The following is a 71164-nucleotide window of genomic DNA, read 5'->3' on the forward strand; positions in this document are numbered from 1 at the left end:
TGAGGCGCATGATAGGATACAAGGGTCAACTTACAAACTGCTCCAATGGAGATCGTTTTATATATGTTGAAGCAGCACCCATCATTCCTATAACACGGTCTGTAAAGATGGGTCCTCACTGGATCAAAGTATTTTATGTTGGACAAGGTCCTGCGTGTAGACAGGACTGGCTGACACAATCCCACGCTAGAGGGGGTCAGGAGATGGTAGAGTACAGTCCTACTACACTGGACAACATCAGGTGCATAGAGGAAACTTTTCACACTATGTACAGGACAACAATTCTGTCCCCATGAGTAGGGCAGACGTATCACATATCTCAGCTGAAATGACTGAACGTGAGACTGAGGTTGAAGAGGATAATTCCTCGGCTCCCAAGCACAAAGACGGAGAGAATGAAACATTGGAGTTGATACCTGGAGTCTGCAACAGTGACCTCTCATTCATACAAAAGAAGGCAGCCAAACATCAATGCTGGCCTTCATTCAAACAATCCGGAATCAACATACACCCAAGCGGCCCAGGGTACCAAGCTCCCCATCAGAGTCTGGAGTTAGGTCACCTGCAGAAAAAAGGCTGATATGGAGGATGTACTGTAATTCTGGGAGAAGTGGAGAAAAGTCCCCCTAATTAGCCATCCAGACTGAAATCGTTGATGAAGAATTGAAATCATCTATATTTGAGTAACCTATATTATCTGGTTCAGAGAAGGACATTCTGTGTATGTGAGCATAACTTCTGTCGCTAACATAGCTTTTCAAAAGAATGAGCAATCAGCTGATAATTTGATTTTAATGCCACCTCTTGATACATGTCCCAAACAAACTCAGTTCCCTTAACCCAGATATTAGAAAACATTGTACCATGAAACTTTTTCAAACCATTAATCAGGCTAAAATGCTCTGGTACCCTCGTTCCAAGGCTAGAGCAATATTGGCAATATAATATTGTCATCTGAATATTCGTAGCATTATTTCTAAGTGAACAGGTTCATTTTATTGAACGACTCTAATCTGGATTTTTTCTGTTTCTCTGAGACATGGCTGAAGAAATCTTCTCCTATTTCTGCCCTTAATGTCTCTTGATATTCCATATTAAGGAGGGACTGAAGAGGGCAGAGCGGTTGGATTGCTTATGTACATGAAAGATAACTTTAAATGCAATCGTATCATATGGAAACATTTCAATGACATTGAATGTATTGGGCTGAATGTCTTCCTCTCCCCTCATATGTCTCTCACTATTATTGGATTATATCAACCACCAACATCTGATATCTCGTTTTATGACCATCTAAATGCCATGCTTAAAGAATGTGATCATAAGGAGATCATCTTCATGGGCGATTTCAATTATAACTGGGAAAATAAAACTTGCAGGAAAAAACTGAAAGAGATCACAGATTATTTAAACCTGACTCAAAAAAATACAAGGATAAACCAGAGTAACACAGTCATCCCAGACTCAAATTGATCTGGTGTTTACTAACAGACTTGATCGAATAATTAAGCCCAGTAATTTACTAACTGGCATATCTGACCACAATGTTACATTGGTGGTTAGAAAGCTTACCAAAAAGAGATTTAAGAAGCATATTAATGTGCAACAGTACGACAAAAAAGAAATCCAGAAAAGTGAGCAGAGTAACTATGATGCAGCTATAAGTCAAATTGACTGGTTTGATCTGTTAAGCAATGAAGACCCAGAGTCTGGATACAGAACATTTCTGCCAGCTATTGACAAAGTGGATGCCTCTTTTACTAGGAAATTTTAAAGTAAGCCAAGACGGAAAACCTCTCTACCATGGCTCAACGAGGACCTCTGGAGGCAGATGAGAGAATGGGATTTTTCATTGAAAAAAAGCACAAGTCTGGTAAGAATGATGACAGACGTATATTTGCATCACTGAGAAATAAGGTGGTTAGGAATTTAAAAAAGCAAAAGCAGAGTTCTTTCTTAGACTGAGCAATGAAGCTAAAGGAAATGGCAAAGTGATTTGGGAAAATCTCAGCAAACAGGGAGAGGAGCTGAAAAGTAAAAAAAAAATTCCTGAAATAACGGTTAATGGGATTCTAATTCATATCCACCACCTTTAACAATTTTTTTGTTGACTGTCAGGGAACTGGCTCAAAGATTTTCAACCAAGACCACAGTTCTCACACCCATAGAAAATAAACCAACACTCAAAATTCTTGAAAACTCAACGTCAGCAGTGGACAGTATTATTAGCTTCTTCAGGACCTCTAGAACAAAATATGTATTTGGTCTAGACACTGTATTCCTGAAGAGACAAATATTCTCCGATTGCCCCCATGGTACATCTAGTTAATCTGTCCATCAAATATGAGTTCTTCCCAAATGTAACGGCAGCCTTCCTCCTCTTCGTCTGAAGAGGAGGTGTAGCAGGGATCGGACCAAGACGCAGCGTAGTTAGTGCTCAACATGATTTAATGACAGATGATAACGTGAACACTTACAAAATACAAAAATAACAAAACGTGGCAAACCGAAACAGTCCTCTCTGGTGAAATGAACACAAAGACAGGAAACAACCACCCACAAACCCCAACACAAAACAAGCCACCTAAATATGATTCCCAATCAGAGACAACACAAAACACCTGCCTCTGATTGAGAACCATATTAGGCCAAACATAGAAACAGACAAACTAGACACACAACATAGAATGCCCACCCAGCTCACGTCCTGACCAACACTAAAACAAGTAAAACACACAAGAACTATGGTCAGAACGTGACACCCAATGCTTGGAAGTCTGCTGCAGTGATACCTGTTTTAAAAGCTGGTGACCCAACACTGGTGGAAAATTACCAACTTGTAAGCATTCTTCCAGTGCTATCAAAAGTAGCTGAAAGATGGGTGGCTGATCATCTGACAAATCTATCCAAAACTGTACACATGATTTATGTGGTTCCTCATATGTTAGACGACAGTTGATGATAGTGTTGTTGTTGTTAGAATAATATATTGGATGTAATGTATTTTGTATTTTGTGTTGTTTTAGTGAGTATTTGTATTGTGGCTGTGTAATTGTCCTTAGCTGCCCTGGGACAAATTAGCTTTTAGCTAACCCCGACACATTTACATGGATGTTGAATTATTGTAATATTGATTCATGTGCATTGTCCCTATAAATAAAATGTCAAATGTTTGCTGATCCTTACAACTTTGATCAGTTTGGGTTTTTATTACAAGCAGTTTACAGTCATGCAAGTTTTAGACTATAGGTAATAACTAAGCAGAAAAAACAGCAATCCTTCAGATGCATTGTATTTCTACACTAGTGTTTGCCAGTAATGTCCTTGGCTCTCCAAACAATCATTACATTACATTACAATAAAACCATAAATGTTAACCAGTAAATGTTGAACATTATTTTAGTTTGTAAATAACAGCTCAATAATATTTTCCAAATGCTGGCAGTGGCAAGTGTTTTGTGCTTAAATGTTTCCAATCACTGCCTCTAAATGATTTACTGAAATACAGTATACTGCATTGGGTGTAGTTATAAAAATGTGTGTGTAGCTTAGAGCGGCCTTGAGGTGAGAAAGCATAAGTACTACTAGTAGAGAGAAGATCATATATATATGAATATTGCTGATCTGTTTTACTTGTTTCAGTCCATGCATATCTGGAAACAAAAGAAAGACAGCAACATTTTGGGATAAAAGGCCTTCATTTGTTACCTTAAAATTGGGGTTTGGTTCAACTAAAAACTAAATGATCCAGAGAGCCTTTATACACAATAAATGTATTAATGGTCATTAAGTATGATCTGTTTCATCTCTTGTCCGCACAATAGCAGAATGTGGCATTAATATAGGCATACAAGTGTTAGGATGTGTTTGGTTTGGAAAGATTAGCATAAAGAATTCTGGTGCCTCTGAGGATATCATGACACAAGGCGAGACCCAGATGCAGACACGAGGCAGATGGTTGGAGTCTAAGATGTTTAATAATCCAAAAATGAGTAGGCAAGAGAATGGTCGTGGACAGGCAAAAGGTCAAAACCAGTTCAGAGTCCAGGAGGTACAAAGTGGCAGACAGGCTCGAAGTCAAGGCAGGCGGGTACAGAGTCCAGAAACAGGTACGGGTCAAAACCGGGAGGACTAGAAAAAGGAGAATAGCAAAGGCAGGAGAATGGGAAAAAACGTTGCTTGACTTGGAACATACAAGACGAACTGGCACAGAGAGACAGAACACACAGGGATAAATACACTGGCCCAGAGAGACAGGAAACACAGGGATAAATACACTGGGAAAACAAGCGACACCTGTGGGGGGTGGTGACAATAACAGGTGAAACAGATCAGGGTGTGACAGAGGAAAAAAATGCATTTGCGATTTGGCCCCAGAGTCAGTGAAACGATTGCTTCATACCCATGTAAATAGAGATACAGGATTACATAATTGGGAGAAAAAAATCGAACATAGATGTTTTCTCTTGATTAATGCTATGTTTATTTGCTTTGGGAGTTAGGTGAAATCACATTTTTGGACAGAAGGAAGTCGTGCATGATTGTGCCTTGTGGTGATTGTTCGATGTGTTTTCTCAAAAGGTCACGGGATGGAACTGCCTTATGAACAATGAAAACGGTTAAGCTGTTTCCAAAACAAAAACTCAGAGAGAGGTAGAGAGAGAGATGTAGAGAGAGAGAGGTGGAGAGGGAGAGGTAGAGAGAGAGACGTGGAGAGAGAGAGAGAGAGAGGTAGAGAGAGGTGGAGAGGGAGAGGTAGAGAGAGAGACGTGGAGAGAGAGAGAGAGAGAGAGGTAGAGAGAGGTGGAGAGGGAGAGGTAGAGAGAGAGACGTGGAGAGAGAGAGAGAGAGAGAGAGAGAGAGAGAGAAAGAGAGAGAGAGAGAGAGAGAGAGAGAGAGAGAGAGAGAGAGAGAGAGAGAGAGCTGGTTCATATTTACAATGTGTAGCCTAACTGCAAGTCACTTATGTCTGAACCCCCTTACTACAAGTGCTTGCAGAATTTGGCTTGAAGGAAAGCTATAAACCATCCATCCTCATTTGTTTGAATATATTTTAAAGCAAGCACATGATTAACAGATTACACAAATTATTTTTACAGTAGCAGTAGAAACAAAACTAAAACATATAAAATGTTATAATATGTGTAGCCTATAACATGCCTTTGTAGAAATATATGAATGACCTTAACCTCCAATCTGTTTTAAAGCACAGCCATGTTCTTCATTGATTAGTTCCACCTTCCTCCTGTTAATAGTCAGGGGACATTGTATACTAATACATTTAGATGTTTTTTAATGTAATTTCTTCCTGCTGTGAAGATATACAGATATCCCATCTGATGTGAGAGGTTATTGTCCTTGCACCCATTGTACCAAGAAAAACATGACATGTATCATGCTTGATTGGATATTTGTTGCTGTTCCTTGTTTCATAATCCACAGAAAAGATAATCCAATCGTTACACACAAAGCTTACTGTCTATGAGATATATTTGCTACCTTTTCACCACTCTCCAATAAAGACTATAAGTAGGTTCCTTGAAACATGATGCACATATTTGGTAAAACAAACATAAAACTACAACATTGTGAGATGTTGTGTCTGATCCCATGCTGTGTGTATGTCACGCCCTGACTTTAGTTATGTTTTCTTTATTTTTTGGTTAGGTCAGGGTGTGACAAGGGTGTGACAAGGGTTTGTTTAGTTTTTGTATTGTCTAGGGGTTTGCATTTTGTCTAGGGTTTTTGTTTATCTATGGGGATTTTGTATGGTCTAGGGGTATGTAGGTTTATGGTGGCCTGAATTGGTTCCCAATCAGAGACAGCTGTTTCTCGTTGTCTCTGATTGGGGAGCCTATTTAGGTTGCCATTTACCATGTTGGTTTTGTGGGTAGTTGTTTTCTGTTTTTGTGTCTGAACCAGACAGAACTGTTTCGCTTTCGGTTTGTTGTTCGATTTTTTTTGTTTGTTGATTAAATCATGAACACTTTAAACGCTGCACCTTGGTCCACTATTCCTTCAGTCCACTATTCCTTCAGCCCGCGAGAAGCGTTACAGTGTAGCTCAGAGAATGTATGTGATCATCCAACTTTTCAGTGACTGAGACCACAATCAGTCTGAAACATTGGTCCAACCTTTAGATTAAAAACACCAGCATCATGTCTCGTGTGGTTAAAGTTACAGGCACAGAGGGATTGTGAGCTTGTTTCATGTGAAGTAGCCTGTGATGCTTGACATTCATGGTACCCAAAGCTGCAATTACAGTGCATTCAGAAAAAATTCAGACCCCTTGACTTTTCCCTATTTTGTTACGTTACAGCCTTATTCTAAAATGGATTAAATTGTTTTTCCCCCTCATCAATCTACACACAATACCCCCCAATGACAAAGCAAAAACAGGTTTTTAGAAATGTTTGCAAACCCCCCCTGGAAATATAACATTTACATAAGTATTCAGACAAAGGGTACTTTGTAGAAGAACCTTTGGCAGCGATTACAGCTTTAAGTCTTCTTGGGTATGATGCTACAAGCTTGGCACACCTGTATTTGATGAGTTTCTCCCATTCTTCTCTGCAGATCCTCTCAAGCTCTGTCAGGTTGGAGGGGGAGCGTTGCTGCACAGCTATTTTCAGGTCTCTCCAGAGATGTTTGATCGGGTTCAGGTCTGGGCTCTGGCAGGGCCACTCAAGGACATTCAGAGACTTTTCCCGAAGCCATTCCTGCGTTGTCTTGGCTGTGTGCTTAGGGTCGTTGTCATGTTGGAAGATAAACTTTAACCCCGTCTGAGGTCCTGAGAGCTCTGGAGCAGGTCTTCATCAAGATTCTCTCTGTACTTTGCTCCATTGATCTTTCCCTCAATCCTGACTAGTCTCACAGTCCCTGCCGATGAAAAACATCCCTACAGCATGATGCTTCACCGTAGGGATGGTGCCAGGTTTCCCCCAGATGTGACGCTTGGCATTCATGCTAAAGAGTTCAATCTTGATTTCATCAGACAAGAGAATCTTGTTTTTAATGGTCTGAGTCCTTTAGGTAACTTTTGGCAAACTCCAAGCGGGCTGTCATGTGCCTTTTACTGAGGAGTGGCTTCCGTCTGGTCACTCTACTATAAAGGCCTGATTGGCAGAGATGGTTGTCCTTTTGGAAGGTTCTCCCATCGCCACAGAGGAACTCTGGAGCTCTTTCAGAGTGACCATCGGGTTCTTGGTCACCTCCCTGACCAAGGCCCTTCTCCCCCGATTTCTCAGTTTGTCCGTGCGGCCAGCTCTAGGAAGAGTCTTGGTGGTTTCAAACTTCTTCCATTTAAGAATGATGAAGGCCACTGTTTTCTTGTCGACCTTCAATGCTGCAGACATTTGTTGGTACCCTTCCCCAGGTCTGTGCTTCGACACAATCCTGTCTCGGAGCTCTACGGACAATTCCTTCGACCTCATTGTTTGTTTTTTTCTCTTACATGCACTGTCAACTGTGGGACCTTATATAGACAGGTGTGTGCCTTTCCAAATCATGTCCAATCAATTGAATTTACCACAGCTGGACTCCAATCATCTCAAGGATGATCAATGGAAACAGGATGCACCTGAGCTCAATTTTGAGTTTCATAGCAAAGGGTCTGAATACTTATGTAAGTAAGGTATTTCTGTTTTTTATTTTGAATACATTTGCAAAAATGTCTAAAAACCTGTCTTCGCTTTGTCATTATAGGGTATTGCGTATAGATTAAGGCTGTAACGTAACAAAAGTCAAGGGGTCTGAAAACCTTCTGAATGTCTTGTATATCATTACAAATCCTTACATTTTTATTGCAGAATCGATTCCTTACTGCTGTTAAACCAGCTAGGTTATAATTGTTTTTCTTCTGTTGGTTATGATAACCAATGCCGTTGATTCATGCACGTGAATGAATGCTTATAATGAGAACAATAAGTCATAGTACAGAACACAAGGAGCTGGATCCCTGGTTAGAAACAAATAGTAGAGTAATGGGGGAAGTGGATAACAAAATGTGATACAGCAATGCATAATGGGTCTAGGTACTGTATTTGCTGTCTACTCTTGCCATCTACAGGTGAAAGTTATGAACAAGTTTACTTAGCAACTTATGATTCATGTAAATGTTTTAGGCTTGAGTCTGACCTGGAAAGTAGGCTATATGGGCGAGGGCTGGTACCTCTGGTGTGTGACCATGCTGATTTGGTCTGGGTGGGGGAAAGAGACAAATGACAGCGGTGCCAGGCGGGGTTAGGCGTTAACAGATCCACCCCAGATCCCCTTTCTGTTATGGGATCCAAAACAAAACTCCATGTAAATGTTTGTGTGGTTATTATCAGATGGATATGGATGTTTCTCTGCCCTCTGGAATGTCATCAAACTTTGGAGAGAATTTCACAGCCGCCTGGTGGAATCAATACCCTATGTAATAGACTAGTGTGGAAGGCTACAAGTGCACAATAGCATACATATACCATGACATAGTTGAATGTTGGATTGAATAGTTAAAGGCGCTTCTAGTTTGACGAGAGAAGCGTTTGTCTTTGGAACATTTTGTGACAGCTTAAACAGTTGTGTTTTCATTTTGTAACTCTAACAAGTATGTTTAGGCACCTAACTACTGTAATCAACAACCCCTAACACATACATTCCATGTGGGTGTGGCACATGTCTCATTCATACCAGCCAGGCAGCTTTAACCAGTCCAACCTGATTGAAGAGATCCTTGCACAAGCCATAGCCTGGACCAGTGGCGACCTGTCATTTAGAGCATCACATATAAAAAGAGGCGAGGAAGAGCCTGTTTTGAGCCCCACTGTCACGTTCTGACCTTAGTTCCTTTTTTATGTCTTTATTTTAGCTTGGTCAGGGCGTGCGTTGGGGTGGGCATTCTATGTTGTTTTTCTATGTTTTGTTCTGTACGTTATATTTCTATGTGTTTGGCCTAGTATGGTTCTCAATCAGAGGCAGGTGTCGATCGTTGTCTTTGATTGAGAATCATACTTAGGTAGCCTGTTTTCCCACTATGGGTTGTGGGAAGTTGTTTTTCGTTTCAGTGTTTGCACCATTCGGGACTGTGTCGGTTTTCATTTGATTCTCTTGTTCTTTTTGTATTTTGTATTCATTCTCATTAAACGTTATTATGGATACGTACCACGCTGCACATTGGTTCGATATTTCCTACTCCTCCTCAGACGAAGAGGACGAAAGCCGTTACACCCACCTGTTTGGTTTGTTGTTGCCTATTTTACATATTGTTTTGGCAATAATACGTGTCACATATCAGTTTGCAAACAATGTAAAAAAAAATATATATCATTGAGTTAATAAAGCTGCATACAAACATGGTCTCTTTTTTGTTTTCTTGAGTAAGTCAGCTCCAAAATGCAGGTGTTTCAGCCTTGTTCAGTGCTTTCTTTGGTGGTGGGGCAAGCCAGGGGAAAATACAGAGCGTTGCGCTGTGATTGTCTCAGTGTTCTGTCACTCATGTGGACACTATGTCACCGCCTAAGGGTAGACCTTGAAAAGACTCTAGCCATTTGGGGGCTGCCATAGAGTTACAGTAGAAGTGTAGGCTCAAGGTCATTGGCCACAGATAAAACAACGTCTAATCATGTTATATCTACAGTAGCTTTGATTGGACTGATCATGTCAAAATCTTAGCTATCAGTTATCATCATGAATCAAGTAAAAAATCTACTGGCAAATCCTTTTTAATCCTTGTCATATGAAGATAAATAATCAAGAGAAATTATAGATAAACCGTATCGGTGCTCATCGGCCATTCGACATAAACATTACACAACAAGTTAGAAATCGCAAATTCAACAATGAGTGGTTTGGAAGGAATCAGTGGCTAACTGTAAGCATTGCAAAGCAATCATTAGCCTGCTATTCAGTGGAGTGGCTGTGTGGTCCCAAATCTAAGATTAAGGGTTTCTTTTCCTAGTTTAAAATGATAAACATTCAACATTGGCCATGCTGTCAATAAAGTATGATATGTGCCGCGCTCAAAACAACTGTTAACACAGAACTGAAAAATCTATTTTTTGTGAGTTCACGACAACTGAGAACTTGGGAAAAATTAGCTATGACTGGGGAAATACGTTTTGAACTTTCATCCAACTCGGAATTGTAAATTGGGAACTCGGGCCTCTTTCTAAAGCTATGACCTGAAGATCACTGACGTCATCATGATTCAACCTTTTGTTTTTCGAGTTCCCAATTGTCTTGAAAGCACCATAAATCCAGAGAATGCCAGACTTCGATGACAAAGTATGATGACAAAATATACCCACGAATGACCGTCGCACCACCTTCCTGTTCAAGTGGCCACAGCACAACAAGGTCTTGTATGCTGCTGCATAAATTATGTAATATGCCATAGATATGTATATGGTAGCTTAGAAGGTAATACTAAGTGTATATTGTGTAGTAAGCTGTTAGTAGCCCATGTGCCTCACCCTAACAATTTGGTCTATTTTCTCCTCTTAATTTCCCCTCCTGTTCTGACTTGGTGATGCACATGTAGCCTATAACCTTCTTTTTGAGAAATGTAATCATCGAATATTGTAAGAGCTTTCATTGTCTGCTTATATGCCCCTTTTATTTATCCAACGGTTCTGACTTGGTGTACAGAGAGAACACTGTAGGAACAGCCCGTGTTCTGAATTCTATCGCTGTACATTTCAAAAGTGCTGAACAAATAGTTATATTGACTACGTCCGTTCTAGCTCGCTCTTGAATGTCTTAATCGAAATTACGGATTGCCTCTTATCCGCTTGTCGTCCCCTCATGCCAAAGTTTGTACATCTCAATTGTCAGTAGAAACCACATTTGTTTAAGCAAGTCAGCCATATCAGCTTTGTTTTTTTAAAAGGCAGTAAATGAGGCTGAATGAACTGTTCTGCTGCCAGACAAGTCTCCGTTGATAGCCAGGTGTAGCAGTGGTATAGTGCAATTCATGTATTGTTTAGTGTTGTGTTGTGGCTTTGCTGGCATGGATCCCACATCTTTTTTGGGGGGCCCCACCAAGATTTACATGCTAAAATCGCCACTGGCCTGGACATAAGAAAGAACATGCCTCAATTATAAAAAAAATAATATTCTGATTAATGGAAACTCATTCTTAATTGAATTAATATAACACTGAATAGCATAAACTATACCATTACTCTCAACAGATCTTCTCCAACGTCATGGATGTAGCCTATAGTGTAGGTCCCGTAATACATAAGCATAGATAGGCCACTGATTCGTTCCGAATTCTGCCTGTTCCTGTTGGCTGAATAGGACACGTCAGCACTCAATTTTGTTACGTGTTCACTACATGGCATTCCAAAGTCCTAAAACACTCTTCCGGATAGCATTGTAGTGATACATGACACCTCGCTCTTGGTAAGTCAACTCAACCACTGTAAATTAACTTCATGAATGGAAACAAATCTAATATGTCTGACATAGAGAATAATACATTATTTCATCATCTTGTTACTTTTCACAGGCGATACAGCCGATCGCTAAACTTCTAAACAGCAATAGCAACAGATGATATCGACCAACCGAACTGACAGATCCGTGTCAAAAGGAGTCATCATCAACGAACGATTTCTTCGCGTGCCAGTTGGTAACGTTCTGCGGAAACTGCTGCATTTGGGTTCCATCGAAAATGGCAAATGCAAACAAGATGAGAACGCTTTCAATAGTCAGGTGATTCAAGCCATCATTATTGTATCCAAAGGTTGCCTTTAACGTTACGAAAATGAGGTTACGATTTCTCAAAAAGAACCTTCTCATTATCCTTGGTGTTTCTTTTATTATTGCCACTGTCATGATCACAACACGTGTCTTCATTTCTGATGAAGTCACGGGTGTTGTCGCTCAGGAACACATGTTGTCTGATGACATGGCAAAGTTTCAGTACAGTTCTGTTCCAGAATTGATAAAGTCCATTTACAATGCTAATTACAAGCAATACGTTCAGAATGCGGACAAGTATCCTGGGGAGCCTAAATTGGTCCTGGTTATTCAGGTGCACAACAGACCAGACTACCTCAAAATACTCATCAAGTCATTGGAAAATGCCGCTGAGGTCCACAGCTTACTGTTGATTTTCAGCCACGACTATTTTTCAGAGGAAATCAATTACATAGTGCAAGGGATAACTTTCTGCAAGGTCTTGCAAATATACTTCCCCTACAGCACACAGCTCTATCCCAGTGAGTTTCCTGGGCAGGATTCACGGGACTGTCCACGAGACATATCCAAGGACGATGCTTTAAAAACAGGATGCCTCAACGCTGAGCATCCAGATTCGTATGGCCACTATAGGGAAGCCTCCATCACACAGACCAAACACCACTGGTGGTGGAAACTTCACTTTGTGTGGGAGCGAGTGCAAGCTCTACAAGGTTACAGTGGCTTTGTTGTCTTCCTCGAGGAGGATAACTTCATCTTGCCCGACCTCTACCACCTCTTCAAGGAGATGGTTGGATACAGGAAGAGCAGCTGCCCTGACTGTGACATGTTGGCACTAGGCAACCACAACGGCCTGGCAGAGTTTGATAAGCTCAGCAACAAGGTGCAGACTGCCGGGTGGATGTCTACCAAGCACAACATTGGCATGGGCATCTCCAGAGAGGTGTACTACAAGCTAATGGGGTGCAACAATGACTTCTGCTCCTACGATGACTACAACTGGGACTGGACCCTCCAGCACCTGTCAGGGACTTGCATCTCCAAGCCACTCAAAGTGCTGGTGGCACAGGGGTCCAGGGTTCTCCATACGGGTAACTGTGGGCTGCACCAGAACAAGGAGGCCTGTCGCCCTGAGCTGGCCCTAAAGAAAGCACAGGAGTCCCTTAAGCTTGCCAAAGCCTCCCTCTTCCCTCAGTCCCTGGCCCTAACAAACGCAGATTCAGTGGAGCACAAGGCTCATCTGAAAAACGGAGGGTGGGGTGATATCCGTGACCATGTCCTTTGTAATAACTATGCCAAACGTCTATGAACTATGGACTTCTCATTCTCTTTTTGATGTACTGAGAGGATTGAGGAAATAAGTGCCATTAAAATGTTCAGGGTTCCAAAGGCTGCAGTGTGTTATATATTTTTGTGTTTTTAATGAGGTCTTCCAAGGGGTTAGCAAAACATTTTGGGGGGTATGTTATGGTGTGTATGCAGCAGTGTGATTTATAGCTTGGTTGTTATTACTGTTATTACTAAAAGTAACATGATTGCCAAATATATTTATTTCTTTTTCAAAACAGATTATACAAGCTGATTCTTTTTGCTTTCTCTTTTTATGTAACCGGGTTTGCTTTTTATTTCTTAAAAATTAAGACACATTTTAGTTGAAGTTAAGTAAAGCATTACAATGTTATACTTTATAAAAAATAACATACAATGTTTCAGCGCCAGCAGTTAATTATTATGGTACACATAAATTACTTTACATAGAAAACAAAACTGAATCAGCGTTATACATCCTTGACTTCTATTACATGTTAGATCATTGCCATTTGTATACATTCTTCAGAACAAATAAGAGAGTTGAGCCTTTTGCCCAAATGGGGTGACGCTTGTCCAGCTTCAGAATCCCTTACCCATCCACAATTATAATAGTTGTGCTTTAAATGATATGTGGTGCATGCAGTACAAATAGAAAAACAACAGCAAAGTCATTGTTTGATATGTAATGCACACAGCTATAGGTTATATTGTATATAGAAAGTGACAATAATGAAATGTCTTGTTACATATACAGTGGGGAGAACAAGTATTTGATACACTGCCGATTTTGCAGGTTTTCCTACTTACAAAGCATGTAGAGGTGTGTAATTTTTATCATAGGTACACTTCAACTGTGAGAGACGGAATCTAAAACAAAAATCCAGAAAATCACATTGTATGATTTTTAAGTAATTAATTAGCATTTTATTGCATGACATAAGTATTTGATACATCAGAAAAGCAGAACTTAATATTTGGTACAGAAACCTTTGTTTGCAATTACAGAGATCAGACGTTTCCTGTAGTTCTTGACCAGGTTTGCACACACTGCAGCAGGGATTTTGGCCCACTCCTCCATACAGACCTTCTCCAGATCCTTCAGGTTTCGGGGCTGTCGCTGGGCAATACGGACTTTCAGCTCCCTCCAAAGATTTTCTATTGGGTTCAGGTCTGGAGACTGGCTAGGCCACTCCAGGACCTTGAGATGCTTCTTACGGAGCCACTCCTTAGTTGCCCTGGCTGTGTGTTTTGGGTCGTTGTCATTCTGGAAGACCCAGCCACGACCCATCTTCAATGCTCTTACTGAGGGAAGGAGGTTGTTGGCCAAGATCTCGCGATACATGGCCCCATCCATCCTCCCCTCAATACGGTGCAGTCGTCCTGTCCCCTTTGCAGAAAAGCATCCCCAAAGAATGATGTTTCCACCTCCATGCTTCACAGTTGGGATGGTGTTCTTGGGGTTGTACTCATCCTTCTTCTTCCTCCAAACACAGCGAGTGGAGTTTAGACCAAAAAGCTCTATTTTTGTCTCATCAGACCACATGACCTTCTCCCATTCCTCCTCTGGATCATCCAGATGGTCATTGGCAAACTTCAGACGGGCCTGGACATGCGCTGGCTTGAGCAGGGGGACCTTGCGTGCGCTGCAGGATTTTAATCCATGACGGCGTAGTGTGTTACTAATGGTTTTCTTTGAGACTGTGGTCCCAGCTCTCTTCAGGTCATTGACCAGGTCCTGCCGTGTAGTTCTGGGCTGATCCCTCACCTTCCTCATGATCATTGATGCCCCACGAGGTGAGATCTTGCATGGAGCCCCAGACCGAGGGTGATTGACCGTCATCTTGAACTTCTTCCATTTTCTAATAATTGCGCCAACAGTTGTTGCCTTCTCACCAAGCTGCTTGCCTATTGTCCTGTAGCCCATCCCAGCCTTGTGCAGGTCTACAATTTTATCCCTGATGTCCTTACACAGCTCTCTGGTCTTGGCCATTGTGGAGAGGTTGGAGTCTGTTTGATTGAGTGTGTGGACAGGTGTCTTTTATACAGGTAACGAGTTCAAACAGGTGCAGTTAATACAGGTAATGAGTGGAGAACAGGAGGGCGTCTTAAAGAAAAACTAACAGGTCTGTGAGAGCCGGAAATCTTACTGGTTGGTAGGTGATCAAATACTTATGTCATGCAATAAAATACAAATTAATTACTTAAAAATCATACAATGTGATTTTCTGGATTTTTGTTTTAGATTCCGTCTCTCACAGTTGAAGTGTACCTATGATAAAAATTACAGACCTCTAAATGCTTTGTAAGTAGGAAAACCTGCAAAATCGGCAGTGTATCAAATACTTGTTCTCCCCACTGTACATGCCACTAAACCAATGATCACTTTGTATCTGACAATTGGTTTTACTGGGGAATTACTTACTGTACATAACCTACAGTATGACATTTGTTTGACTGAAATGTGTGGTTAAAAAAAACCCAAATGTTTTACATTGGAACAACAGGAATTGACTGATATTGGTGGGTGTTTGATTTGTCATCATTATGACCTTACAAAGATTACCTATTTTTGCTTTAGCAAATATTTTCATAGCCTTGAACGATATTCCTCTTCCCTCCCCCACACCCAATTTGCCTAAAAGGGAAATCTGTTTATTTCCATCTCCTATGCCTTTGCATTTGACAATGCACCTGTTTTTTTAAACCAGTTGACATCCTTGGATCTTTCTTAAAATACAGGTATAAATGTAACCTAAGGTGCATTGATGAGTTTCCCTTCAGTAGTGGAAATGTGTAGGATGCAGTTGCTTCTTTTATTCTTATTTTTTATTAATCAGTGCCTTGTAGACATTCCCTTTTCTGCTGGTTATACCATGTGTAGTTTAAGATCTCATATGCAATATACACTGAGTATACCAAAAATTAGGAACACCTTCTTAATATTGAGTTGCCCCCCCCCCACATCCCCCTTTTGGCCTCAGAACACCCTCAATTTGTTGGTGCATGGACTCTACAAGGTGTCGAAAGCGTTCCACAGGGAGGCTGGTCCATGTTGACTCCAATGCTTCCCACAGATGTGTCAAGTTGGCTGAATGTCCTTTGGGTGGTGGGCCATTCTTGATACACCCGGGAAACTGTTGTGTGAAACTCAGCAGCGTTGCAGTTCTTGACAACTGGTGCAGCTGGCACCTACTACCATACCCCTTTCAAAGGCACTTAAATATTTTGTCTTGCCCATTCTCCCCCTGAATGGCACATACACAATCCATGTCTCAATTGTCTAAGGCTTAAAAATACTTCTTTAACCCGTCTCCTCTCCTTCATCTACAGTGATTGACTTGGATTTAACAAGTGACATCAATAAGTGATCATAGCTTTCTCCTGGATTCACCTGGTCAGTCCATGTAAAGAGCATGTGTTGTTGATGTTTTGTATAATCATTGTATATTTATATGACAAATGAATGCTGAATGCCATTGAATGGTTACTCCAATGGTTATTCCAATCTGGCTTTAAATTGCCATGTACTCTTATAATCCACCTGGCACAGCCAGAAGAGGACTGGCCACCCCTCAGAGCCTGGTTCCTATCTAGGTTTCATACATGGTTCCTGCCTTTCTAGTGAGTTTTTCCTAACTACCGTGCTTCTACATCTGCATTGTTTGCTGTTTGGGGTTTTAGACTGGGGTTCTGTATGGCACTGTGTGACATCTGCTGATGTAAAAAGAGCTTCATAAATACATTTGATTGATACTCCCCCACCTTTTATTCTAAAGCACAATCTTTTCTAGATTTTTTTGTTTAAACTGTTTCTTGTTGGTTAACTGATCCAAATTCCGCATTCACATGCTAGTCGGAACTAGGAAACTCTGACATGTCGACTTGCTAACTGGTTGAACGCGGAACCTGTATAACTACAACCAGGTAGCAAGTTGGCCATTTCTGAGTTTCCTAGTTCCGATTTGCACGTGAACGTGGCAATATTCCTATTGGGAAATGTTAATTTGATTTGTGAAATTATGTTCAGACAAAAGCTTGAAATAGTTTTTCTGCCCATGTTTTACTTTAAATTACAATAGCCATACATAAGCATTTGGATAGCATATCTGTCTATTTGCTCTAGTGTTGGTTTTTATTCTCCAAAGAAATTTAACTACAGTATGAGATGGTAAGACAAAACGTAGGCTGTGATGCCAATCTTCAGAAGTCATGGTTTGTAAATGGGTTGGTTATGAATGTCATATGTCCATGTAAGCAAATGAAATGCCCAAAGCTCACCCATCAGTGGGTGTATTTAATATAGTCAATCGTTTTTACTGGTCTGTGATCAGTTATACAATTTTAATTCAAATTAATTAACATTACAATTAAAGCAGAAAAGCGGATACTAGACCTGTCCCAAGAAGCAGCAAGTGGTCACATGACTCTACGCTTTTTCCACTGGTCAAGATCCATTCTGTGCCTTTATTTCCGGAAGTGCATCTTCAGATTGTCAGATATCCCAGATCCAAGGTTCGTAAATATCACTTCCATAATATTGTACAAATTAGACTTGTGGTTTTAGATTTTAGTATTTGTCCATTAGGCAATTAGAAAGCTAGTTCGCTAGGTAGCTAACGTTAGCTACACTACATTAGCTAGCTAGTTGGGAGTTGCTGCTGTCACATTTGGGTGGGTAACGTTATTCATTAGTCGTATTCCGTTGCAAAACGTTTACTCCAAACATGAATTGTTTGCAATGAAAACGAGAGTTTCTATTGGACATATTCAGTAAAGGCCTCGTCTCGTTCTGTTTGATTCCTAGAGTAAACGGTTTCGCAACGGGAACCGACTAATTTACCCCCCCATCATTTAGTCTACGTTACAGACTAGCTCCTTAGTAATATTCACGTCTATTTTGTTGTTGGTAGCTATCTAGTAACATTATACTAACAATGTAGTATGAAATAGGTTTTACAACCCGTCTAGCCTACATAGTGAGAAGCTAGCTAAGCTTAGCCAAGCAGTTGTGCTAGCTGCTAGGCCATCAGTGTACACGTCAAAGCAAGACCGTCATTGATTGTTGTCATCAAGCCACAGCCAACAAGTAAGATACGTTTACTGTCATATCACCAGTCTTTTATTTGTAGATAATCAGGCCAATTTATATACAATTATATATGTTTGAATATTGTTAATTGATGTCCCTGTCCCTATGCTTCATCTATCAGACATCCAGCTTTTACCATCCAAGCCACAGAATGACTCATTGGTTCCACCGAAACCCATTGAAAGCAACTGCACCTGTTTCCTTCAACTTCTATGGAGTTGCTGGTAGCCCATCAGCAAATAAGATATGCAAGTATGTACATGTGTACACTGCAATTGATATCCATTCTATGACAATTGACCCTTCGCTAAGCCCCTCCCCTTCCCTTGGTTACTCTTACAACCTCTGACAACATTTTTCCCTGGAAGCCCAATAGAGCTAGCAGGAAATTAGTTGCCTCAGGTTCGTTCAGCCTATCCTAAGGTGGACTCGGGTTTTGGGATAAATGCAGAAAATATGTGAGATTAACACAGGTTTAGGAGATCTTATATGTTTTGTCCTATGAGATAATATCAGTCAGTTAACATGGCCTTTATGAATTATGAAGCCTTTATGTGCTTTTTTTTTTTATTACTTCAATTCTTAGCTGATTTAGATTTTCTCATAGAACATCACGTATAAGATCTCCTAAGCCTGTGTTTAGCACAGGCCTTATTTTCTGTGTTTATCCAAAAACCCTACAAAAATGGCATTCAATTCCAAATAAGCTTTGTCCAACGAGCCATGGCGGAGTTAGTGCCCACAAAAAGACGCCATTACTATTTCTCTCTTCCTGAGTCAACTGCTGGCGAAATCCCCTGACAATGATCTTAAACTGTGTTTCTAATACACAATGAAATTGAACTCAGACTACCCCTTGCTAATCAGGAAACATTTGGGTATGTTGTGGTGGACTGGTATTACAATTGGTTCACAGGAACCTGGTAAAATTATGTTTGTAATATACAACGGGTGGGTCTAATCCTGAATGCTGATTTGGTTAAAAACTAATTCCAGCAGGTGTCTATTCCACAAGTTACCACTGGATGAATCTATGACTTTAAATTGCCTATTTACTCTGTTCCATCTGAGTCCGCAATCCGCCCAGCCAGGCAATTTATAAACTTGATCTCGACTATAGAGAGCCTCTAGACATTATCTTACATTTATTTTAGGCTAACATTTCGTTTTCAACAGCGGAGATTTGTACAAACCTTGCTGTCTGTCTCTCCGACATTTACATGTTTCAATATTCAAATTCGATCTCCAGCTGTCCCGTAGTAATGAACGTGTCGGGAGGAGACAGACAGACAGACAGGTAGGCAGCTTTAGTCAGCCAGTCAACCATGAATCATCATAATTTCACGGGTATATACAAAGAACTATCAATAGAAAACAGGTAAAACGAAACGAAGTGCAGGTAGTTTGAAGTCTTTCCAGCTTTAGTTTGAAGTGATTGTGTTAGCTGTGTTGTAGGCTAGCTCTCGGTAAATACCCATTAAATTGCTGGGAGATTACACATGGAGTGTGCGACTTTCTTTATTTTGATAGTTTGTAGTTTATTTGCCGTTAGTCAGCACCTCCACACAAACTATTTTCTGAGTGTGTGCCAGCTCATGTTTTTTTTTGTAGGCTAGCTCTCGAACATAAGTGTACTGACGAGAGTGCACATTTTATATGCCAGGTAAAATCGTGCATCATTAGCTTATTGTTATGGATGTATCCAAATAAATGTCACTTGAAAACTGCTTATGCAAATACAGCTACTTTGTTGTTGTTCTGGCTGCACTGTTTGATGTGACTGTAAGTTAGCCATAGTTGGCGAGCTAGCAAGCAAGGGATAAGAACGCTGGCAGTCAGTATGGCAATGGATCATTTAGAACTAACAACTGGGTCACGTCCATAGATACAGAACAAAAAGACTGAACGACTGGGTCACGTCTCTGGCAATGGAATCGATAGAACGAACTACCAGCCAGCTTGGGTAGCAACCCTAGATTTGTGTCGGGAATACAGTTACCAGTCAAAAGTTTGGACACACCTACTCATTCAAGGGTTTTTCTTTATTTTTACTATTTTCTGTATTGTAGAATAATAGTGAAAACATCAAAACTATGAAATAGCACATGGAATCATGTAGTAACCAAAAAAGTGTTAAACAAATCAAAATATATTTTAAATTTGAGATTCTTCAATGTACCCACACTTTGCCTTGATGACATCTTTGCACACTCTTGGCATTCTCTCAACCAGCTTCATGAGGTAATGACCTGGAATGCATGTCAATTAACATGTGTACCTTGTTAAAAGTTAATTTGTGGAATGTCTGTCCTTAATGCGTTTGAGCCAATCAGTTGTGTTGTGATAAGGTAGGGGTGGTATACAGTAGATAGCCCTATTCTACAATGTAGAAAATAGTAAAAATAAACAAAAACTCTTGACTGAGTAGATGTCCAAACTTTTGACTGGTACTGTATATCTTGTGGAAGGATGAAATAGTATGAATACATTCATAAAAATAAAGTTTTTAATAGAAAATATATCAATCATTATTATTTTGAATAAAAGTGATAATGCCCTCGAAGCCGGTGTTTGTAGGATATATTGGCATGGTTTGTCGGCTCTCAACTTCGTCTCGTGCCTAACAACACCAGTATCAATATATCCTCCAAGAAACGGCTTCTCTGGCATTATCCCTTAAGTGTAGCTAGTAGAGGTCGACCAATTATAATTTTTCAACACCAATTTATTGGAGGACCAAAAAAAGCCGATGCCGATTTTGTATTTATTTAAAAAAAAAAATGTATTTATTTTTTCTTTATTAATATATATATATATCCGGAAACTATAATTTCGAAAACAAAATGTTTATTATTTCAGTAAAATACGGAGCCGTTCCATATTTTATCTAATGGGTGGCATCCATAAGTCTAAATATTGCTGTTACATTGCACAACCTTCAATGTAATGTCATAATTATGTACAAATCTGGCAAATTAATTACTGTCTTTGTTAGAAAGAAATGATCTTCACACAGTTCGCAACGAGCCAGGCGGCCTAAACTGCTGCATATACCCTGACTCTGCTTGCACAGAACGCAAGAGAAGTGACACAATTTCCCTAGTTAAAAGAAATTCATGTTAGCAGGCAATATTAACTAAATATGCAGGTTTTAAAAAATATACTTGTGTATTGATTTTAAGAAAGGCATTGATGTTCATGGTTAGGTACACATTGGTGCAACTTGCACTTGTTAAATCATCACCTGTTTGGCGAAGTAGGCTGTGATTCGATGATAAATTAACAGGCACCGCATTGATTATATGCAACCCAGGACAAGCTAGATAAACTAGTAATATCATAAACCATGTGTAGTTAACTAGTGATTATGTTAAGATTTATTGTTTTTTCTTAGATAGGTTTAATGCTAGCAAGGAACTTACCTTGGCTCCTTGCTGCACTCGCGTAACAGGTGGTCAGCCTGCCACGCCGTCTCCTCGTGGAATGCAATGTAATCAGCCATAATCGGCGTCCAAAAATGCCGATTACCGATTGTTATGAAAACTTGAAATCGTCCTTAATTAATCGGCCATGCCGATTATGTCACCCTCTAGTAGCTAGCCATTGCTCTGAATTCACTGTCAGTGTAACGGATGTGAAATGGCTAGCTAGTTAGCGGGTACGCACTAATAGCGTTTCAATCAGTTATGTCACTTGCTCTGAAACCTAGAAGTAGTGGTTCCCTTTGCTCTGCAAGGGCCGCGGCCTTTGCGGAGCGATGGGTAACGATGCTTCGTGGGTGACCGTTGTTGATGTGTGCAGAAGGTCCCTGGTTCGCGCCCGTGTCGGGGCGAGGGGACGGTCTAAAGTTATACTGTTACATTGATGCTGTTGACCCGGACCACTGGTTGCTGCGGAAAAGGAGGATGTTGAAAGGGGGGTGAGTGTAACTGCAGACTAGTAATTAGTATCGAAGATTTGCTCTTATTCTGTCGGTATCAATAGTCTCAGAGTTTAACCATTTCCACCAGTGTAGCCAATGTTCCACGTGGTTTGGTTAGGTATTCAACGACCGAGGAATGCATGGTCTCTACTCAAACCTTAGCTCTCTCGGTAATTGAGGTACGCTTGGTCTGAAGTGGGCTTCTCCAGGTGGGGTTTATATTCGGAACAGCAGAAAAGGGCTGTCCCATGACGGCAGATCAATGTCTGTGCGCATGGGGCGGGCCAATGGCTTAATCCAATTCCCTTTAAAATTTAACTATCTTTCATTATCATTCATTGTATAAACAGAGTTATGGTAATGTGGCTGTATTGTCTCTAGTGAGGTCACAAACATTAGACAGAATGGACCGGTCGTAGCTGGATTCTCCACCGACCGTTTACACATTCTCCACAACATGGATATTGTTCAGTTCTCAAGTTCTGTGAGGTAGAAGAAGTTCCTTTGTTCTACTGTGAACCCTGTCTCTATACTGCATGGCCGGGGGGGAAGAGAGTCTCCTCTAGGAATTTACGACCTGAGATAACAGAGCCTGGGTGTAGGGGAAAAAAGAGATGGTGAAAGAGAGGGGGATGGTACTCGCTATACCCAAAGAGGGCCACGTCTTGACACCACTTTTGGAGCTAACTAGTGCTCTCAAATTGTATTATGATGTCGGCAACATGGGAGTTGTATTCATAACATTGTTAACTTAGCTAGCTAACATACATTTTGAGAAAACAACTTTTATTAAGTGGCTAGCTAGCTAGCTAGCATTAGCAACGTTTGGCAGTCAATGAGACAGAGCTAGCTAACCAGCTGAGGTGGCAAACAATGTAACAAGTATAATTTCAGATTCAAAAAATACTCCAACCACAAGCTCTGCATTTCAGGAATCAGAGAATCAAGTACTCCTGGTGCACTGTTCAACTATTTAGCCATTTAAACATTTATTTTTAAAGAAAACTCTCCGGGTTTGCCATACCCCTCACTGGCTTTCATGCGATTTAAATGTGAGCTTATCCAAGGTGTCTGACTCGACAACAGTTGCTATCCATTGGAGCATTGTGATTGGCTGCCCAAAATTCTGCTGCGGGGCTTAGCGAAGGGTCAATTGAGAACACATGATTGCTTGACTGTTTACATTTCTCTCCTCAATAGTGACTTGAGGACATCGAGGGCCAGACTCTTGGAGATGTTCACAGATACCACCTGCGATCCTGAGATCATGAAAAATGCCACAGATACTTATTTCTCACTCTTACAAGGTGAACTTGTGCTGTTTGTTTTTGCCTTTTCTCCTCTGTCTTTAGCAGTGCTTACTGTTTTGTAGTGTTTTTGTGTGGTCTTTCTACACGCTGCTCATCATGCATCACTATTCCTTTTTTTTCTATTAATAATCCGTTTCTGGCCTTTTGATTGCTTGACATGACATAGGATTCATTGCATCTCTGGATGGCACCAAACAAGAGAACAAGCTTCGGTTCATGCAGAACTTCAAGTGGACTGACACTTTGCAAGGAAACACCCCAAGGTAAAGCCTTCTAGCCCATAGGTGGTTAGTTACCTCCATCAGCCCCACAGTCAGAGCTCTACACATACAACATACAGTAAATGTCAGTCAAGGTGTTAGTTACAATAGGTCGTTATCAATAAAACGCCACAATACGGTGTTCAATTTGCCTGCTGCGGGGAAAGGAGACTCCCAGCCCTGCTAAAAACATTGATAACTGCGTGTCATTTCAGGGATTGTTAAATAAATGTTCACTATTTTGTTGTAATATCACCTCTTGAAGAGCATAGTCAGAACTACACATTTCCGATTACTCCATGCAAAACAATTGTGCAAATTTTGCTCTGTCATCAGAGTTATACAGCAAATAACTGCATGCTTTTCATGGTCAGTAAACATCAAATTATCAAGTAATTTCAGATACATCAGTGTAGCCTCACGATATACAGTACCAGTCAAAAGTTTGTACACACCTACTCATTCAAGGGTTTTTATTAATTTTTTACTATTTTCTACATTGTAGAATAATAGTGAAGACATCAGAACTATGAAATGACACATGGAATTTCTGTAAATCTTAATGCATTTGAGCCAATCAGTTGTGTTGTGACAAGGTAGGAGGTGGTATACAGAAGATAGCCCTATTTGGTAAAAGACCAAGTCCATATTATGGCAAGAACAGCTCAAATACGGGAAATGACAGTCCATCATCACTTTAAGACATGAAGGTCAGTCAATCCGGATAATGTCAAGAACTTTTAAAGTTTCTTCAAGTGGAGTCGCAAAAACCATCAAGCCCTGGAATGAGTAGGTGCGTCCAAACATTTGACTGGTACCGTAGGAGGGCAACAACCCAGCAGCAGGACCGCTACCTCCGCCTTTGTGCAAGGAGGAGCACTGCCAGAGCCCTGCAAAATGACCTCCAGCAGGCCACAAATGTGCATAAGTGGACAGTTTGATTTCACAGAAGTGTGATTGACTTGGAGTTACATTGTGTTGTTTAAGTGTTCCCTTTATTTTTTTGAGCAGTGTATATATATATATATATATATAGTATACAGACCCATTGCTATGTAAATTAGCTATGAGACTTGAAATTGAGCTCAGGTGCATTCTGTTTCCATTGGTCATCTTTGAGATGTTTCTACAACTTGATTGGAATCCACCTGTGATAAATTCAATTGATAGGACATGATTTGGAAAGGCACACACCAGTCTATATAAGGTTCCGCAGTTGACGGTGCATGTCGGAGCAAAAAACAAGCGATGAGGTTGAAGAATTGTCTGTAGAGCTCCGAGACAGGATTGTGTCGAGACACAGATCTGGGGAAGAGTACCAAAAAATGCAGCATGGTGGTGGCATCATGCTGTGTGGATGTTTTTCAGCGGCAGGAACTGGGAGACTAGTTAGGATCGAGGGAAAGATGAACAAAGCAAAGTACAGAGAGATCCTTGATGAAAACCTGCTCCAGAGCGCTCAGGACCTCAGACTGGGGCATAGGTTCACTTTCCAACTGGACAACGACCCTAAGCACACAGCAAAGACAACGCAGGGTTTCTGATTGTCCTTGAGTGGCCCAGCCAGAGCCTGGATTTGAACCTGATCTAACATATCTCGAGAGACCTGAAAATGGCTGTGCAGCGACCCTCCCCATCCAACTTGACAGAGCTTGAGAGGATCTGCAGAGAAAAGTGGGAGAAACTCCCCAAATACAGGTGTGTCAAGCTTGTAGCGTCATACCCTAGAATACTCAGCTTTAATTGCTGCCGAAGGTTCTTCAACAAAGTACTGAGTAAAGGGTCTGAATACTTATGTACATGTGATATTTAACTTTTTTATTTTTAATACATTAGCAAAAATGTCTAAACCTGTTTTTGCTTTTTCATTATGAGGTATTGTGTGTAGATTGAGGGGAAAAAATTATTTAGCATTTTTTAGAATAAGACTAACGTAACAAAATGTGGAAAAAGTCAACGGGTCTGAATACTTTCCGAATGCAATGGGATAGGCTATCCTCGCAAATCAAAGTTTACAAGATCAATTTATGTTTACTGAACATGAAAAGCATGCAGTTACATGCTCTGATGATAGAGCTAAATGTGGAATAATTGGAAATGTGTAGTTCTGACTATGCTGGGGTCTCCTTGCCACCCAGCAACTAAATAAAATGCTCTGCACTGTATTGTGACGTTTAATTGAGAACTACCTATAGCTTTGTCTTGGTTCTTTTGTATTTCCAGCTGACATTTTATAAATGTGTTATTACATCATTACTCAGGCTCAACATTTTATTTAGTTCTCTCACCTCAAACAGATGTTTCCGTCCATTATTGAAATACACGGTCTCTCTCCAATACTATTATTGTTATTAACATCCTGTCCCATTGTCCCTTTAGTGCCCAACAAGATGCTATTTTTGAGCTGGTCTCCATGGCCTTCAATGTTGCAATTTGGCACACCAAGTTTGCCTCAAGACTTGCAGGAAAGGAAAAGTATGTGTTTATTTTCTGCCTTACTAATTTATTCTCATACAATATATCTGATTATGCAAGAAAGGTCATTTATGACCTTGATGTAATTTCACACTTGTTCCATTGACATATCAATATTGTAAAGGGAACATATTAGCGTTCTAATTTTCACCACTTTTCAGTGTAACTGAGGTAGAAGCAAAAGATGTCCACAGGAGCCTGAAATTTGCTGCTGGGATTTTCAAGCACCTCAAGGTGATTAGCTTATATTGTCTCTGTATAATGACAATTATATTAATGTTTTATTTGAAATGCTTTTCAAGACACCTAAAGTCACTTTGCATAGTGAGATAATCAGCAAGTTAAAAAAGCACACTGATAAACCCATCAACTCTGGTTCCCATATTGCTCACTTTACATTAACCTCAACACATGGTGAACAATGTGAATACATTACAGTATCATCAACCTGAACACAAGTTGCTGGTTGTTGGTGCATGGTTGTCTCTGGCAGCGCACCCGTCCTCCTCTCTGGTCTCTCCCCTGTAGGAGGTCCACATCCCCCGCCTCATCACCCCAGCGGAGAAGGGCCGGGACCTAGAATCCAGAGTCATGGACACCTACATGGTCCAGTGCAAAGCAGAGGCACAGGAAGGTAGCTACACTGGACTCAATCAACTTCTCTGCATAATTATTAGGGTCAGGAGCTGACAACGTGTCTTGGCTGGGAAAAACTCTGGAGTCTTATGGCAATCTCATGGCAGTGTGTATGTGGGATTACACTGAGTGAGATATCATAATGCTGTAAAATTATATCAGCATTTAACTTAATTTTTTATGTTTGCAGTGACGATTGCCAGAGCGATTGAACTCAAGCATAACGCCACTCTCATTGCAGCCTTGGCCTTCGAGACCGCAAACTTTTACCAGAAAGCTGGTAAGTATTTAGGGGTTTCCTGTCACATCCTGACTTTGTTGCATTTTTGTAATGATCTTATATAGGAATGTCTCGATCTAACCACTGTTGGTCCTCCCGATCACTCAAAATAATGTTATCCTCTCGGTCTTCACAGACCACACACTGAACACCCTGGAACCAGAGTGCAGCAGTAAGTGGAGGAAGTACCTCCAGCTGAAACAGCACTTCTACATGGCCTATGTATGTTCTTGAGCAGTCTAGACAGTTGAGAGAGTTTGTTTGTTTTGATTGTTCTGTAAATGCTAAGATACTAATTCTAATGATGCTTTTATTTGTCACTTCCAGGCATATTGCTACCATGGACAAACTCTCCTCGTGAGCGACAAGTGTGGCGAGTCAATAAGATCTCTCCAAGAAGCAGAAAAGTGTTGGTATTTCTGTGCTAGATTGTGTTTTGCATTTTTGAAGCACTACACAGATGTTTCTTCATCTTAACAATTGTAAACACTTATAGCGCTTGCTTGCTGTGTTTAGGCTACTCCAAAGCCGAGGCGCTGTGCAAAGAGTACCGTCAGACCAAAGGGCCGGGTAGCACAGCCAAGCCCTCTGAGCAGCTCTTCTTCACCACGCTGGGTGGCCTGATCAAAAATACATTGCAGAAGTGCGAGAGAGAAAATGGATTCATGTGAGTAACACACACATCCAGTATAACATTTATTTGTGTATAGTAAATAACAGTAAGTAGTTGTAGCATTTATACACAAATGTCATTTCTCCAGATACTTTCACAAGGTCCCGGCCGAGGTGCCCCAGCTAGAGCTGAAGGCTAGCTATGGCCTGGCCGAACCAATATCCTTTGAGTTCCCAGCCCTCAGCGAGCAGTGCACCCCTGAAGTCTACACCACTTTTGACCTCACCAAGGGGGCCAAAGCTGAGAAGGTAATGCTGCTCAGACATTTGGCACTGCAACAGATAATTTGGTTACTATAGCTTTGTCTTCACATATTTTGTCTTGTTACTGATAATAATCACGTAAAGACACAAAGGATTTTGTTAATTTGCTTGTCTGGTTCTCGAACAAATGGTTTCACATTTTTCCCTCTCGCCATTTTGATTGCAGGCCAAACCCAAGCAGGAAGAAGAGGTTAAGCCAATGAAGGAACCAGATTTGAAGCCTCAGAAAGATACAGGCTGCGTCATATCATAAACAGAGATGACCGGGGGGGTGACAAGGACAAGAAAAACATGACTGTATGGATTTATTGATGCATTGGTTTGTTTTATCTGTAGTGTTTTTATGATCAGTGATTTACAGTAGCATGACCATCTGTTGTAGTTCATTTTATACATAGTTGTTTTCTATTTTTTTATGTTCATGATCAAATATTATTGGGTCAGACTTTATATTTGAAATGCTCTCTCACTAGTCCTGTTGGGGATTTTGGATCTTTATTTATTGCTGTCATTTAAGAAACGGACAATTAATATAGTAAGAACTTATAACACTCCACGATGAATATCCAATAATTTGTAGAAAAAATCGTATGTTTTCAATTTTATTTTTCAATCGCTGAGATTCTCTAATTGAATCATAGTTTTCTTGCAACTGAAAGGACACTGTATATACAGGATCACATTATTCATACACAAGGCTAGTCATTGCTGGGTATGACCTGTATTTATGATAATAACCATTGTTTAATATTCCCCTCTTTATTGGAGACTTGAGGACTAGGCGGTGCTTGTATTGGGTCAGAATAACCTGAACAATGCCGGCTGTTCAGTAGGAACATGGAATAACATCTGGGAAGTTCTCCGGAAAGCTTGATGTTCTGAACGTTCTAAGTAGAAATGTCACGCATGACTACTCTGCACGAGAGAGGAGCAGGCCTGTTTTACATGAAACCTTTGAACGTTCCATAACATTGTGCCCTATGGAAGGTGATGTAGGTCTTCCTGACGCTAAGAAAACTGTTGTTAATTTTTTATTTTTTTAACTCAGACTAGTGGCCATGGTTGCTGTTCTAAAGGATCGGTGTCCCGCTAGCGGGACAACTTCCAGTGAAACTGGAGGGCGTGCAATTCAAAATATTTTTCCACCGGCACAGGTTTCATACGTTCACATATAACGATTAAATATTCACTTACTTTTTAAAGTCTTCCTCTGATTTGTCATCCAAAGGGTCTCAGCTATAACATGTAGTGTCGTTTTGTTAGATACATTCCTTCTTTATATCCCAAAAAGTCAGTTTAGTTGGCGCCATCGATTTGAGTAATCCACTCGTTCAACTTGCAGAGTAAGGAATCTGAAAATCTACCCCTAAACTTTGTTTCAACAAGTCAGAATACGTTTCTATTTACTCCTCAGATACCGTAAAATGTAATCAAACTATAATATTTTTTTCGGAAAGAAGTATGTTCAATAGGAAACCGGTTTTAGCAGGTGCGTAATGTCTTCATGGCGCGCGCAAACACCAATTTCCAAGACGTGTGCTTCTAAAACTGATATTTCTCATTCGTTTTTGAAGTTACAAAGCTGAAACCTTGAACATAGACTGCTGACAGCCTGTGGAAGCCATAGGAATTGCATCCAGGGAGCTAATTTTCAATATGACCTTTCTCTTGCAGTTCTAGGATGGTCTTTAAAAAAAAATTAAAAAAAAATCTTTGGATTTTCTCCGACCATATCTATTGTTATATTCTCCTACATTATTTTAATATTTCTACAGACTTCAAATGTTTTCTTTCCAATGGTACCAATTATATGCATATCCTGGCTTCAGGGCCTGAGCTACAGGCAGTTTACTTTGGGCATGTCATTCAGTCAGGAAGTGGAAAAAAAGGGCCTATCCCTAATTAAGACTGGATTTATCAGTGATTGACAAGTGCAGGAACACTAGAGTAATGGTTAATGAAGAAAGAAATGGACTTGACAATCTGATGTCATTCAAATATGATGTCAATCATAACCTACTTAAACCATTTCAGTGAAGGGAGTAATGTTGTACTATGGCACATTATTTTACACATGGAAAATTGTTGGATGAAGTGGCCTACTATGTATGTAAATGAATCAAATGAATTACAAATGTTTGTTTTATCTGTAAATGACAATGATATACTGTAGTTTTTAGAGTACTGATTTGCTGTAATTGCCTAAGAGTTGTTTTTGAAAATATGTTAATGACAGCTAGCGTCTACTGAGGAGGTGCAATAGGGGGAAAAGTAACCCCCAGTATGGTATACTAACTTGCCAATATATTAAGAAAATTGTGCATTCTTTCTGTTCAACCTCAAAGCACATTATAATGCCTTTGCACTTTAAATCTTATTAGTCACACAGAAATTAAGAACATATACAACATATATGTTATCTCTACAATACCTTTTTATTCTTGGAACAATTAATTTTCACATTTAAGGAACAACTTGATTTATTTTTAATTAACACATTTATGAAAACAGTTTGCTGTAGCATAACAATGTTTACACAAGTCAACCTGAAGGTCATTACTCTTCATCTAATGGTGCCCTTCATGGAAAATGTTTCAAATAAAAATGTCAAGAAACCTTGGGTTACTATTTTATGTCGCAATCAAACACTTATTTTCCTGATGTAAGAACAGGGTGTCTGTGCTGCACTCAAGTATCATTAGCCAGAGGAACAACATCACTGCATATAGCAGTTAACAATAAACCTTGAAATTCTACACAGTGGAACAAGCCCAACCCTCAGCCTTACAAGAAAACTGAAATTAGTAGCCTGTCATCCAATGACCGCAGTCTCTGACTGGTGTACATAGTAAGCATGACTAAAATGTGTTTCTGGTGTGTTGAGTATCAGGTTTCAAACTAATGTAGGACCCAGTATCTTGCTTTTTTTTCTGTTGCCTTGATTGACCATTCCAGTGCCATCAGAGTGGAGGAAATGTATGTACTCTGAGCTGAGAAAACATTTTTGCTCTACAGGCAGCAAAACAAGGAAAGGAAAACCATTTATTCAGTGTGAAGAATGAGCGACAGTTTCAAGGAAGTAAGTGCTGTTCATATGTAGGCTAAAGGGTTTACCTGTCATAAGGTTAGACATTTCTTTATAAATACGTCTTCAGTATCTCTCAATTCAGAGCTACTTTTATGATTGTTTCCTGTATGGAGCATACTAATAGCCCTTTAAGACTATCCCTTGGCAAATAGATGGCGTCGGTAGAAATTGCTTATCATAAGCTAATGTAGTACGCACACACACCATTATCAAGCACAACCACAGACCTTGTGTTTTATGAATTGCTTATGCAGGACGGGTATGAGAGGATAAGGGGTCATTAACAGTGTGTGTCTCTCGGGGTCCTGACATTTAGGAGAGACAGTTCAGAGGTCCTTCACTGTCCCTGCAGAGGAGGGTCATCCATTTCGCCAGCGGTGAGACTCTGGAGGAAGATGACAGTGAGGAGGAGGATACATTACAAGAGGAGGTGTTTAGGGAGCCTGAAGACATGGTATGGAAGTGTTCAAACAGTTAAGATTTTGATTCTTAGTATAAATAATGTTTAGTCCATGAGCACAGTTGGAATGCAGCACTAATCTGTGTGTGTGTTTTAGCCCAAACTCCCATGGAGAGCTTTTACTTGGTCTCTGGGCAGGAAGTCATTGCGCAGTAAGTTACATTCCATTCATGTGTGCTCTTGAAACAATTTTTAAAAAGCATTGTCTTACATAACATGTTATTGCCTTCAGCTTGTGATTTTCTTGGGGAAAAACTGGCTGGTCTACTTGGCCTCAACACTGCCAAATACCAGTATGCTGTAGATGAACATCAGCGTGACAACAAGGTAAGGTACATACAACATTACACACACATATGGCCAGGAGTCTTTCTTGACCACATAAGAGTCATGAGTTTTTCCTGACCATGTGAGCTGACTAGGTACAACCTGGTGATAGGCACTAAGCCCCAGAGTTGTTCTCTGGTCAGGTAAAGTGGTCAGGAAAAGTTTCTGGACCTACACATAAAGCCTGCACAACATAGTCAGAAATGTAGACCACATATGCACTTGTTTCCAATCTTCAGTCAAATTCTAAGCTCTTGATTAAACATACACCAACTTAAATTTTTTTGCAGTCACACTCAAACAGAAGTCTTTTTCTAAACCGAATTAAAAAATGTTTAAGCTAGCGGTTTTGTTCCCTTCTAGAACACAGGCAGTAAAGACACCGAATGCTCCTATGAGAAAAGAAGGGAGAGAATCCACCTTTCTTCGAGGATGAGCAGTGAATATGGTGCCACAAGCTCCCACGGAGTCCCTGCTGGTTCTCAAGCCACTGAGCACAGAACTACAGGATCCCACAACATGGGTTATCGAGATGATAATGAGCACTGAATAAGAACTAGGCTAATAAACAAAACAAATGTTATTTGTCATATGCGCTGAATACAACAGGTGTGAAATGGTTACTTACATTTTTTTTTGCATTGTTTGTTAAGTTGTAAGTAAAAAAAAAGAAGCTAAATAAACTAAAGGAAAAATAGTAACACAATAGTATGCATTGAAAGCATTAAACTTTTTGTGCTAACAAACTAAGAGAGCAAATATTTATATTGCTGTGTGTATTTGTTGGTGTTCCTCTGTGATTTCTACTGTATTGCACTTTATCTGACTATATTAATACAATTCTGAAATGTTCATAAAAAACATGCAGAATACATTTTCCATGCATGCCTTCAATTTAATTGAATTTCTGACTAAATGTGTCTTGTACATTATGCGTGAAAATATCGAATAAATATTCTGGATAGCACAGAACATAGATAATTGCTGTGTATAACTGATGACTGTACACTTTGGCTAGCGATAAAAATTATCGACGAGGATGGGATTCGAACCCACGCGTGCAGAGCACAATGGATTAGCAGTCCATCGCCTTAACCACTCGGCCACCTCGTCGTAATGCTTCCTGATGTAAAAGAGTTAGCTTTATCAAACCTCATGAACTACATCATTTACCGGACTGCAAATGCTACTGCATGTTTGTTTGTTTTGTATTTTTCTCAACATTTAACGTTGCATTTTAGAATTGTTCTGTTTTAATTTTCATAAATAAAATGTATTTGTTTTAGCTAGCTAGTTACATCTGTCTCAAGCATTGTGGAAGCTAATTTAAAGCCAATTTATGCTTGATCTGGATGTGTTGGAGGCACCGTATGGATGGTGTGACGCATTTATAGTGCCTCTGGAGGCATGCAGAGGCCATTTGAGCTCTGTACCGCATCGCTGTGCGCCTCTGAAATGTTGTAACAATGTAGAGGGCTTCGTATAGCTCCGCATTGACATGATTGGTTGACGGTAGGTGAGTGCGGAAGGTCCTGTATAAACACAACTCACTTCCTTGTCAACTTCCTTCACGACAGCTCTGCGCTGCCCGTGGAACGCAAGAAGTGTGAATGCCCTGACTTCAGCAGAGGCCATATCTTCGTAAATGCTGCACAGCCAATGCAGAGTTCGGACTGACCACGTAAAGCCTTTTAGCCAGCACGTAAGCGTTTCAAGTTTGACCTATCAGCGTTTGGAAAAGATTTGATACGCATGCGCACTGTCTTTGAATTCAAAACGAATAGTAGCAGCCGCGAGTGCTTTGAAAGCTAACGTTAGCTAACATGCAAATGGCTGACAGAATCATTTCGGCTGTTTCGGATTACCCTGAGTTGTATAACATAACTTTAAACTCATACAGGGATTCACAGAGAAAGGCAAGGGCATGGAGGGCTGTAAGTCTGCAAGTGGAAATGCCTGGTAAGGTCAGCTTGCTGCTAGCAATAGCTTGCTAACTACCCAGTTAACGTTAGCTAGTAAGCTAGCCAACTAGCTAGCTATAGCTACCCAGCTACTTGAACTGTTGTTGACCAAACTTTCTCTCACCTAGGTAGCTACGTACCTAGCTACATCCTTAGCTAGCTAGCTACCTGCCAATTGTTATCCCCCCAAATAAAACAACAATGTGATCCCTGCAATAAGGTAAATTAGGAATAAATACATGTTTACATAACATTTAAGAAATGTCATGTGTGTATTTTAATCATGATCAGACTATCCGTAGGTCAGATTGAGATTGCTCTATTTGTGTTAGATGCAGATATCCTTACCCCACTCCCCTCTTCTTTTTGTGTTACGTGTAATTTGGGGTGTTTAGTGGATGACTGTCGGAATAAATGGAAGAACCTGAGGGACACTTTTGTCAAATTCAAGCGGGCTGAGCAGCAGAGGAGAGCATCTGGGGAGCTGGACATTCACAAGAAGACCTGGATGCACAGCAGGAGCATGTCCTTCCTTACCCCCTTCATCCAGGCCAAGGGCTTGCAAGGAGACACCACAGATGACTTGGAAGAGGAGGAAAGGGAGAGGAACAGGGAAAGTGCCACAGAAGGTGTGGACGATAAATCAGCCTACATTATCCATGAGATCGAGGGGGACCAGGCAGACGATGAGGATGCTCCCTCTCCTGACACTGTGTCGGAATCCAATGGGCCCAGCCGGAAGAGAAGGTGGCAGATGGATGGGATGGACGGACTGGAGGACATAGAAGATGAGATGTTCTTCTTTAGTTTGCTCCCGTATCTTAGGAAGCTCCCCCATAGAAAGAAGAGTGCTGTAAAATTGAAAATACACCAACTTCTACATGAAGCAGCATTCCAATAACCCACTGCCCAGCCCCTGCCCTCAATTCTGTTTCCATGGTTTTGTAAACACAAGCCTTCATTTTGTCCTGTTATCAACTATTGTTCTATATTCAGTTTGATACTATGCCTGTTTATGGTTATTGCAAAGTCAAGTGTTAACAAATAAACACTTTCAACATTTGAGGGCCTGAATTGCTTACTTTGTCTGCGAGCAATTCTCCCACATTTTCAAAATAATAAAACATTACACTCTTCACCTTGGGCTGATGCGATTGGAAACCATTAGCAAATGTGATGCTACCAGTTGAGCAAGGTTAAACATTATGCGAATCATTGAAAAATCCAGGAGGTGAGGGAAGAAGCGCCAACACAAGTAGTGTTTGTTTTGAATGCAGAAGCAGAGAGGTACTTTCAATACTTACCAGGTGGGGGCAGTCACAGTCACTGTCAAAGAAAAAAAGTTATTTCTCCAGCCAAGGAGTGTTGTCCACCATCAGTTTCCTTTATGGACTGAGCTGAACCTGTTATTATTAACTAACACTGATTTGCATGGGAAGGCACTCTGAACTGGTTATGTAACATCCCACATGTCAGCAGCACTGTAGAGTCTACCATAGCAGAAAAACTTTATCAAGTGCTAAAGGGCCTCTGGTTCACTTGGACACTTAAACCAATCTACGGCACTGCTTCGGTATGTACCAGCTCAATCCCAATGCCTCTCTATAGCCCCGTTTATACCTGGTGCTAACATGGGTTCTCTATCTCGATATTGTCTACATTCTGATTATCCATTCTGTTATCCATCCACTGTGTCTGCATTGTGACCAGATTTCCTGGTCCCTTCTTTATGCAAATTATTTCACAGCTATTCTTTCAAAATATTATTTATTTAATGTAAGACACATTTAGTTAATGTAAGACACAAGAATTTTGATTTAAATGGTTTCTCTGTCCAGATCGGTCTACACTTGTAAGATATGCAGACACAACGTGTGTCTGACTACCTCTGAAGATGGGCTGGATGATCTGATCACAATCAGATTGCACTGTGTCTTTTGATTGAGCCCACATTTTTAGACAGTTGTAGACAATCAGAATGTGGACTTTTCAGACAGACCATTTCACTCTCCAAAATTCTAGCAACCAGGGCCGGCTCTACGGGTTGGCTAAGCTGGGCATGGACCCACCCAGATAGAATTTGTACCCCCCCAGTTTTAGTTTTGTTTCCCCATAAACATAACAAATGTTATATGAATTACCCTGTTCGGGTTTGCCAGTGTAGTGCTGCCAGTAGCACAGACTGGGACAGTGTGTGATCTGAGGAGGGGTGAGGGGGGGGGATGTAATAATTTAATTGTAGTTAAAATCCAAAAATGAATTCTGATTGGGCACTTAACCATGCAATGCCATAAGGTACCGCCTTCATAAACTTGTTTAGGAATCTCATTGGATCCCAGGGCGAGCGGGTTTTTACTCACAGAAGGGGGGAAATGGTTCACTTTTGCAGATAGCTACAGCTAATAATGAGCTAGAGATGGAGTGCGGAAGCCCACTCAATCCATTCTTTTGTTTTTTAATGAAGAGTCTCCCTTCTCACATGTACAGTCGTGGCCAAAAGTTTTGAGAATGACACAAATATTAATTTCCACAAAGTTTGCTGCTTCAGTGTCTTCAGATATTTTTGTCAGATGTTACTATGGAATACTGAAGTATAATTACAAGCATTCCATAAGTGTCAAAGGCTTTTATTGACAATTACATGAAGTTGATGCAAAGAGTCAATATTTGCAGTGTTGACCCTTCTTTTTCAAGACCTCTGCAATCCACCCTGGCATGCTGTCAATTAACGTCTGGGCCACATCCTGACTGATGGCAGCCCATTCTTGCATAATCAATGCTTGGAGTTTGTCAAAATGTGTGTTTTTTTTGTTTGTCTACCTGCCTCTTGAGGATTGACCACAAGTTCTCAATGGAATTAAGGTCGGGGAGTTTCCTGGCCATGGACCCAAAATGTTGATGTTTTGGTACTATTCTTTATTCATGGCTGTGTTCTTAGGGAAAGTTGTGAGTGAGTCCACTCCCTTGGCTGAGAAGCAACCCCACACATGAATGGTCTCAGGATGCTTTACTGTTGGCATGACACAGGACTGATGGTAGCGCTCACCTTGTCTTCTCCGGACAAGCTTTTTTTACAGTTACCCCAAACAATCGGAAAGGGGATTCATCAAAGAAAAGGACTTTACCCCAGTCCTCAGCAGTCCAATCCCTGTACCTTTTGCAGAATATCAGTCTGTCCCTGATGTTTTTCCTGGAGAGAAGTGGCTTCTTTGCTTCCCTGCTTGACACCAGGCGATCCTCCAAAAGTCTTCGCCTCACTGTGCATGCAGATGCACTCACATCTGCCTGCTGCCATTCCTGAGCAAGCTCTGTACTGGTGGTGCCCCGATCCCGCAGCTGAATCAACTTTAGGAGATGGTCCTGGCGCTTGCTGAACTTTCTTGGGCTCCCCCTGAAGCCTTCTTCACAACAATTCAACCGCTCTCCTTGAAGTTCTTGATGATCCGATAAATTGTTGATTTAGGTGGAATCTTACTGGCAGCAATTTCCTTGCCTGTGAAGCCCTTTTTGTGCAAAGCAATGATGACGGCACGTGTTTCCTTGCAGGTAACCATGCTTGACAGAGGAAGAACAATGATTGTCTGTTATTCGAACTCAATCAGCATGACACAGTGATCTCCAGCCTTGTCCTCATCAGCACTCACACCTGTGTTAACGAGATAATCACTGACATGATGTCAGCTGGTCCTTTTGTGGCAGGGCTGAAATGCAGTGGAATTTTTTGAGGGGGATTCAGCTCATTTGCATGGCAAAGAGGGATTTTGCAATTAATTGCAATTCATCTGATCACTCTTCATAACATTCTGGAGTATATGCATATTGCCATCATACAAACTGAGGCAGCAGACTTTGTGAAAATTAATATTTGTGTCATTCTCAAAACTTTTGGCCACGACTGTATTTTGGTTGTATGAGATTCCCTATGAGAGCCTTCGTGCCCAAACCCATGCAGTGTGATAAATGTTAATTATTTGGTCAGGTGTATGTAGACGGGAGGAGTATTATATGCCAGCTGAGCCTAAAGGATGCAATTGTTGTGGTGAACATGCACCCGAATTACTGAAGTGTCCTGTTAGGGTGAAGGAGACGGAGGTGGCAAGAATAAGGGCTGTCCAGAATGTCTCCTATCCTGTGGCGTTCAGAACAGTGGAAGAAAGGAGTGATGTTGAATAAGTAATGGTAGTAGGAGTAGAGACACAAAATTATATTACTTGTCAATAGAGGGATCCTGACATGTTGCATGTTACGAAGGTGGACTTTGTAGAGTTTATCACTTTGGTTTTCAACTGGACAGCGCAAACAGAGAGGAAATCTGAGAAAATAGGCATTGTGAGTGCGGCTGAGCGTTTTTTGTGACTCAGGAATTTTTCTACAGAGGCATTTCAAGGAATCCTGTCTATAAATGCTCTGTCCTCACAGGCACCTGAGACTGTGTAAGGATTTGATTTCAATGTGACTGAAGGAGTGAGATGGTTATTTGATTCATTTTTGTATTATGTCGCCCCCCCTTCCCACAATGGAATATTTTTCTTTCAATACCCTGTAGAGTAGGTAGCGGCAATACACCAATAGGTGTAGTCTGCCATAAAACTTTAAAGAAGAAGAATAGGCTATCTACTAGCTACGTTGAGTTTTGGTAGTGGCACCCTGAATAATTATAGTTAGTTGGCTAAGCTTTGATCAGCATGGGATATCATATGATATGATAATGGCGCAAGAGGAAATGGCATCCGTTTTACGGGCTCTTAAACAATTGTGCTATTGTGTGTGTTTTTTTGCGTCATTTGTAACTTATTTTGTACATAATGTTTCTGCCACCGTCTCTTATGACTGAAAAGAGCTTCTCGATATCAGGACAGCAATTACTCACCTCGTACTGGATGAAGATTTTTTCTTTAACGAGTTGGACTCAAAGGATTTACTTCGGACACCCAACAAGGCCCAAATCACCATAATTCGTATGAAGAAGAGACAAAGATATCGGGGATGTAGGTTGGGGTGCCTTGTAAGGAACCAGTGGCGAGTGGTTAATCTGCCTCTACCATTAGTCCTATGAGCCAACGTAAAATTATTGGATGACAAAATAGATGAGCTACGGTCATGAATATCCTACTAACGGGACATTAAAAACTGTAATATCTTATGTTTCAGCCAGTCGTGGATAACATACAGCTGGTGGGGTTTTCACTGCATCAGCAAGATAGAACAGCTGCCTCCGGTAAGACAAGGGGTGGCGGTCTGTGTATATTTGTAAACAACAGCTGGTGCACGAAATCTAGTCTCAAGGTTTTGCTCACCTGAGGTAGAGTATCTCATGATAAACTGTAGACTACACTATTTACCAAGAGTATTCATCTATATTTTTCGTAGCTGTCTATTTACCACCACAAACCGATGCTGACAGTAAGACCTCAATCAATGAGCTGTATAAGGCCATAAACAAACAGGAAAATGCTCATCCAGAGGCAGCGCTCCTGGTGGCCAGGGACTTTAATGCAGGGAACAAATCCGTTTAACCTAATTTCTACCAGCATGTTACATGTGCAACCAGAGGGGAAAAAAACTCTATACCGGCTTTACTCCACACACAGAGACATGTACAAAGCTCTCCCTCGCCCTCCATTTGGCAAATCTGACTATAATTATATCCTCCTGATTCCTGCTTACAAGCAGGAAGCACCAGTGACTCGCTCAATACAGAAGTGGTCAGATGATGCAGATGCTAAGCTACAGGACTGTTGTGCTTGTACAGACTGGAATATGTTCCGGGATTCTTCCGATGGAATTGAGGAGTACACCACATCAGTCACTGGCTTCATCAATAAGTGCATCGATGACATCATCCCCACAGTGACCGTATGTACATACCCCAACCAGAAGCAATGGATTACAGGCAACATCTGCACTGAGCTAAAGGGTAGAGCTGCAGCTTTCAAGGAGTGGGACTCTAACCCGGACTCTTATAAGAAATCCCGCTATGCCCTCCGATGAACAATCAAACAGGCAAAGCGTCAATGCAGGACAAAGATTGAATCGTACTACACCGGCTCCGACGCTCGTCGGATGTAGCAGGGCTTGCAAACTATTACAGATTACAAAGGGAAGCACAGATGCAAGCTTCCCAATGACACGAGCCTGCCGGACAAGCTAAATTACTTCTATTCTCGCTTCGAGGCAAGCAACACTGTGTGATCACGCTCTCCGTAGCCGATGTGAGTAAGACTTTAAACAGGTCAAACTTCACAAGGCCGCAAGGCCAGACGGATTACCAGGATGTGTACTCCGAGCATGCGCTGACCAACTGGCAAATGTCTTCACTGACATTTTCAACCTGTCTCTAACCAAGTCTGTAATACCAACATGTTTCAAGCAAAACACCATAGTCCCTGTTCCCAAGAACACCAAGGAAACCTGCCTAAATGACTACCGACCCGTAGCACTTACGTTTGTAGTCATGAAGTGGTTTGAAAGGCTGGCTCACATCAACACCATTATCCCAGAAACCATAGACCCACTCCAATTTGAATACCGCCCCAACAGATCCACAGACTTCGCAATCTCAATTGCACTCAACACTGCCCTTTCCCACCTGGACTAAAGGAACACCTGCGTGAGAATGTTGTTCATTGACTAGAGCTCAGCGTTCAACAGCATAGTGCTCTCAAAGCTCATCACTAAGCTAAAGACCCTGGGACTAAACACCTCCCTCTGCAACTGGATCCTAGACTTCCTGACGGGCCGCCCCCAGGTGGTAAGGGTAGGCAACAACACATCTGCCACTCTGATTCTCAACACGGGGGCCCCTCAGGGTTGTGTGCTTAGTCCCCTCCTGTACTCACATGACTGCTTGGCCAAGCATGACTACAACACCATCATAAAGTGTGCCAACGACAGGCTTGATCACCGACAATGAAGAGACAGCCTATATCGAGGAGGTCGACAACAACCTCTCCCTCAACGTGATCAAGACAAAGGAGATGACTGTGGACTACAGGAAAAGGAGGACCGAGCACACAAGCATTCTCATCGACGGGGCTGTAGTGGAACAGGTTGAGAGCTTCAAGTTTCTTGGTGTCCACATCACCAACAAACTATCATGGTCCAAACACACCAAGACAGTCGTGAAGAGGGCACGACAATGCCTATTCCCGCTCAAGATTTGCCATTGGTCCTCAGATCCTCAAAAAGTTATACAGCTGCACCATCGAGACCATCCCGACTAGTTGCATCACCACCTGGTATGGCAACTGCTCGGCCTCCAACAGCAAAACGCTACAGAGGGTAGTGCGTAATGTGAGAGCAAATTTGCAAGATTATGTTATAAATACTGTTATTGCATCAAATGGTTGTTTTATGTATATGATAGGGGGTTCTTAGAACACTCTCATCTGTGTGTGTTCTACAGAGACTGGGCCTCTGGGGGCTTAATGTTGACAGAATATTTTCGATGCCATGGGTTATAAACCTAACAGGACCGCAGTTCGTAGCATGAGTTAGTGTTTCTGTTCTATGAGGTACCAGGGTGGAGATGGCTCCAGTATGGATAAACTGGAAAGGAACTTTGTTTTGGGCACCAGACCCTGGTTTCTACACAATGAGAAGTCTTTACAGCAGATACGGTTTGCTGTGAATTATTAGTATCTTTTGGACGAATCCTAACCTTGTGACCCATTCCATACATCTATTGTTTGTCATGAACTTTCAGGAGGATGTACTTTGCTATAAAATTCTGTTGCTCAAATCCACTCTTTGGGCTCTCAACGAATCACCTATTGGTGGGTCGTTGACAAGCTTCATTATTGAAATAATTAATCAATGATACTAATACGTTTTGAATAAAGTAACATCCTGATTGGTGATTGACCTTGTCTCTCATTATTGATTAGAATTTCCACAACAGTGTGGCCCAGTACATCGCTGGGGCAAAGCTTCCTGCCATCCAGGGCCTCTATTCCAGGCGGTGGCCCTAAAAATTGACAAAGACTCCAGCCACCCTAGTCATAGACTGTTCTCTCTGCTACCGCATGCAAAGTGGCACCGGAGCGCCAAGTCTTGGTCCAATTGGCTTCTAAACAGCTTCTACCCACAAGCCATAAGACTCCTGAACATCTAATCAAATGGCTACCCGGACTAATTTCTTTGACCCCCCCTTTCTTTACGCATGTGCTACTCGCTGTTTACTATCTACGTATAGTCACTTTACCCCTACTTACATGTACTGTACATATTCCCTCAATTACCTCGACTAATCTGTACCCCTGCAAATTGACTCGGTACCGGTACCCCCTGTATATAGCCTTGTTATTGTTGCGCTTTTATTCTTCACTTTAGTTTATTAAGTAAATATTTTTCTGAACTCTTATTTTTCTTAAAACTGCATTGTTGGTTAAGGGCTTGTAAGTAAGCATTTCACGGTAAGCTCTACAATTCTGCGCATGTGACAAATACATTTTCATTTGATTTGATTTCGGCTCCTTGCAAGTGTAACGGATGTGAAATGGCTAGCTAGTTAGCGGGTACGCGCTACTAGCGTTTCAATCAGTTACGTCACTTGCTCTGAAACCTAGAAGTAGTGTTGCACCTTGCTCTGCAAGGGCCGCGGCCTTTGTGGAGCGATGGGTAACGACGCTTCGTGGGTGACTGTTGTTGATGTGTGCAGAGGGTCCCTGGTTCGAGCCCGGGTATGGGCGAGGGGACGGACTAAAGTTATACTGTTACACAACATTGTACACAATCACCTTTTTTTGTGACTTGTCATCTTATACAGGGGTGCCTGTCACTCTGCTTACAGTGTATCAATGAAATTCACATAATGGGTGGAATATGTTGTCATATATACAGTAACCCAGGTATTTCAGCAGTGCTTTGTACGCTACATTATAATTCCAAATGGTAGCACTTAGTGACTCTTTCCACTTTGTCTTATGATGTAGTATTTACAGCCACATCCATATATGATTTAGTTTGACCTTTTCAACATAAGTTGATGCCAAATCGATACATTTATGAAGTAAAAATATAAAAATGTGCAGTGTTCAGCAGTTATCAAACTATATAATGTATGTTAGCTAGGCACTATATCATTTTGGTTCAGAAGTTATTTGTTTTGAGCAGTTTGATTAAGTGATAGTTAATTGTATTGTTAACAAATGAGAATCATATGTGTATCAATGAAATTAAGATAATGAGTGGAATATATTGTTATACAATGAACAAAAATAGAAGCGCAACATGTAATGAACTGTAACTCAGTAAAATCATTGAAATTGTTGCATGTTGAGTTGTAGCGGTTTTCTTCGTCTGAAGAAGAGTAGTCGAACCAAAGCGCAGCGTGGTAAGTGTTCATGCTTTTTTATTAGAACAGAACACTATAACAAAATAACAAGAGAATAAATGAAACCGAAACAGTCCTGTAAGGTGCAAAACACTAAACAGAAAATAACTACCCACAAAAACCATGTGGGAATAAGCTACCTAAATATGGTTCTCAATCAGAGACAATGATAGACAGCTGCCTCTGATTGAGAACCACACCCGGCCAAACACAAAGAAATACAAAACATAGAAAATTAACATAGAATGCCCAGCCAAATCACACCCTGACCAAACCAAAATAGAGACATAAACAGCTCTCTACGGTCAGGGCGTGACATGCGTTTAATATTTTTGTTCAGTATAGTTTGATAATTCCTGATGTCAAATGACGTTGGAGGCAGCTTATGGTAGAGAAATGAACATTCAATTCTCTGGCAACAGCTCTGGTAGACATTCCTGCAGTCTGCATGCCAATTGCACGCTCCATCAAAACTTTAGACATCTATGGCATTGTGTTGTGACAAAACTGCCCATTCTGCCCAAGTGGCCTTTTATTGTCTTCAGCACAAGGAGCACCTGTGTAATGATCATGCTGTTTAATCAGCTTCTTCATATGCCACACCAGTTAGATGGATGGATTATCTTGGCAAAGGAGAAACGCCAACACTTGGTCCCATGTTGCGTTTATATTTTTTTTCTGTTTATTTATGTTAACTAGGCACTACAACATTTTGATTCAGTAGTCACCAGTTTTGAGCAGTTTGACTAACCCTAACCCTAACCTGTTTGAATACACTGAGGATCCCATCAAACATCACCAGCCAATTAAGTATGCTAAGTTGAGAGCCTTTGTGAAGGTCTATGACATTTCTGCCAACAGGAACAGTCATGTAATATACAGTGCATTTGGAAAGTATTCAGACACATTGACTTTTTCCACGTTACAGCCTCTAAAATAGATTCAATTGTTTTTCCACTCATCAATCTACACACAATACCCTATGATGAAAAGGAAAAACCGGTTTTCAGACGTTTAAAAAAAATCATTTGAAATATTACATTTACATAAGTATTCAGATGGTTTCCTCAGTACTTTGTTGAAGCACCTTTGTCAGCGATTAGAGCCTAAAGTCTTCTTGGGTATGACGCTACAAGTTAAGCATACCTGTATTTGGGGAGTTTCTCCCATTCTTTTCTGCAGATCCTCTCAAGCTCTGTCAGGTTGGATGTGGAGCGTCGCTGCACAATTATTGTCAGGTCTCTCTAGAGATGTTAGATCGGGTTCAGGTCTGGGCTCTGGCTGGGCCACTCAAGGACATTCAGTGACTTGTCCTGAAGCTCCACCTGTGTTGTCTTGGCTGTGTGCTTAGCACTCTGGAGAAGGATTTCTCTGTACTTTGTTCCGTTCATCTTTCCCTCAATCCTGACCAGTCTCCCAGTCTCTGCCACTGAAAAACATGCCCACAGCATGATGCTGATACCACCATGCTTCACCGTAGGGATGGTGCCAGGTTTCCTCCAGACGTGGCGCTTGGCATTCAGGCCAAAGAGTTCAATCTTGGTTTCATCAGACCAGAGAATCATGTTTCTCATAGTCTGAGTCCTTTAGGTGCCTTTTGACAAACTCCAAGTGGGCTGCCATGTGCCTTTTACTGAGAAGTGGCATCTGTCTGGCCACTACCATAAAGACCTGATTGGTGGAGTGCTGCAGAGATGGTTGTCCTTCTGGAAGGTTCTCCTATCTCCACAGAGGATCTCTGGAGCTCTGTCAGAGTGACAATCGGGTTCTTGGTCACTTCGCTGACCAAGGCCCTTCTCCCCCGATTGCTCAGTTTGGCTGGGCAACCAGCTCTAGGAAGAGTCTTGGGGATTCCAAACTTTTTTCATTTTAGAATGATGGAGGCCACAGTGTTCATGGGAGCCTTCAATGCTGTAGAAATGTTTTTGTCCCGTTCTCCAGATCTGTGCTTCGACACAATCCTGTCTCTGAGCTCTAAGGGCAATTCCTTCGACCTCATGGCTTGGTTTTTGCTCTGACATGCATTGTCAACTGTGGGACCTTATACAGACAGGTGTGTGCCTTTCCAAATCATGTCCAATGAATAGAATGTATACCAGGTGGGCTCCAATCAAGTTGTAGAAACATCTCAAGGATGATCAATGGAAACAGGATGCACCTGAGCTCAATTTCGAGAATCAAGGTTAGGTATTTCTGTTTTTTATTTTTAATACATTTGCAAATATTGCTAAAATCCTGTTTTCGCTTTGTCATTATGGAATATTGTGTGTAGAGTGATTAGGGGAAAAAACAATTTAATACATTTTAGAATAAGGCTGTAACATAACAAAATGTGAAAAAATGCAAGTGGTCTGAATACTTTCCGAATGCACTGTATACTGTAGGTTAACAGCAAAGATAAACTGAAATCACAATACGCCTTGCTCTTACCGATAAAAAGATATCAACATTATATTGAAATAGCCATACTGGTCCACACACCTAAAATGTGCACATTGAGAAGTAATTGTATTTATCATCACATGCTTGTATGTTTAGCTTTGTGTTTAGCTTGAGTGCTTGTTTTTCAAACAACAGTATTGAATGGGGAATTGTAGCAGATAAATATCCTTCTATGTTTAAATTACCAATGCCGTATAGAGATCAGAGAATTTCCAGATCACGATATGCCTTGTTCATATTGATATAAAAATTTGGAAATAGCATTATTGGGTCCCACCACTAATATCTAGGATGTAAAATGTAATCCTTAATTTTAGAAAACTGATGTCTGCAGCATAAGTGAATATAATTGTGTGTGTGTGTGTGTAAGAGAGAGATATCCTTATTGATCTTAAAAATCTAATCAAATCAAATTTTATTTGTCACATACACATGGTTAGCAGATGTTAATGCGAGGGTAGCGAAATGCTTGTAATTACATCTGATGTGTTCATAGTAATCAAAACCAGGCTACAGCTACAAGTCCAGACACACCACCCCCCAATTACAAAGGGTATAGAGAGGGGCCGTCTTGCTTTAGGATGAAAGAGATTCACTAATGTTTATGCAGGTTTAACACTTGCAAAGGCTTCTGGGGGTGATGTACGGTACCCCGTGAGTCCAAATGTGCACTTCACATTTCCATATCATAAAACTCATGTCATGTAAAGTGTAAAGTCTTAATCACTAGGTTTGATGTACTCAGTCAATTGAAAATGTGCTTACAAATTTTAAGCATGAGACATTTCAATGATCTGATTTGATTTATGTGCTTTGAGTTGTGAAAATGTTCCACATAATTAAAAAATTGCACCAAATTGATACAAAAAAATTATAATTCCAAGCCTCTGAAGTCCAGACAACTGCTTGTTGATTCCCAATTGGGCCAGGAGTGAATGCTCTGAGAGGCCTAATCCTACTCCCAACCAGTTTGATTACATTGTTGGATTTCTACCCAGACCCCCAAAACACACCCCATTCAAAACACTTCAACAGGCCCCCCAACCAAACCCTACTCTCAACACCAAAATGTTTCAACATGCCCAACCAAACCCTACTCTCAACACCAAAATGTTTCAACATGCCCAACCAAACCGCCCTCTTCCCCACCCACAAACTTGATCAAAAGCAACAATAGACCTTTGGCTCCCCAAATAGCCTCATACACTACCACTGATCAAGGGCATAAAAGTATCCTTGTCCCACAATTGACCAAGGACTTTACTTGATGAAAATCACCAAGTCTTCTGTCTTACATATAGTCCAATACACTACCGCCAGGATCACAACAAGTCCCTCACACATGTCTTCATGGAAGAAAAAAACCCACAGACACTGACATTTTCTACTCGTGCCCCAACATATCTGGATGTATCTGAAGAACTTGTGCCAAATTTGGAACTGGTTTCTTGGGCGCTGACACATTCATTGTGTCTTCATCATTCGGTCATATGCCCTTGATGGTACTGGGTAGACCAGACCTGTTGATAGATTTCTCAGGTGTTTCAACCTCAATAGCAAATGATTGGCTGACCTCCATGGCTGCTGTTTGACTGGGTACAAATAGTTTCAGTCAAAATTGTCTAAACTACAGTGCATTCGGAAAGTATTCAGACCCCTTGACTTTTACACATTTTGTTATGTTACAGCCTTATTCTAAAATCCGTTAAATATGTTTTCCTCCTCATCTGTCACGCCCTGACCTTAGAGAGCCTTTTTATTCTCTATTTGGTTAGGTCAGGGTGTGACTAGGGTGGGCAATCTATGTTGTATTTCTATGTTGGCCTGGTATGGTTCCCAATCAGAGGCAGCTGTCTATCGTTGTCTCTGATTGGGGATCATACTTAGGCAGCCTTTTTTCCACCTTAGTTTGTGGGATCTTGATTTTGTATAGTTGCTGTGTAGCCTGCAGAACTTTACGTTCGTTTTGTATTTTGTTGTTTTTCAGTGTTCATTTTAATAAAAGTAAGATGTTCGCCTACCACGCTGCACCTTGGTCTCCTCCTTCCATCAACGAACGTAACATCATCAATCTACACACAATACCCTATAATAAAAAAGCAAAAACTGGTTTTTAGAGGTTTTTGCAAATGCATTCCCAACCCAAAAACAGAAATATCACATTTAAATAGGTATTGAGACCCTTTACTCAGTACTTTGTTGAAGCACCGTTGGCAGCGATTACAGCCTCAAGTCTTCTTGGGTGTGACGCTACAAGCTTGGCACACCTGTATTTGGGGAGTTTTTCCCATTCTTCTCTGCAGATCCTCTCAAGCTCTGTCAGGTTAGATGGGGAGTGTCGCTGCACGGCTATTTTCAGGTCTCTCCATGGATGTTCGATCTGGTTCAAGTCCAGGCTCTGGCTGGGCCACTCATGGACATTCAGAGACTTGTCCCGAATCCACTCCTGCTTTGTCTTGGCTGTGTGCTTAGGGTCATTGTTCTGTTAGAAGGTAAACCTTCACCCCAGTCTGAGGTCCTGAGCACTCTGGAGCAGGTTTTCATCAAGGATCTCTCTATACTTTGCTCTGTTCAGCTTTCCTTCGGTCCTGACTAGTGTTCCAGTCCCTGCCACTGAAAAACATGCCCACAGCATGATGCTGCCACCACCATTCTTCACTGTAGGGATGGTGCCAGGTTTCCTCCAAAACTTGACACTTGGCATTCAGGCTAAAGAGTTCAATCTTGGTTTCATCAGACCAGAGAATCATGTTTCTCATGCTCTGAGTCCTTTACGTGCCTTTTGGCAAACTCCAAGTAGGCTGTCATGTGCCGTTTACTGAGCAGTGGCTTCCGTCTGGCTACTCGACCATGAAGGTCTGATTGGTGGAATGCTGCCGAGATGGTTGTCCTTCTGGAAGGTTCACCTCCCCGACAAAGGCCCTACTCCCCCGATTGCTCAGTTTGGCCAGGCAGCCAAATCTAGGAAGTGTCTTGCTGGCTCCAAATGTATTCCATTTAAGAATGATGGAGGCCACTGTGTTCTTGGGGACCTTCAATAGTGTAGAAATGTTTTGGTACCCTTCTTCAGATCTGTGCCTCGACACAATCCTGTTTCGGAGCTGTAAGGACAATTCCTTTAATACCCTCATGGCTTGGTTTTGGATTTGACATGCAGTGTCAACTGTGGGACATTATATAGACATCTGTGTGCCTTTCCAAATCATGTCCAATCATTGGAATTTACCACAGGTGGATACCAATCAAGTTTTAGAAACATCTCACGGATGATCAATGGAAACAGGATGCACCTGAGCTCAATTTTGAGTGTCATAGCAAAGGGTGTGAATACTTATGTAAATATAATATTTCAGTTTTTTATTTTTAATACATTTGCACAAATTGCTAAAAAACGGTTTTCGCTTTGTCATTATGGGATATTGTATGTAGAGTGATGAGGAAAAAATTATTTAATACATTTTAGAATAAGGCTGTAACGTAACAAAATGTGGAAAAATTCAAGGGGTCTGATTACATGCCGAATGCAGTGTATAGTGTAGGTTAACAGCAAGGATAAACTGATATCACAATACGCCTTGCTCTTATCGATAAAAAGATATCAACATTATATTGAAATGGCTATATTGGTGCCCACACCTAAAATGTACACATTGAGAAGTAATTGTATTTATCATCACATTCTTGTATGTTTAGCTTTGTGTTTTGCTTGAGTGCTTGTTTTTCAAACAACAGTATTGAATGGGGAACTGTAGAAGATCAATATCATTCTATGTTTAAATTACCAATGTCATATAGAGCCCAGAGAATTTCCATATCACAATATGCCTTGCTCATATTGATATCAAAAGATTGAAATAGCAATATTGGTGACCACCACTAATATCTAGGATGTAAAATGTAATCCTTAATTCTGGAATACTGATTTCTGTAGCATCAGTGAAAATAAATATGTGTGTGTGTGTTTGTGTCTTTGTGTTTGTGTGTGTGTGAGAAAGGTCCTTCTTGATCTTAAAAATCTAATTTAATAATTACATCTGATGTGTTCATAGTAATCAAAACCAGGCTACAGCTACAAGTAAAGACACACCACCCCCCAATTACAAAGGGTATAGAGAGGGGCCGTCTTGCTTTAGGGTGAAAGAGAATCACTAATGTTTATGCAGGTTTAACACTTTCAAAGGCTTCTGGGAGTGATGTACGGTACCCCGTGATTCCAGATGTGCACTTCACATTTCCATATCATAAAACTCATGTCTTATACAGTGTAAACATTTTTGATCACTAGGTTTGATGTACTCAGTCAATCGAAAATGTGCTTACAAATTTTAAGCATGATCCATTTCGATGATCTGATTTGATTTATGTGCTTTGAGTTGTGAAAATGTTCCACATACTTTTAAAGATTACACCAAAGGGATACAAAAACAACTGCAACTTCCAAGCCTCTGTGAAGTCCAGACAACTGCTTGTTGATTCCCAATTGGGCCAGGAGTGAATGCTCTGAGAGGCCTAATCCTACTCCCAACCAGTTTGATTACATTGTTGGATTTCTACCCAGACCCCCAAAACACACCCCATTCAAAACACTTCAACAGGCCCCCCAACCAAACCCTACTCTCAACACCAAAATGTTTCAACATGCCCAACCAAACCCTACTCTCAACACCAAAATGTTTCAACATGCCCAACCAAACCGCCCTCTTCCCCACCCACAAACTTGATCAAAAGCAACAATAGACCTTTGGCTCCCCAAATAGCCTCATACACTACCACTGATCAAGGGCATAAAAGTATCCTTGTCCCACAATTGACCAAGGACTTTACTTGATGAAAATCACCAAGTCTTCTGTCTTACATATAGTCCAATACACTACCCCCAGGATCACAACATGTCCCTCACACACGTCTTCATGGAAGACAAAAAAACACAGATACTCGCCCATCTGAATTTTTCCCGTCGTGCCCCAACATATCTGGATGTATCTGAAGAACTTGTGCCAAATTTGGAACTGGTTTCTTGGGCGCTGACACATTCATTGTGTCTTCATCATTCGGTCATATGCTCTTGATGGTACTGGGTAGACCAGACCTGTTGATAGATTTCTCAGGTGTTTCAACCTCAATAGCAAATGATTGGCTGACCTCCATGGCTGCTGTTTGACTGGGTACAAATAGTTTCAGTCAGAATTGTCTAAACTACAGTGCATTCGGAAAGTATTCAGACCCCTTGACTTTTTACACATTTTGCTAAGTTACAGACTTATTCTAAAATGCATTAAATAGTTTTTTCCCATCATCAATATACACACAATACCCTATAATGAAAAAGCAAAAACAGTTTTTTAGAGTTTTTGCAAATTTAGTAAAAGAAAAAACAGAAATACTTTCTTTACATAAGTATTCAGACCCTTTGCTATAGGCTCGAAATTGAGCTCAGGTACATCCTGTTTCCACTGATCATCCTTGAGATGTTTCTACAACTTTATTGGTGTCCACCTGTTGTAAATTCTGTTGATTGGACATGCTCTAGAAAGGCACACACCTGTCAATATAAGTTCCCACAGTTGAGAGTGCATGTCACAGCAAAAATCAAGCCATGATGTCAAAATTAATTGTCTGTTGAGCTCCGAGACAGGATTGTGTCGAGGCACAGATCTGGGGAAGGGGCCAAAAATATTTCTGCAGCATCCCCATAAACACAGTGGCCTCCATCATTCTTAAATGGAAGACGTTTGGAACCACCTATACTCTTCCTAGAGCTGGCCGCCCATCCAAACTGAGCAAACGGGGGAGAAGGGCCTTGGTCAGGGAGGTGAGCAAGACCCCGATGGTCACTCTGACAGAGCTCCAGAGATCCTCTGTGGAGATGGGAGAACCTTCCAGAAGGACAACCATCTCTGTAGCACTCCACCAATCAGACCTTTATGGTAGAGCGGCCAGACGGAAGCCACTCCTCAGTAAAAGGAACATGACAGCCACTTGGAGCTTGCCATAAGCCACCTAAAGACTCTCAGACCATGAGAAACAGGATTATCTGGTCTGATGAAACCAAGTTAGAACTCTTTTGCCTGAATGCCAAGTGTCATGTCTGGAGGAAACCTGGCACCATCCCTACGTTGAAGCTTGGTGGTGGCAGCATCATGCTTTGGGCATGTTTTTCAGCAGCAGGAACAGGGAGACTAGCAAGGAAAAGATGAATGGAGCAAAGTATAGAGGTATTCTTGATGAAAACCTGCTCCAGAGCACTCATGACCTCAGACTGGGGCGAAGGTTCACCTTGCAACATGACAATGACCCTAAGCACACAACCAAGACAACGCAGGAGTGGCTTCGGGAAAAGTCTCTGAATGTCCTTAGGTGGCCCAGCCAGTGCCCAGACTTGAACCCGATCTAACATCTCTGGAGAGACCTGAAAATATCTGTGGAACGACACTCCCCATCTAACCTGACAGAGGTTGAGAGGATCTGCAGAGAAGAATGGGAGAAACTCATCAAATACAGGTGTGTCAAGCTTGTAGCGTCACACCCAAGAAGACTTGAGGCTGTAATCGCTGCCAACGATTCTTCAACAAAGTACTGAGTGAAGGGTCTGAATGCTTATGTCAATGTCATGTTACATTTTTTCATTTTTATACATTTGCGCTATGATGAAACTGTCTCTCATGAGGACCGCTACAGGAAACGAAGACCCAGAGTTACCTCTGCTGCTTAGGATAAGTTCATTAGAGTTAACTGCAGCCCCAAAAAATGCTTCACAGAGTTCAAGTAACAGACACATCTCAACATCAACTGTTCAGAGGAGACCGCGTGAATCAGGCCTTCATGGTCGAATTGCTGCAAAGAAACCACTACTGAAGGACACCAATAATAATAAGAGACTTGCTTGGGCCAAGAAACATGAGCAATGGACATTAGACCGGTGGAAATCTGTCCTTTGGTCTGATGAGTCCAAATTGAGATTTTTGGTTCCAACAGCGGTGTCTTTGTGAGCGGTGTCTTTGTGAGTCTTTGTGAGACTCAGAGTAGGTGAATGGATGATCTCCGCATGTGTGGTTCCCACCATGAAGCATGGAGGATGAGGTGTGATGGTGTGGGGGTGCTTTGCTGGTGACACTGTCTGTGATTTATTGAGAACTCAAGGCACACTTAACCAGCATGGCTACCACGTCATTCTGCAGTGATACGCCGCCATTCCATCTGGTTTGCGCTAAGTGGAACTATCATTTCTTTTTCAACAGGACAGTGACCCAAAACACACCTCCAGGCTGTGTAAGGGTTATTTGACCAAGGAGAGTGATGGAGTGCTGCATCAGATGACCTGGGATCCACAATCACCTGATCTCAACCCAATAGAGATGATTTGGGATGTGTTGGACCGCAGAGTGAAGGAAAAGCATCCAACAAGTGCTCAGCATATGTGGGAACTCTTTCAAGACTGTTGGAAAAGCATTCCAGGTGAAGCTGGTTGAGAGAATGCCAAGAGTGTGCAAAGCTGTCATCAAGTAAAAAGGTGGCTGCTTTGAGGAATCTCAAACATAAAATATATTTTGATTTGTTTAACACTTTTCTGGTTACTTCATGATTCCATATGTGCTATTTCATAGTTTTGATGTCTTCACTATTATTCTATATTTTTTTTAAATAAAGAAAAACCCTGGAATGAGTAGGTGTGTCCAAACTTTTGACTTGTACTGTATATATATATATTTTAAATATATTTTACTTTATTATTTTCCCCTAACCCTACCACCCTTCCCATAATTGGAGTAAACTAATGGACAACAACACTTAGACTTCTACTTCAATTTTATCTGTACACACTATCTACATTTTCAGGACACAGTATATTTTACAATAGTTATCTTTTATTTGTTTGTAGTCCCATCGTTCAACTACCCTCAACCCCTCCCATCTATCTCATAAACCATCCAGTTCTTTTTGCAATATATTTTTTAACTACGCTGTGATGTTTCACACAAGTTCTGACCCTTTATATTCTCATAGTTTCTACAGAATGTAAACTAAAGATAAACATTTTTGCTAAGTATTATTATATTTTTGATCGATTGACTATGACTTTTAGATCACCTAGCAGTGCCATTTGCAGAGTTAACTCCAGGTAAATGTTTTGTGTTATTCTATAAAGCCTTGGTTGTTGATGTGTACGGCTACATTTCAGATACATTTTGTACATTTGAACAGTAGTAGGACCAATCTACTTTGTTTTATTGGAGCTCTAAAGCAATACTAGTTGTGCCCCCCCCCCCCCAATGGATTGAAAATGCCCCCTCGGAGATGTCATCCTGGAGCCAGCCCTGGTATCAACTGCATGTAAAAAAATTATATGTTTATGTTTGGTTTGGACACTTGTAATTGTACATACATGCACTAAAACAACATTGTTGCAAGTTGCTCAAGAATAAAATAATTGTTTGTGAGATTTCTGTCGCTTTATTTAATTGATTATGAGATGATTGAAAGAGCACACGCATACAGATAACAATGTAATAAATGATTATTAACATAGGGCTAGATTCAATCCAGACCGCAGAAGATCTGTGTTACAGCGCGATTGACATTTAAAGGTAACTTCTGATTGAACCACTATATGCAGCGTCTTAGCGTGAATTCAGTCTCCGCGAACGTGGAATCATTGCCTTTTGATGTCAATCGCACTATAACGATGATCTTCCACGTTCCAGATTGAATCTAGTCCATTGACTAATTGAGAAACTACCCTTCCCTAGTAAAGCTAGTTAATCTTAGTTTCATTCTATTACCTACATGCATTTGCTCTACAGCCACAATTTATGCTGCTATATTCCTAACAATAAATTGGTGCCCGTTTGCCCAGCGCAGTCTGGGCTGCCCGTCTGCCCAGCGCCGTCTGAGCTGCCCATCTGCCCAGCGCCGTCTGAGCTGCCCGTTTGCCCAGCGCCATCTGAGCTGCCCGCCTGCCCAGCGCCGTCTGAGCCGCAGTCTGTCCAGCGCCATCTGAGCCGCCCGTCTGTCCAGCGCCATCTGAGCCGCCCGTCTGTCCTGAGCCGTCAGAGCCGCCTGTCTGTCCTGAGCCGCTAGAGTCGTCCGTCAGTCAGGAGCCGCCAGAGTCGTCCGTCAGTCAGGAGCCTGTCACGTTCTGACCATAGTTCTTTTGTGTTTTCTTTGTTTTAGTGCTGGTCAGGATGTGAGCTGAGTGGGCAGTCTATGTTGTGTGTCTAGTTTTCCCGTTTCTGTGTTTGGCCTGATAGGGTTCTCAATCAGAGGCAGGTGTTAGTCATTGTCTCTGATTGGGAACCATATTTAGGTAGCCTGTTTTCTGTTGGGGTTTGTGGGTGGTTATTTTTCAGTCTTTGTGTGTCTGCACCAGAAAGAACTGTTTTGTTTCGTGTTATTCTCGTTTATCGTTATTTTGTTTGTTTGTTTAACGTATTCTATTAAAATGGATACTTTTCACGCTGCGCCTTGGTCCTCCTCTCTTCCTCCATACGACGAACGTTACAATTACTGAAGCGTTACAGATTGCGCAATATAAATGTAAAAGTAATTTCCAATTTGAGCCGACATATGCAACATTTTCTGTAACGATGCGCGCTGAGAGTCGGGAAGCAAGTACAGGGAAGGAATATTTAATAAATAGATGGAACATAATACAAATCAGGATCAGGAGCGGACCGGTCGTGGAAACCTGGCGAACCGGATGAGGCGTGAGAGCCTGACAACCTGCCGAGGCGTAGGAGCCCGACGAGCTGGCTGAGGCGTGAGAGTTCGACGAACCGGCTGAGGCGTGAGAGTCCGACGAGCGAGCCGGCTGAGGCGTGGGAGCCTGACGATCCCCGGTAACTCCGGTACTGATACCCGGACCTGACATACCTTCTAATGATGTGCGCTGAGAGTCGGGAAGCAAGTACAGGGAGTGAATATTTAATAAATATACGGAACATAATACAAAACAAGAAACACTAGCAGCACACAGACATGAAACTCATTGAGATTAAAAATGTACTTTGCAAGAGAGACCTGGTTAAAAAAGCATAATGCAAACATTTAAAAGATAAAACACAAAGCACAAACAACTTCAGGTTAGACATTGAACAGGCACATTGGTTTTGGGAGGAGGGGTTCAACTATGGCTTAAAATATTTGACAGCCCCTAAATAATTTTTCACCATAGATTTTACTATAGCGTTAAAATAAATAACAATTAGGCCAGGATTCAATCAAAGGTGCGTTGTCTACAAGTGCACAGCAATTGAAGTGCATTTTAAGCTAATTTCCCGCTTGAGACGATATCTGCAGTGTTTACAATGAATGCAATCTCCGCAAATGTTGGAGAAATAGCCTTTATAAGACACCTTGTCGCTAGGCATGTGCTTTTCTACAACAGTGTTTCCCAAACTCGGTCCAGTGGTTTCAAGTTTGTATCCATAATTTTTGACAAGCAAAAGAAACATACTTCTGCATTTCCCGCTGTATAAACTCATTGATTCTCATTGCAAATAGGCTCAGGATAACTCCTGATGAATTTGTTTAGCTTATATTCAGAGCTTAAATAGCCAAATTGATTAGGAATCAGGAATCAGAACTAATAAAGGCAATGCAGCTGCCTGTTTTTTCAAACGGTAGACCTACCACATGGATGGGCATTCATAAGATTCCATTGTGTGCTGACATGGTAGGCTTCACCCCAGTAAGCACGGACCGACGCCAACATCTTTTGGCTGTCTTTTTTGTCTGTTTTACAAACGGTAAGCCTACCACATAGATGGACCAAATCTGAACCAAATCTGAACCAAACCATTTTTTCTATTCTGGACCAGACTTGATTTGGCCCAAAAATAGTCGTCTATGTTTGGTTAAGATTTGGTCCAGCCTGGACCGGCCTTGATTTGGTCCAAACATAGACATCTATAAATTACTTATTTTCAACTTTCATTCAGAAACGAAAATGTACCTGATTTCAACTTCTGGAAAATACATATTGTATAAGTGTTTTGAATGTCATTTTTCTTCCTGGGACTTTTCTAGTTTTGCAGGGGCAACAATTTTTTTGTCTCGCCTAGGGCGGCAGAACAGCCAGGACCGGGCCTGGTCTACAGCACCCATCTGATTGAATCCCGGCCTTACTGTTTATTACAATAACTTTGATTTACACATTTCATCTACAGTCATAATGCAAGTACAGGACAACGCAATTAATAAATCATATTAACGAAATGTCATTGACCAAATTAGCAGTAATATTATGACATATATTCTGACGTCAAAGTATGCTACAGTCAGTACTGTTTGTAGAACATAGGAATACAAATGTTTCCAGGAAATCACAAAGATGTGTTTAGCAATTGATTAATGTGTATGAGTTTAGTAATTAATATGAAACTTATAATGTTATTGACATAATATAATTAAATCATGATAAGACCTGTCTAAACCCCAGCCATCCCTGTCTTTGAGGAACCAACCAGGTTGATGTTTCCCTCTGGGTGAGAGTAGTGGCAGATGGGTGGGTTGGTCCTGATCCAGTATATAGCTTGATCCAGTATATAGCTTGTTCTCTGAGGTAGAAAACATATGATGAGTACAGCGTTCTTCAATCCCCAATCCTGCAGACCCTTAAGGTGTGCAGGCTTTTATTACAGCCCAGTACTAACATGTCTGATTTAACTTATAAGGGCTTGAAGAGTAAAACATTGTGTAATAGTTCAGTGTTAATTGCATTTATTAAATGACATGTGTTTGTCAGCTGCAGACGTGTTTGTCCTTTATCAAGACTGTACAAACCTTGATGTTCATCACTTATTTGAAGGGGACTTTCATATTCTCACTTTTTTCTTTGGTAGTAGGTGCCTGGTAAGAGAGGTGATCTGAGCTTTCAGTAACACTTGCATTAAGTTGCTTTTCTGTGTAGTAACACTGTTCGTTCTATAATAACGCCATTGTATTACAATGTTGGTATATTGTACTTTAATTGGCTTTGCGTTCTAATTACAAAACAATGGAGCCGAGAGTTTTTTGTTATTACACACTCCATATTCAATTTGTGTATAACAAAAGACATTCAGTTCCATTACTATTACAGAACAATTGCCATAGTACTATGTAATTACAATGTCGTAACTAGCATAATTATAGCATTACTACACAGGTATAAGAGCAACTTAAAGAAAATGTAAACACATGTTCCTGCTCTATAAATGAATGGGAAGACAACAAAAGCAACTATAAGAGCAGAACTCACCCCGGCCAAGATTACTTTCAACACTTCATCTCGCACCTGGTATTATCATGACAAAAAGCAGTAGTGGTAGTACATAGTATACATAGTTCACTATTCTAACACACTATTAAACAATATTAAATCACATAAGATCCCTAATGATTGACAAATACCTTTTTCTCTGCAAAACATCCAGTCAGTAAAATGAAGAAGCCCTGAAAAAATTTGACACAATAAATAAATACAATGGTTAAAATTGATTTCAGCTCCTTTCACTCAATAGTTTGAGACAAGAATATTTGTCATGGAAAATGGATGAAAAAGTACCTGTAAGGAGTTTATGATGGTGAAAGCATAATGCATCACAACACCCATTATTTGGTTGGTCTCAATGAGCACAAAGAATCCGAAAACCCATGTTATCCCAAAGACTGGTGTTAAAAAGAGTACCACTTTCAGGATGCTTTTGGCTGTTTCTTTTTCGTCGGCTTTACTCCCATCAGGGACATTGGACTTTAGGAGCGTCATGATGACAACACACATGGAGAACAGATTCATCAAAACAATCGTCCCGATGGGCAGAAGAAATGCGTGAATGGACCCTTTCAGAAGTCCATCGTAAATGAGCCAGCAGGTTGTTGTGTTGTGGTAGGGGTTTCCTGTGTATTTGTAGTACACATAGGTAGCTGCCACGATCACTGTGGGACAGATGTAGCCGAGGACGGTGGACAAGAGCAGATACACCCTCTTCCTCAGCGGGTGGAAGACGAAGATGAGCTGGTGTAGTAGCATGACGCTGAGGCATAGCATCCAGCAGAACATAGCCAGAAAGAAGAAATGCTTGGTCACGGTCAGTACGAGGCACCAGGTCGCAGAGATGCTGGGGAAGGAGGAGGCCAGGAAACTGCAGTCGGCCAATAAAAGGCATAGAGAGATGTTGACCAGGGCTGTGTGGCGGAAGTGTGAGAGGTTGGACTTCACAACGGCCGACCACACCAATGCCTCGATGAAGAGGAAGACAATAAGGGAGCAGATGGACATGCCCAGGCCTATGTAGGTAATCTCATCCAGAAAGGGCAGGTTCACCGGGGTCTTGGACATGAGCACTGAGAAGGAGGTCAGGTGGGTGCATTCGCAGTAGCTTCTGTTGTTGACCATTTCCTTCCACTTGCAGCCTTCTTCAGACCATTCCTTCAACGTGGTGTTCCAGAACACACAGAGGATTTTAGAGTCTCGAGACATTGACTGGTTGATGGGAAAGTCCAATTTGATGTCTATTTTGGAGTCGTTACTGTTTTGCAGTGTGGCTGACACCACAATGCTAGGGAACTCACTGTCCGGGAATTTTGAATTGTTTAATTTGTCAGCCAGGTTTTTTACTCCCACAGTTTTTACTATTCCTGAGGACTGGGCCAATTTGACCTCCACGCCAAACACAGTTCGATTGCAAGATGAGTTGTTTTGAGCTCGGCAGAGTTTGAATTGTAGATTTGGGGTGTCATTTCCGTTACTGGTATTAATTTTGATGTTCTTCACTAGACCCTCGACAGACTTGAGGTATTTTGAAGACATTCCATATTCAATGGTTTTGTTGACTGCCTTCCAAGGGTTATTCAACATGTTGCTTGCTGCATCAAGAAAAACCTGTGAATTGTATTTTACAAATGAATGTTTCTGTTTGAGATATATTGTACACAGCAGTATAACTGTATAACCTATAACAATAAGTCAAGGACTGGGGTATGTGCAAGTCACCCAATATTTGGCAACAGTTTAAAGGTGCAATCTGCAGTTCAAACAATAACAAAGCGCAACTGTTTTGGTCAATATCTCAGGGATGGAGTTGGAGGAATGTAACCACTTTCAAATTCAAAGAGGGAGCTATGGATGCAAAGACTGAAATTATAGTTTTAACCATTCTCCAGATGTACAGTGTTTGTTTACAATTACATTGTTTACAAACATTGGAGTAAACAAGCTTATATTTTGGGTTATGATGGGGTAAGACAGTTGACGTTACATAAGCATTTATAAATTATATTTTTCTAGAATCAATGGCTATATATCATTACTTTAGCATATCATGACTTTATCATGACTTTAGTCAAATGGACGTATCAACTGCAGATTGCTCGTATAAAGAGTAATCTATCTAAAATAAAAAAACAGAATGGCTCACATCTAAAACGGACTCATCCAGGGTGATAGTTTCTGATGCTTCAGACATGACATCCAGAACACTGATGGATGCATTCAAATCAGCAACTGAGCTGTTCGTGTCAGCAACTGTGCTGTTCTTCAACCCAGAAAATATTTCACGAGCAACGTCCTGTGTGGCCCCAAGTCCCTCTCTAAAGTTCTGGAATGGTACAACACACATGGAATAGTAACTTTCTTTGCAGTACCAACACATTCTACAGGCCTAAAACATTTGAATGATAGTCACATTATTCCAGTGGCTGGATATGTAGTTGAAGAATATGATTCATCACCAACCCGTGAGTAATGTTCTCATATTACTGTAATGCAGGAATGCAAGCGCTTTCACTCAAAACATAGACATTCACCAAAACACTACCAATGTTCCATATTGACTTTAAAGTGTGAGAGTTATATGCGTGCAGGAGGTGGAAGGCCATACTCACTGCTGCTGAAATGAGAATTTGATTAAGTTCCTCATTGACACAGTTTTCCAGCACATCCATCCATGCAGGCCCCTTGCATGTCCTCTCGTTATACCCCACTCTCCTCGGCTCACATTGTCGGATGACAATAGTGTCACCTTTTGGGGTTTTTGGCCAAAGATAGTCTACTAAACAAGCCATCTCCTTTTCCTTAGCTGATAAAAACAAGCGTTGGTCAGTGAGGAGTATTAATAAGAACTAAACATCCACTTCATTTTTGTACATTTTGTATAAATGAACCATACAAGTTTATTACTGTCACTCAAATGTGTTTTTTAAGTGAATTGTTGAAGTGACGTTATGTCCAAGAAGGATGAAGAGGATTAAGCAAATTCATTCAAAGGACTCATACAACCTAAACATACCATAAATCACTGGTATAGTTATGCTTGCACTTTCAGTCTCGTTCTCCTGGTTTCTAAATTTGACTGTGAAAACATGCGGTAATTCTGATTGCGTGCAATTTATCTTTGGAGTTATGCTGTAGCTGGTCCCCGCTGGCGAGACTAGAAAAGAATGTTGACATTTTTCTCAAGTTACTACAACTTTATACATTTTGAGCACAAAGAGAAATAAGGTGATACATATTTCAAGACACAGTTCATAAAGAGTACCTGAGAATGGATTTGGGGGTTCCATTTGAGCTTGGTATGACCAAGTAACATTGTAAATCTCCGTGCTGTTCTCGATGGTTGCGTTGACCGTCACACTTTGAGTGCTTGTACCTTGGCATTCTACAGTCAGTGGGGTACTCGTCATGGTGATCTGATCTGGTAGCAGGGCTACCTTCAACTCTGCAGAGGCTGCGTGCACAATGGATCCTTTGGAAAATCCACACTTATAAATTCCTTTAGAAGCAATAAAAAAGCAATAAACAGGATCATATCAGTAGGTCTATTTCTGCATCGAACAAATCAGACGCACTGTTTACAATAACCACATAAACAGGAAATCTAATCCTACTCCCTCGATTTATATTGGCAAGCATCATAGGTCTCTCAGACACACCTGCCCAGTTCCCTGACAACTTTTTAATTTGGACTGTGGTACAGTTAGGTGATGCCTCTGGGAATGTGACGGTTATGCTGGTTCCAGTGTTCAGGCCAAATGTCTCACTTCCCTTTATCAAGTTCCAGTTCCAAGAGCCACCTGCTTCATCAAATGTTGTTTCTTTAAATGTGCAACTCAGCGTCGGTGTTGAGCGGTATGGCACTTTGTTCATTGGATACTTAATGCTTACAAATCCTGTGGAAAAGTAGAGACATACGATATCAATACAATAAATAATACAATGGATCTTTACACGTTTAACATAATCATTACCAACATAACATAATCAATTTCATACTATAATTCTTGCTACATTTCTTAATATCATACTGTCTTTGCACTTGGTCGTATGGTCCATAGGTTATCATATCATAACCAAAAGCTTTGCAACTCTGAAACTGCATCTGATTGGAGTGTGCAGAGACTCCATTTTCACTATAGTATTTTCTCCTGTGCCTTATCTGAGCCTAATGTGGCAGATCTCCTCATGGTCTTAAAATCACTATGTGAAAGGACTGTACTGTAATGGAAGAGGCAGGACATTTACCTGATGTTTCAACAGATATTTTGGCAGAGGAGCCTACAGTAGTTTCCAGGTCAGCTGTTATTTTAGTAAGTTTTGTAGTCAGAAATATGACACTGACATCCACTTCGAAATCAACAATGTGGCCATCACCCCTTATGTGTCAATATTGAGTTGCCAATGGGTGAAAGGGAGACAAAAACAAAAATTGATGTTGCATCTTTATGGAGAAAAACAAGCACTCTGCCAAATATTAAGGAATGAATATATCCCATAATAAATATTGAATGTATTACCTAGGTCCAGATACATTAAGGCCCTCAAACCCATTTAATTTTTGAAAACCCTCTGTGAGCTGAGAGAAAAAGGAATTGTGTTAATCAATATTAAATATAATGTATCACTTGTTCAGGTTATAAGAAATGTATATACATTTCTTTAAGTCATTATACATTTTATTAATTTAATCTAAACCAAATTATACTATTTCATCAGATTTTAATTCCCTAAATATAAAAATGAAAATGTACCTGTTGTTTGATAGTATTAGTTTCACTAAATACTTTCCCCACTGTGACTGTTCCATTAAAGCAAACTATGTAAACAAAAACAAAACATTAGAATTGTGACAATATAACACCGCAACAATATCAACAACAACATTAATAATAGCAGTGGATGACAATTATTAGTAGAAATAACAGCAACAATTATACAATGAATAATTAATAATGATCTATATGTGTTAATAGTATCATCTATCCTATTGATCATATCAAATAGTGATAGTAAAAATAACAGTATCAACAATAATACCTTTCACTTTGGGAATACAGAAGGCTGGCAAGTAAGAAATATTTGCATTACAATATGAGTCATTGCAACACTGGAACTCGTCACACACTGCGTTGCTCCAGATGTACTTTGTCGAACAGTTACATGTAGAATTGTCCCCGACAATTTCACATTCTACACAGAAACACACATTATCAATCAACAACAATCAGACTACGGATGAAAAAACACTGAAAGAGGAACATTTCTCTATGAAACCATATTTGGTAGAAATAGTGATACTGTACCTGCTGTTAGTTCAAGCAGTTCAATAGTCATACTTCCAGTATCTGTAGTTATTTCCTTGATCGATGATAGAGTACCAGAGATGTCAAATGTAACATTGCTCTCTACCATGAACTCAGCCATGTAGGTATCTAAAACAATCAGTGACAAAGGAACATTTTTTATTTTAGGCAAATGTGCAAGAGACCCTTTTCGGCAGCTAATTCTAATGATGAGGGAAGGTCTTCAAGAGTGCATCTGCTTGTGTGAGAGAGTTAGTAAATTCACTTGTCCTCATGTGGCCCTTTTCTAGTTCTCGTCATAGATGGTAACCTGCTTGGTTTGTTATGTATTCAGACATAAATCTACAGATCATATAACTCACCCACTGCTAAGGCCTGTGTAAATGAAGAGAGAGAGACATGTTAGATTTCATCATCAAAGGGTCAATAACTACATATGTCCACTAGAATTAATATGTGAGATAAGATACATTCATTAGGTTACCTCCATATCTGTTGTTTTTATCGGTGCTTACCTTTACTTAGTTTACTTGACTAACATCCATGGCTACTGTGTAAATTGTCCAACTGGCTCATTTCAAGTACTAAGGCAATGTACAGTTGAAGTCGGAAGTTTACATACACTTAGGTTGGAGTCATTAAAACTCGTTTTTCAACAACTCCACAAATTTCTTGTTAACAAACTATAGTTTTGGCAAGTCGGTTAGAACATCTACTTTGTGCATGACACAAGTAATTTTTCCAACAATTGTTTACAGACAGATTATTTCACTGTATCGCAATTCCAGTGGGTCAGAAGTTTACATACGCTAAGTTGACTGTGCCTTTATAAACACCTTGGAAAATTCCAGAAAATTATGTCATGGCTTTAGAAGCTTCTGACAGGCAAAATTACATCATTTGAGTCAATTGGATGTGTACCTGTGGATGTATTTCAAGGCCTAATTTCAAACTCAGTGCCTCTTTGCTTGACATCATGGGAAAATCAAAAGACATCTGCCTAGACCTCAGAAAAAAATGGTAGACCTCCACAAGTCTGGTTCATCCTTGGGAGCAATTTCCAAATGCCTGAAGGTACCATGTTCATCTGTACAAACAATAGTACGCAAGTATAAACACCATGGGACCACGCAGCCGTCATACCGCTCAGTACTTTGGTTTGAAAGTGCAAATCAATCCCAGAACAACAGCAAAGGACCTTGTAAAGATGCTGGAGGAAACAGGTACAAAAGTATCTATATTCACAGTAAAACGAGTCCTATATCGACATAACCTGAAAGGCCGCTCAGCAAGGAAGAAGCCACTGCTCCAAAACCGCCATAAAAAAGCCAGATTACGGTTTGCAACTGCACATGGGGACAAAGATCACACTTTTTGGAGAAATGTCCTCTGGTTTGATGAAACAAAAATAGAATTGTTTGGCCATAATGACCATCGTTATGTTTGGAGGAAAAGGGGGGAGGCTTGCAAGCTGAAGAACACCATCCCAACCGTGAAGCACGGGGGTGGCAGCTTGGTCACAAATGGGTCTTCCAAATCGACAATGACCCTAAGCATACTTCCAAAGTTGTGGCAAAATGGCTGAAGGACAACAAAGTCAAAGTATTGGAGTGGCCATCACAAAGCTCTGACCACAATCCTATAGAAAATTTGTGGGTAGAACTGAAAAAGCGTGTGCGAGCAAGGAGGCCTACAAAGCTGACTCAGTTACACCAGCTCTGTTAGAAGGAATGGGCCAAAATTCACCCAACTTATTGTGGGAAGCTTGTGGAAGGCTACCCGAAACGTTTGACCCAAGTTAAACAATTTAAAGGCAATGCTACCAAATACTAATTGAGTGTATGTAAACTTCTGATCCACTGGGAATGTGATGAAATAAATAAAAGCTGAAATAAATCATTCTCTCTACTATTATTCTGACATTTCACATTCTTAACATCAAGTGGTTATCCTAACTGACCTAAGACAGGGAATTTTTACTAGAATTAAATGTCAGGAATTGTGAAAAACTGAGTTTAAATAAATTTTGCTAAAGTGTATGTAAACTTCCGACTTCAACTGTACTGCTTACCTGGTGGTAGAGGAATACCACGCCACAGTAAAGTATTACCGCTCTGGCCCACATCGTTTGTCTGATGGAAGCAAAGAAGATTTACACTGCTTCAACAATTTGGACACATTAATGAATTAAAACATCAATTTCATGACAGACAATAGTGATACTGTAGTGATACCCCATTGGTTTTCTTATTATCGACCTTACTGTTGTATTTTTGTCTCATTTGAGTCCGTGCTACTTGTTGCTTTTATTATTCTATTCAGATTTTATTGTTCGTCTCTGGGTGGTTTATTTTATTTTATGTTTCACTCTGAGGTAGATACTACTGTAAAGAATATAGGTCATGATCATTATTAATTAGCCTTTTATCTCCTGAGCTCCTTTTCCTGAAGTATACAAAGTTCAAAATTAGCTAGTCAAACTTTATTTTGCATTACTTTGCATTCCCCCATAATACAGACACAGCAGGTGGTAAGCTTGTCCTGTTGACCTGCTTATGACGCAATGAATAACCCTTTTCAATCAATCTCTGCTCATTAAATAAAACATAGAACAATCCACTCACTATGTACACTGTATGTCCTCTCAATTATTCACATGGCCATATCAATAAAAAACCATTACTTAATTAAACTACACTGCTACAGCACATGTATTTGCTCGTGTTTATTAATTAAAGAAGACCATCAACATTTTACTTGAGGTTATTTTTGGTTTTTTAAACAGCTCTTCCTCCAGAAGAGGACTGGCCACCTCTCATAGCCTGGTTTCTTCCTAGGTTCTGGCCTTTCTAGGCAGTTTTTCCTAGCCACCGTGCTTCTACACCTGCGTTGCTTGCTGTTTGGGGTTTTAGGCTGGGTTTCTGTACAGCACTTTAATATATCAGCCGATCTATGAAGGGCTATATTTATAAATGTGATTTGATTTGATTAAATGACCGACATCAGTTCACTTACTTGAATTCCATTTTGTTCTTGTTTTCTGTGAGCTCCATGTGCAGTTTCTGTAGAGATAAATCAGATGATTCCTGAACTGTGCGATGTAGTAGGGAGTTGTACATAGTTTAACGCAGAAAACCTGGTAATTAACTACAAAGACCATAAATCATTGCACGCCTGCTTCAACTTGTTCATCAGTTGATTGGCGAGCCTAAAAATACATGATCTAAGTGATTCATAGCTGGTATTCAGAGTCATAAAAGAGATGATATAGAGATGAGATAATTACTTGGAATGAAATAATAAAGTCATCAAATAAAACAAATATTTTATTAAAGTAAAGTAATGTGATTAAATTATGGTTAATTAGTGATAAGCAGTAATGGGCAGTCACTACCATCATGGGACTTGTATTAATTGTTTTATTCAGTGTTACAGCATTTAACCCACATAATGCATAGTGCATTTAATGTCTAATCAAAACTGAAATCGAAAACCGTGTTCTTTTGGTAATAATCGAACCGAAACCGAACAGACCCCAAAAAGCAGTAATAGCTCAGCACACCTACACAGTCAGCTGGGTCACCATGTTGATACTAAATCCAGTAATTACAAAACATCATGGTCCGTTAAGAGGTTGTTTTTGTATCACAACACATAAAAACAAAATATGCCTAGTTACTCATTAATTTATGGACTCTCAATATGACATTAATTTGAGCATTAATAAGATGGTACACCAGGTTAGTGTGAATGGAACAGAAGACTACACAGAAGCAGCCTATATACACTTGATGGTTGAAGTCACCTGGACTCTCAATATGACATTCATTTGAGCATTAATGAGATGGTACACCAGGTCTGGGGTTACATTGCCCCAGACCTTTATATTTTCTGTCTATTGCAGTTCAATTGAAAGTACTTTTTAATCCAGAAGTAGGGTAATCTGGGCCTGGGAAATCTAGCCTAACTAATTATTAGACTACTTAAAATGTTACCAAATAAAAATGTGTCACAATATTCATGTATTAAGATGTTTCATTGACACAATAATTTTTTCATATTCTTTCAAAATGTATTTTCAAACCACAACTTGGCATATATTTGAATAAGAATATAGGGCAACCCCCAAGTATTAAGCAGAATGAACCATTTGTAAATGCAGGGCATAGAAATTATGAAAGATCATAGCTTTTCTGTAAGAGGAGATACTGACCTTGCCTCAAGAAATCTGCTCTTAAACCTGGGTTTGACCTGTGAAACGAGTGATCAAAAGGTGGGCAGCAGTTCGTAATCCATGTCTACCAGGAGACCATCGGGTTAGGCTGAATGCTCACAGTGAACAGGCTGCATCTGGCTAAAGAAAGTGGGAAAATGCTTGAAAGCAGCACGGCGGAGGTGGCATATGACAATGAGTAGCTACTTTGAAAAAGTGATCTTTGCTATTTGCATGGCTGGTATCTCCCTATGCCATCTGGACTGGTCAACATGGGCCTTCAGCTTTCCATCCGCATTTGCCTACCAAATACAGCCTGAGGAGGTTACAGCCTGTCAAGAGGAAATGTTGTCTGGACATGTCATTCCTATACATGTAATTCCTATACATTTAATTCTTATACATTCAATTGAGGAAAGACAGATGGAGCCGTTAGTGCCCCAATGTGTTTGATTATTTTGTTGCAAGTATATACCTTCTAGGCGTTACAGAACACAGTGCTTGATAAGGCATAACTGTAAGCCACAAACATTGAGAAACGGTGACCTCGTCAATACTGGTTCAAATGGACAAAACAACATCATGTTCTTAAAATTAAACTTCTTAGGGCTAGGCCCCTTTTTTTCTCACTTTCTCACTGAATGACTCACTGAATGACGTGCCCAAAGTAAACTGCCTGTTGCTCAGGCCCTGAAGCCAAGATATGCATATAATTGGTATCATTGGAAAGAAAACACTTTTACGTTTGTAAAAATGTTAAAATAATGTAGGAGAATAAAACACAATAGATATGGTAGGAGAAAATCCCCCAAAAAACAAATAGATTTTTTTTGTTGTTGAGAGAACATCCTCTTAGAATGGCAAGTATAAGGTCATACTGAGAATTAGCTCCCTGGATGCATTCCTATGGCTTCCACAGCGTGTCAGCAGTCTGTGTTCAAGGTTTCAGGCATGTATCTTCAAAAAACGAATAAGAAATATCAGTTTTAGTACAGGGACACAGTCTTGGAAATTCGTGTTTGCGTGCGCCATGAAGACAGTTTGCACCTGCTAAAATCGGTTTCCTATTGAACATACTTTATTTTAGGGTATCTAAGGAGTAAATAGCAATGTATTTTCACTTGTTTAAACAAAGTTTAGGGGTAGATTTTTGGATTCCTTTCTCTGCAAGTTGAACAAGTGGATTGCTCAAATCGATGGCGCCAACTAAACTGACTTTTTGGGATATAAAGAAGGATTTTATCTAACAAAACGGATAGTGCAGTTAGGTTAACAAGAATTTAAGCTTTCAACCGATATAAGACCCTTATATGTACCTAAATGTTTAAAATCAATAATTTTTGTGATTATTTATTCGAACCACTAGAGGGACACCTAGGCTTAACTGACTTGCCTAGCTAAATAAAGGTTAAATAAAAAATAAAATAAATAAATGTTGTATCGTATGACAACTTACAATTCTGAGTTGAATAAGTATTTCCTTGAAGGCCAGATTGTTCTCCTGTAACAATGGAATGAATGTTTTACAGCAGGGGTTGCCAACAGGCGGCTAGCAGGCAAAAACTGGCCCACAAGTGTTTTTCATATACACTACCGTTCAAAAGTTTGGGGTCACATAGAAATGACCTTGTTTTTGAAAGAAAAGCACATTTTTAGTCCATTAAAATAACACCAACTTGATCAGAAATACAGTGTAGACATTGTTAATTTTGTAAATGACTATTGTAGCTGGAAACGGCAGATTTTTTAAAATGGAATATCTACATAGGCTTACAGAGGCCCATTGTCAGCAACCAAATAGTAAATAGTACCCGCAAAACACCTGTCTCAACGCCAACAGTGAAGAGACGATTCCGGGATGCTGGCCTTCTAGGCAGAGTTGCAAAGAAAAAGCCATATCTCAGACTGGCCAATAGAAAGAAAAGATTAAGATGGGCAAAAGAACACAGACACTGGACAGAGGAACTCTGCCTTGAAGGCCAGCATTCCGGAGTCGCCTCTTCACTGTTGACATTGAGACTGATGTTTTGCGGGTACTATCTAATGAAGCTGCTGGTTGAGGACTTGTGAGGCATCTGTTTCTCAAACTAGGCACTCTAATGTACTTGTCCTCTTGCTCAGTTCCCACTCCTCTTTCTATTCTGGTTAGGGCCAGTTTGCGCTGTTCTGTGAAGGGAGTAGTACTCAACGTTGTACAAGATCTTCAGTTTCTTGGCAATTTCTCACATGGAATAGCCTTAATTTCTCAGAACAAGAATAGACTTATGAGTTTCAGAAGAAAGGCCTTTGTTTCTAGCCATTTTGAGCCTGTAATCGCACCCACAAATATTGATTCTCCAGATACTCAACTAGTCTAAAGAAGGCCAGTTTTATTGCTTCTTTAATCAAAACAACAGTTTTCAGCTGTGCTAACATAATTTCAAAAGGGTTTTCTAATGATCAATTAGTCTTTTAAAATTATAAACTTGGATTAGCTAACACAACTTGCCATTGGAACACAGGAGTGATGGTTGTTGATAATGGGCCTCTGTATGCCTATGTAACGGATGTGAAATGGCTAGCTAGTTAGCGGGTACGCGCTACTAGCCTTTCAATCAGTTACGTCACTTGCTCTGAAACCTAGAAGTAGTGTTGCACCTTGCTCTGCAAGGGCCGTGGCTTTTGTGGAGCGATGGGTAACGATGCTTCGTGGGTGACTGTTGTCGATGTGTGCAGAGGGTCCCTGGTTCGCGCCCGTGTCGGGGCGAGGGGACGGTTTAAAGTTATACTGTTACACCTATGTAGATATTCCATAAAACAATTTGCCATTTCCAGCTACAATAGTTATTTACAACATTAACAATGTCTCCACTGTATTTCTGATCAATTTTATGTTATTTTAATGGACAGAACATGTGCTTTTATTTCAACAACAAGGCATTTCTAAGTGACCCCAAACTTTTGAAAGGTAGTGCATATATGGTTTATATTGTTTTTAGTTTTTGGTTAAAAAAAAACAACACATTTTGGAAATTTTGGAATTTTGAAGATCTGTTTCCAAGTAGTCCCACAAATAAAAAACTATAAATAAATTATGTCTCCTTGTAATGAAGGTATGAAATTATTGTTATTTTCAAATATAATCTATTCATGCGATTTGCAGTGTACAAATAATAATTATTAGGTTCCATCTCCCTACCTTCCGCTCTGACAAAAATCGCCCGCGGCTGAATCTAGTTTATTACCCCTGGTTTACAGTGTCATGACGTTGCCCTCTTTGGGTACAGCAAGCCCCATCCCCCTCTCTCTGTCTCCCACACTCAGGCTGCTGCAACCTCAGGTCGTAAATTCCTGGAGGAGATTATCTCCTCATGGCCACAGTATAGAGACAGAGTGAGTTTTCATAGAGAGAACAAAGGAATTTCTTCCACCTCACAGAACTTGAGGTCCGAACAACATTTATGTTCTGGAGAAGGTATAAAAGATCGGTGAAGAATCCAGCCACGAACTGGTCCGTTTGGTACAATTTTGTGAAACGCTGTATATACAATAGCCTCAGTAATGAGGCTTACATCTAATTGTTGGATAAAATGAATGAGTGAGGATGGAACTGTCTGTGAAATTGTGTAATGTGATTTTGGACTGTTTAATGAAGGAAACTCCAATTCCCTAAAAAGTTTCACTAAGTCCTTGGCACGCCCCCAGGGGCACAGACAGGACCGGGCGTCATGACACAGCCCTTTCGATGTTCCGAATAAAACCCCCACCTGGGTTTTCTATCACCAGACCATGTTTCTCTCAATTACGAGAGAACAAAGATTGCAGACCAGCTTACCTCGATAATGAGAGGGCCAAGGTTTGAGGCGATTGCTGAATCTTTTAACCATCCCACGTGGT

General features: G+C 40.6%; 5 protein-coding genes and 1 non-coding gene across 9 annotated transcripts; 4 read left to right on the forward strand and 2 right to left on the reverse strand.

Annotated features, from left to right (window-relative positions):
* Nucleotides 1-11253: 11253 nt before the first annotated feature.
* On the forward strand, nt 11254-13395 carry LOC139582871 (alpha-1,6-mannosyl-glycoprotein 2-beta-N-acetylglucosaminyltransferase-like). Its single transcript, XM_071413282.1, has 2 exons — nt 11254-11388; nt 11495-13395. The coding sequence occupies exon 2, from the start codon at nt 11753-11755 to the stop codon at nt 12995-12997; it is 1245 nt and encodes a 414-aa protein (XP_071269383.1). The 5' UTR covers nt 11254-11388; nt 11495-11752; the 3' UTR covers nt 12998-13395.
* A 4008-nt stretch (nt 13396-17403) lies between these two features.
* On the forward strand, nt 17404-30535 carry LOC139582870 (BRO1 domain-containing protein BROX-like). Of its 2 annotated transcripts, none has more exons than XM_071413281.1 (13): nt 17404-17511; nt 18210-18340; nt 23211-23317; nt 23487-23583; nt 25960-26055; nt 26217-26289; nt 26584-26689; nt 26882-26971; nt 27108-27193; nt 27299-27380; nt 27488-27638; nt 27733-27892; nt 28074-30535. In XM_071413281.1, the coding sequence occupies exons 2-13, from the start codon at nt 18240-18242 to the stop codon at nt 28158-28160; spliced, it is 1236 nt and encodes a 411-aa protein (XP_071269382.1). In that variant the 5' UTR covers nt 17404-17511; nt 18210-18239; the 3' UTR covers nt 28161-30535. The 2 variants fall into 2 exon arrangements, with proteins under 2 accessions (XP_071269382.1, XP_071269381.1); XM_071413280.1 differs by lacking the exon at nt 17404-17511 and adding an exon at nt 17946-18085.
* A 197-nt stretch (nt 30536-30732) lies between these two features.
* On the forward strand, nt 30733-32763 carry LOC139582873 (protein FAM177A1-like). The gene is made up of 5 exons (XM_071413285.1): nt 30733-30986; nt 31312-31449; nt 31553-31607; nt 31688-31782; nt 32146-32763. Exons 1-5 carry the CDS (start codon nt 30966-30968, stop codon nt 32329-32331), a joined length of 495 nt encoding a protein of 164 aa, XP_071269386.1. The 5' UTR covers nt 30733-30965; the 3' UTR covers nt 32332-32763.
* A 50-nt stretch (nt 32764-32813) lies between these two features.
* trnas-gcu (transfer RNA serine (anticodon GCU)) lies at nt 32814-32895 on the reverse strand. The gene has a single exon. It is a non-coding gene; the product is annotated as a tRNA-Ser (tRNA).
* Nucleotides 32896-33361: 466 nt separating this feature from the next.
* On the forward strand, nt 33362-34806 carry LOC139582872 (uncharacterized). Of its 3 annotated transcripts, none has more exons than XR_011676437.1 (3): nt 33362-33484; nt 33872-33963; nt 34139-34276. XR_011676437.1 is itself a non-coding variant. In XM_071413284.1 (2 exons), the coding sequence occupies exons 1-2, from the start codon at nt 33606-33608 to the stop codon at nt 34642-34644; spliced, it is 642 nt and encodes a 213-aa protein (XP_071269385.1). In that variant the 5' UTR covers nt 33364-33605; the 3' UTR covers nt 34645-34806. The 3 variants fall into 3 exon arrangements, 1 of the variants encoding a protein (XP_071269385.1); XR_011676436.1 differs by lacking the exon at nt 33362-33484 and adding an exon at nt 33606-33741; XM_071413284.1 differs by lacking the exon at nt 33872-33963 and having other exon boundaries at nt 33364-33741; nt 34139-34806.
* A 20613-nt stretch (nt 34807-55419) lies between these two features.
* On the reverse strand, nt 55420-67495 carry LOC139582874 (adhesion G-protein coupled receptor F2-like). Its single transcript, XM_071413287.1, has 19 exons — nt 67289-67495; nt 66091-66137; nt 65147-65207; nt 63438-63450; nt 63076-63204; nt 62810-62962; nt 62524-62588; nt 62290-62348; nt 62018-62148; nt 61429-61665; nt 61035-61268; nt 60786-60926; nt 60382-60575; nt 59916-60095; nt 58064-59380; nt 57910-57951; nt 57758-57793; nt 57301-57366; nt 55420-57074 (listed from the first exon to the last, which is right to left on the reverse strand). The coding sequence occupies exons 2-18, from the start codon at nt 66126-66128 to the stop codon at nt 57316-57318; spliced, it is 3081 nt and encodes a 1026-aa protein (XP_071269388.1). The 5' UTR covers nt 66129-66137; nt 67289-67495; the 3' UTR covers nt 55420-57074; nt 57301-57315.
* Between the last annotated feature and the right edge of the window lie 3669 nt (nt 67496-71164).

This window comes from Salvelinus alpinus, chromosome 8 (genome assembly GCF_045679555.1).
Source record: "Salvelinus alpinus chromosome 8, SLU_Salpinus.1, whole genome shotgun sequence".
Classification (NCBI taxonomy): domain Eukaryota; kingdom Metazoa; phylum Chordata; class Actinopteri; order Salmoniformes; family Salmonidae; genus Salvelinus; species Salvelinus alpinus.

Excerpts from the sequence above, each read along its gene's own strand:
- LOC139582870 (XM_071413281.1), top strand. The coding sequence starts at position 18,240 with ATGACTCATTGGTTCCACCGAAACCCATTGAAAGCAACTGCACCTGTT. Across the intron at positions 26,972-27,107 it reads AAACTTTTACCAGAAAGCTG|ACCACACACTGAACACCCTG; the intron begins GTAAGTATTTAG and ends CGGTCTTCACAG. Across the intron at positions 27,893-28,073 it reads AGGGGGCCAAAGCTGAGAAG|GCCAAACCCAAGCAGGAAGA; the intron begins GTAATGCTGCTC and ends TTTTGATTGCAG.
- LOC139582873 (XM_071413285.1), top strand. The coding sequence starts at position 30,966 with ATGAGCGACAGTTTCAAGGAA. Across the intron at positions 31,450-31,552 it reads TTAGGGAGCCTGAAGACATG|CCCAAACTCCCATGGAGAGC; the intron begins GTATGGAAGTGT and ends TGTGTGTTTTAG. Across the intron at positions 31,783-32,145 it reads AACATCAGCGTGACAACAAG|AACACAGGCAGTAAAGACAC; the intron begins GTAAGGTACATA and ends GTTCCCTTCTAG.
- LOC139582874 (XM_071413287.1), bottom strand. The coding sequence starts at position 66,128 with ATGGAGCTCACAGAAAACAAGAACAAAATGGAATTCAA. Across the intron at positions 65,208-66,090 it reads AAGAACAAAATGGAATTCAA|ACAAACGATGTGGGCCAGAG; the intron begins GTAAGTGAACTG and ends TGCTTCCATCAG. Across the intron at positions 57,794-57,909 it reads GATGTTTTGCAGAGAAAAAG|GTGCGAGATGAAGTGTTGAA; the intron begins GTATTTGTCAAT and ends TGATAATACCAG.
- LOC139582872 (XM_071413284.1), top strand. The coding sequence starts at position 33,606 with ATGCAAATGGCTGACAGAATCATTTCGGCTGTTTCGGATTACCCTGAG. Across the intron at positions 33,742-34,138 it reads TCTGCAAGTGGAAATGCCTG|TGGATGACTGTCGGAATAAA; the intron begins GTAAGGTCAGCT and ends TGGGGTGTTTAG.
- LOC139582871 (XM_071413282.1), top strand. The coding sequence starts at position 11,753 with ATGAGGTTACGATTTCTCAAAAAGAACCTTCTCATTATCCTTGGTGTT.